General features: G+C 44.1%; 1 long non-coding RNA gene across 1 annotated transcript; it reads right to left on the reverse strand.

Moving 5' to 3' along the window:
* Positions 1-23,507: 23,507 nt before the first annotated feature.
* On the reverse strand, positions 23,508-46,715 carry LOC108541633 (uncharacterized). The gene is made up of 2 exons (XR_001889006.1): positions 46,657-46,715; positions 23,508-26,712 (listed from the first exon to the last, which is right to left on the reverse strand). It is a non-coding gene; the product is annotated as an uncharacterized LOC108541633 (long non-coding RNA).
* Positions 46,716-72,089: the final 25,374 nt, after the last annotated feature.

Genomic DNA, 72,089 nt, shown 5'->3' on the forward strand with positions numbered 1-72,089 from the left:
ATTTGGGGGCCGACCTCCCAGACCGCCCAGCTGGACTATCTGTGGCTCCTGCAGAAACCCCCTCCCAGAATGCTGCTCTCACACATGGGGTCTCTTCTTTCCATTCCCCTTGGCCTATGTGGCCTTCTCTAGTTCCTCAGCTGCAATCTGGCTCCTCCCTGTCTTCCTCAAAGGCGGTCTCACATGCACATCATCCAGCAGAAAGTCCTCGATTTTGTGCCATGAAGAGATACTTTCCTTTTCAATGCTATTGTCATTTCCCCCAGTTTTTCATGTCTTTGCTCCTCTCAATAAGAATTGGGTTACTGAGACAAGCTACTGACAATCAGGTCTCCGTTTTATCAAGTTATCTCTCCTTTTATGTTATGATTACACAGGAAACTGGATTTGAAAGCTGGATGAGAAAGCAAATCCAAGATGATCCATACACCCATCATTTTGGTATTTTTGGTTTGAATAATGTAAACAGGTAGCTAAAAAGTAATCAACAAAGGTCTCTGAATACCATGGAGATTGTTTCTGGCAGCAGAAAATACATTAGTTCTCCATTTCTACAAACTGAATGCTCATTTACAAGAAAAATGAAGTGTTGACTCTGCAACTAGATATCATTAGGCAGATATTTTTGAACATTTGAATCTGAAATATACTTGTAAAAATTCTGTACCCAGACATAAACCCATATGGCATAATGGTTATTTACTCTTGGTATGCCAGGTTTGAAAAAGTTTTGTGTTCTCGTTTCCCTCGAAATTTGGAGAGATGACTTAAAATTGCAAGAAAGTTCTCAATTTTTCATGAAAATGTAAAACAAATAATGAAACAGTGGTAATGTGTAATTATAAGTAATATTCTGAATAAGATAAGGCAATGGTTGTCAGCCAGGACAGTTCTGTGACATATGGGACACGTGGTGATGTCTAGAGACATTTTTGGTTGTCACAACTGCGTGAAAGTGCTAATGGCATCTATTGGGTGGAGACCAGGAGTGCTGCTAAAAATCCCACAGTGCAGAGACCAGCTCCCCACAACAAAGAATTATTCAGCCCACTATCTGCCACTTATCAATAGCGTCAAGGTTGTGGAACCCTGGAGTAAGAAATAGCAGATCAGAGGGACATGCCTTCTCCCTTTTATGTGCTCCTCCAAGACAGCGCACCAGACATCAGGTACATCTTAAAATCCTGGAGAGTGAGAATGACTGTCCTGGTGTTTGGAAAGCAGCTGTGGTTCTTGGAGAAGACGTAGGGTTGGGGTGAAAATATCTAGATTCTAGCCAGCACTGCTACCTGGCTATGGAGAAAGCTATTTTACCTCCAGGTGTCAGAATTTTCATCAAGGAGGGAGTGAATGATGCTGAACAGACAGAATCATTTAGAAGAAAAATAAGCTGGCAGGTATAAAAGCATTGTACACACTGAAAATGGCATACACATTCAAGATGTTATTTTTCGTTTATAATATTTCATATACTTTCTATTTAGCCACAGGAATTGAGCCTTCAAATCCTTTTTTTAAAGTCCAGAACTTTTTTTTTTCTTGTAGTGTATTCAGCTAAAAGGGCACAATATAAATAACCTGTATTCTCTGTTGGACACTTATATTCTACCTTTATTTACCCATACTTGTTTTTTCTTATTCTTTCCCCTCAATTCACCTATTGCTACTTCAAGGCAATTGAAATCAGAGAAAAGAAGAATTGCTCACCAACCTGCCCACCGCTGTAATCAAACTCTGTGAATGGTTCCATCATTCATGTAAAAATAAGGAAAGCACACAGTGCAAGAAATCAAAGTGAGAGAAGGGAGTTATTATTCTATTACTGAAACCACAATAGTGCATTCTTTCCTTTTGGTGAGCAAAGCTAGAATTAATATTTTAAATAGTAAACAAAAACAGACAAAAAAAGAACCAAATATGATGAGAATGAATGTTTATTCTTTTAAGGAAAAATTGATCCTTAAAGGCTTATCTAGAAATGGAAATCAGAAAGCTAGGAGCAGCAGCTAATGTGTGAAAACATCAGAATTTCTTAATCTGGTGCTTCTGCCTTTATTCTCTCTCCCTTAAGCAGTAAAGGGACATTTTCCCTGTTAGCAAAGAAAGAATGAGACATTGGTTGAAGAGGCAAATATGGGAGACATTCTGGAGTCATTCATTCATGTATTTCTGGCAATGGCTCTAAAGAGTGGATAGTATTATCCTTATTTTACAGATGAGGAAACCAAGGCTTACACAGGTTAAGCACCCTGCTCAAGGTTCCACGATTGTGAATGGCTTGTCATGAGGCCAGAGCCCATGCTTGTCTTACTCTATGACACATGACACTTCAATTCCTACAATGGCTGTTCCCTGGGAAACAAAGAGTTTATACAAATAATAGTTATCATTACAGAAATAAAGTGCTGCATTTCTTTTGAGCACTAAATGCCTTTTTATTTATTGCCATGTTATTCCACTAAATTATCAGGAATGATAATACAACAGACCTTGGTTTTATTATACTGTGAATTTGTAAAGTCTGAAATTTTCCAGAAACATCTCATTTTTGGACAACTTCACTTTTGCCTCATTTTTATCAGTAGTTTTAGTATTTCACTATTTTCTTTTTTCTTTTTTTTTTTTTGAGACGGAGTCTCACTCTGTCGCCCAGACGGAAGTGCAGTGGTGTGATCTCGGCTCACTGCAAGCTCCGCCTCCCAGGTTCACGCCATTCTCCTGCCTCAGCCTCCCGAGTAGCTGGGACTACAGGCACCCGCCACCACGCCCAGCTAATTTTTTGTATTTTAGCAGAGACGAAGTTTCACCGTGTTAGCCAGGATGGTCTTGATCTCCTGACCTCGTGATCCACCCGCCTTGGCCTCCTGAAGTGCTGGGATTACAGGAGTGAGCCACTGCGCCTGGCCAATTTCACTATTTTCTTACAGATAGCTTTTACAAAGAAAAATTTGTATATAAACAAAAGATAGTTTTGTTTGTAATAACACAAGCTGAAATGGACATTTGCTTACCATGTGCCAAGTACCCAGCAAACACCGTCTCATCTCTTGTTCAGATTAAGCTCACAGAGATGTTCTTCTTCTCTTCCTTTCATCCATGCAAGAGTTCAGGTAGAGACTGGTAAAGTCAATGGCTTTAAGTCAGGAGTCAAAAACAGGTGGCCTGGCTTCTCATCTACACACTCATCCATTCTCCTGTATGTCCTTTGGCTTCTAGAGAGAGATTCCTACAGGATGTCAGAGAGCCATCAAGCTGTGGGAGGTGGGAGGGGGAGCTGCACAGCACCAGGTGAAAAAGGACCTCCTGCCTCATCTCATGGAGTTTTTAACTCAGTGTCCTGCCTCAGCCAAATTACAGGTCCCTACAAGCCGAGGACCTTCCTGAAACCCACAACCTGAAAGTGTTCCTGGCACAGCAACCTCTCTGGTCATTCATCCCTCAATCATGACAAATAACGTATGTAAATCCATATTCAGTTTCCTTTATTTTCTTCTGCTAGTTAAAAAAAAAATCACTATATGCTTTTTAAAAATTAGATGAGAAAAGTGGAATTCCAGAGACTTGGGGTTGGAAGGTGGGTGCTATCTTCCAGGGTCTTTTGATGCAGATGTGACTGCAGTGCTCCTTGAGTCCCCACGCTGAGGCCACGCCTGGTGGCTGTAGACAGTGGTGCTGAGGCTGCCACTCATTGGCAGAGTCAACAGAGAGTTGGTGCTTCCTTTGTGAAAGGAAAATATCTTAGGCCCCCAAATCACTAAGCTAAAGGGAGAAGTCAAACCGGGAACTGCCTTGGGCAAACCTGCCTCCCATTGTATTCAAAGTCACCCCTCTGCTCACTGAGATAAATGCAAACCTGACTGCCTCCGCTGGAGAGGCTCATCAGAAACTCAAAAGAATGCAGTCATTTGTCTCTCATCTACCTATGCGCTGGAAGCCCCCTCCCTGCTTCCAGATCCAGACCAAACCAAAATGTGCTCTGACCACCTTGGACACATGTCATCAGGACCTTCTGCGGCTCTGCCACAGGTGGGCATCTTCAAGCTTGGCAAAGTAAACTTTCTAAATGAGCTGAGACCTGTCTCAGATTTTCGGGGTTCACACCGTCATCAGCCATGAAGATGCGGAAGGCATGTTTGGCCTTAATTCTAAGTGTTTTTTTGGTGAACTCCTATTTAGGAGGGGCAAGGTAAAATCATCGGCAAAACCTTGATACTGAGTCTAATTTGTGGGAATGAAGAGCCATAAATTCCAGAGTGGAAGACTGACAGGAATCCTCGAAGAGAATGGAATGCACGTGGCAACTCAGTTTGGCCTTTGCTTCGATATTTTTCTTCTCTTTTTTCGGTATTATAATATGGCCAGAGTCTATTTTGAGAAAGGAGAAATAACAAAAGAGCTCAGGGCTTTCCAGGCAGCTTTCTAGACCTTGTATTGTTCATTGCCTACTGTATCTGCCATTACTGCATTTTTTTTCTGGTGTATTTAGATAAAACCCTATACACTTGTTAATTAGAATGATTAAAGAAGTGAGGTTGCTGCGGGTCACCCTGCTTTTTACATTACACAGGAATTCACCGTGTGTGGAGAAGAGATGTTCTGGCTCTTTCTACGGGCAGCCAGATAACATGCCCCAATTTTCACAACTGTGGTGGAGCTAAAAGGCTGAAGAATTGTAGTTCAAGTGTGAAATAGAGGCTGTGTTGTTTAACACCATCCATGGGGAAACTACATAAATGCATTAGAGCAGGCAATTTAGGGCATGTTTGTACAATCTCATGGAAGTGGGGCAACATTTACAGAGGAGCGAGACTGAACAGGTATCCTAGATTGCTCTAGCTAACCCGGAGTTCAAGGTGAAACAGACCGCACGGCTCAACTGTGTTAAGCTCTACTCAATTCAGTGAACAGTTGGATTGCATACTGGGCTGGTGCTTCATCTCCTACACATGGAGCCTCCATATGGCAAACTTCATTAAGCACCTGGGCCAGTAGGCATGGTGACGGGGCCCACCTTTTCACCTTCCCAACGCACTTACTATGTGCTTGGCTCTGACCTGAGCACCATATTCCAACTGTCAGATTTAATCCTCACCTTACTGCTATCGTCAAATTACAGATGAGAAAACTCAGGCTCAGAGACTAAACTGCTCTTCCAACATCACACAGCCTAGTGAGTGTTGAGGTGTTGGACTTTCAATCCAGTGCACTGGCTCCCAAGCAGCACTGACCCACAGCTGAGGCTTTGGGCTATGCTCTCTGTCTGGGACTAACCCCAGTTTCTCCACTAAAGAGTTAGAAGACCTGGCTCAGTCACTTAATGTCTCTGTGCCCGAGCTTTCTTTTCTGTAAGAGGGATACCAGCCCCGACCCCGTGGTTAGATGGGGGTGTGCTGCCAGTTCTGTTGACTCTAAGCGTTCCTTTTCTTTCTCTGCTTCCCTACCTTCCTACTCTCTTGAGATTTAACTTTCTGGCCCCTGAAGAGATGAGGAAGAGATATGCATCTCTTGCTATGACATTTCAATTATTTAAAAGGAACAAGGTCCACGGGCTCAGAAAAGCTTGAGTCACAAACTCACAGCCGGGTGAGTGAGAACCCTGAGGTTGGGCAAAATGGACTCTGCCTCTGCGGAGATGGGATCGTGCTAATTCTGCTAATTTGAGGGAGAATTTTCTCTGTGGAAAATTCTCTGTGGAGATAAGGAGGTGAGAAGTACTGTCTAGATTCAGCTTTTGAGCTAACTACCTGGGTGACCTCAGTGAGTCCCTGAACTCTCTTATATGCACATTTCTAAGTTGAGAAGTGAGCACAACTTTGGAGCAGCAGTGCCTGATAGCAACTGCCCCTTGCTGGCCATGCACCATCTGCCCGCACGGAGAGTCCTGGACGTTTACTGAACCAAGCACCTATACATTTGCTCTTTCGCTCCCACAACTGCTACAAGGCTGGTGTTCCCACTGGATAGAAAGTAATATCTGCTCAATAAACATTTATTTTTATATTTACAACAATGGTAATTACAAGCATGACACCAAAAAGTGACATTTTAGGGCAGCTTTGTGGCTTAAAAAAACCTTAATAATTTTAGTCAGATGGGTGGTAACTCAAGAACTTACAGCTTGACACTGCATTAAAATATTCCTTTTTAAGGTATATCTACATCATGACTTAGCTTAGCAAGTTGCTGTTTTAAATGTCCTAGAAAAGTAACTTGTTAGCCCAGGTGAGATGGCTCCTGCCTGTAATCCCAGCACTTTGGGAGGCGGAGACAGGCAGATCACTTGAGATCAGAAGTTTGAGACCAGTCTGGCCAACATAGTGGAACCCTGTCTCTACTAAAAATATAAACATTAGCTGAGCGTGGTGGCAGCTGCCTATAATCCAGTTACTTGGGAGGCTGAGGCAGGAGAATCGCTTGAACCTGGGAGGCAGAAGTTGCAGTGAGCAGAACGCCACTGCACTTAAGCCTGGGTGACAGAGCAAGACTGTCTCAAAAAAAAAAAAGAAAGAAAGAAAGAAAGAAAGAAAAAAGAGAGAGAAAGAAAGAAAGAAAGAAAGAAAGAAAGAAAGAAAGAAAGAAAGAAAGAAAGAAAGAAAGGAAGAAAGAAAGGAAGAAAGAAAAGAATAAAAAGAAAAGTAACTTGCTTAACTTGCTGTATCCCCACATCAACCCTTGTAACAGGATTTCTCAGCCTTGGGACTTATTGACATTTTGGGCAGACACTTCCTTGTTGTGGGCTGTCCTGGGCATAGTGGCCTAGCACCATCTCTGCCCTCCACCCAGTCGATGCCACGGCACCCTCCCGCATTGTGACAACCAAAAATGTCTGCAAACATCAAGTGTCCCCTGGGGTAAACGTGCCCCAGTGGAGAATCACTGCCTTGGATCAATGACCTCAAACTTAGAATGCGTAAAGTTTGAAGGCTTTGATAGATGGTTGTTTTTGTTTTTAATTAAAATTTTGTATCCCAACAGAAAGATGTTATCCAAATGCCTAAAAAAAGATTTCTTTAAAAGTTTTGCTGTGTTACCATTCCATTTGTGTCCACTGAATGTGACTGTGCTGACATTTATGGGCATTGTGTCTGGATGGGTGGATGGGGTGATGAATTGGGGTTCTCAGATCCTTTGTGAACTGGAGAGGACACCTTGGCTTAAAGGGTGGCATTGAGCAAGTTTGTCTCATCTTGGGAAGACAGATGTTGCCACTGATTAAATTTGAAGAAGAAAGAAAACATGTAATTTGATTATCTTCACCAAGTGGGTGCAGCATAGATAATCTTATTTTCTCAAATGGAAGAATTGCCGCAATAAGTAAAAAGAAGAATAAATGTTTGGCTGAAGGCAGTGTAGTGTGATAGAAATTAATGATGCTGTCTGAATAGAAGGCTGGTTACATCTTTTTCTTGCTTTAATGTTTTCTTAGGGATGCATTTGTGGTAACCTGTACGACCACAGCAGTTGAGTCCTACATCTCTGCCCCACTAAAATAGATTTAGCACAATCTGTGAGATGACAATGCAGGTATTCCCTCCGTGTGCTAGATATTGCCCACTGAAAACTTACCTGTGCTCAGTGTTCTTAAATAAGCTTGCAGAAGAGAATAACAAAATCCTGAATATGTTATTCCTATATTTGAATTGCACAAAACCCAGGACTTGCAAAGATTCTCAAGTAACAAGAAAGCTGAGTGAATAGGAAAACGTCAGTTGCTCAACGGAACGCCTACACGGTATAGGCGGCTTATTTTTTTCCACTGACCTCATTTGTGTGACATTTTCTCGGCAGATGCATCTAGAGCCCATGAAAAACAATTATGGTCTGTATTCACTTGTAGAAAACACACTGGAAAAGACTCAGTGTTGGCAAGAATAAGTCAGCTCAACCTGGACAGGGGAACCTAAGCTCTTTTCCATTTATGAGAAAAATGCTACAGAAAATTTACATCTTAACACAACAGCATCTGGCCCTATCCTGAGAACACAGAAGTAATGGTTGTGGGATGACTGAATAAAGGAGCAAGGGAGTGAATAAATAAAATCAGCAAATCACTTGTGATGTCCATTTCAACAAAATCTATCTTATAAAAATAAACATAATGACAACAATAATATAGCAAATACATACAATGTTTATCCTGGGCTCAGCACCATTTTAAGTGCTTTAAGTACATTAACTCATGTAACCCTCATAATAACCCTGTACACTGGGTACTATTATTATACTGTTTTGAAGATGAGGAAACTGAGGCACAGAGCAGTTAAGTCACTTGGCCCAGGTCACAGAGCTAGTAAATGAAAACGTTGGGATTCAGACCCTGGACACTGGTCTCTGGAGGCCATGCTCTTAAATGTGTACTGCACTTTCCCAATATTAAAAAGGATACAGTCTGATGATCTGCATTATTTAAATGAATCTGGGTTTTAGGTCAATATTGATTAATTCGTTTCTTTGAATAGTTACCTCTTCTCTTTGTTGGTTTATTACAGTGAGTTAGAAAGACTCTGAAGGACAGAAAGTGAGCAAGAAAACATCAAATATTCATTCAACACCCACAGAAAACCCATTCGGGAAAACAAAAGTTAAGTAAATGGGGAACTAGACCTCCACTTGCTAAAATTCAGTTTGTGAGCATTTGCAAATCCCTGCATAAAATAATGAACACATTTTCCACAAAGGGCACAGCCTGGATTCAGAAACATTGCTTGGGTCACATAAAACAGCTGGGTTCAAGAAAAAACGAAAAACAAAAAACAAAGAAAATGAGTTCTTCAGTGCGTTCCACCTTGGCCTATTGCTCTGTAACGATAGTTGCTATAGAAATGCCCAGGTGAGGTGTTCTCGTGAACACAATGGGTGATACATTCAGCATTATCTTTATGACTAGTTTTGGGCTTCCATCAAAATCAAGTCTCCACAAAAAGGAAATCAACCATTTCCATAAAAGTTAATCCATGATTTAAAAAAAAGGCAGTATATTTATAATTATCTGAGAATTAGGAATGAAAAATGGAGGTCTTCTTTATTTAGCTCTTTCAGCTTAAATAATGCAGTGATGGGAGAGATTTTTGTGGGAATGTATAATTTAATATAATTGAGTAAGGGAATTAGAACGTTTCATCCACTCTGCTATTTAATGACACAGTTCTTAAGATAGCTGAGGACATTATGTTATAGCGAGGCTGAGGTTTCCCGGAGAGCTAAGTGGGAAAACAGAGGCAAGAGGAAATCTTGGGAACAAAGGGCACGAACGGAAATGTTTAATAAATTCGAGTGAGGGAAATGTGGCTGAATGCACATGTGTAAATGAGCTCATGGATATTCAGAACAGAAATGAAATCAGCTCATCTAGACAGCATGAAAGACCTTCTTCCTTCCCAGCCTGCTTTCCTCCGAGAGGCCACAACAGGGCAAGCTTCTTCTCGGATGTGCTCCCAACCCCATTTTCTGCACAAGTTCAGGGACTCCTTGCAGATTATTTGCCACACTTAAATGAAGGAAAGGCAAAGAACAAAGCCTCTTTTTTCATTTTTTAATTGCACAGCAAAAGACTCTTCATTTTAGATCACAGAGGATTATCCCATTCACCTAGCAGTTCCTCTCGCCTCCCTACTCCACGACATTCGTCTCCTAATGTTGCCTGACAGATTCCCATAAACATAGCCATTCGGGACAGCACACATTTATTACCACAGGGTTGCTGTGCCTCTCGGGTCCAGGCAGGGCCTTGCTGTGCCCTTGACTCGGGGACTCCCAAGGCTACAGTCAAGGTGCCACGTGGGCTGCCATCTCAGGTGGTGCCTGGAGTTCTCCAAGTCTGCAGTTCCTGCAAGCCAGCCCTCTCCACGGGTGGTTCACAGCACCAGCATTTGCCTCTTCAGGGCCACAGGAGGATATGTCTCTGCTTGATGTCTCTGATATCAGGGAAGGATAGAGGCCTCTTTAACAGGGTACCCCACCACTGGATTGGGTCAGGCCCACCCAAGATAATCTCTTTGTGATCATCATAAACTAATTAAACTAAGACCTTTATTATGTCCATAAAATCCCTGCACTTGTCATATACCATTGGTTATAAGCCAGTTGCAGGGGCTGGGGGAGGGAATTCTTCGGGTTGTGACTCATTCAAAGTCTCCTTGGCTGTGTTCTGCACACCCTCTGACGTGTTTGGTTCAGAGTCTCCTTGGCTGTGTTCTGCACACCCTCGACATGGTTTGGATGTTGTCCCCTCTGAATCTCACATTGAATTGGAATCCCCAGTGTTGGAGGTGGGGCCTGGTGGAGGTGATTGGCTCATGGGGGTGATCCCTCATGACTTGGTGCTTTCTTCACTATAGTGAGTTCTCACAACATCTGGCTGTGTAAAAGGGTGTGAGACCTTCCCCCTCACACTCTCACTTGCCCCTCCTCTCACTGTGTGATGCATGGGCTCCCTTCTTGCCTTCTGCCATGATTGTAGCTCCCTGAGGCCTCTCCAGAAGTTGAGCAGGTGCTGGCAACATGCTTACTCTACAGCCTGCAGAATTGTGAGCCAGTTTAACCCCTTTCCTTATAAACCCCCAAGTCTCAGGTCTCTTTCTTTCTCTTTCTTTCTTTCTTTTCTTTCTTTCTTTCTTTCTTTCTTTCTTTCTTTCTTTCTTTCTTTCTTTCTTTCTTTCTTTCTTTCTTTCTTTCTTTCTTTCTTTCTTCCTTCCTTCCTTCCTTCCTTCCTTCCTTCCTTCCTTTCTTTCTTTCTTTCTTTCTTCCTTTCTCTTTCTTTCTTTTCTGCTTGCTTGCTTTCTCTCTCTCTCTCTCTTTCTTTTCTTTTCTTTTCTTTTCTTTTCTTTTCTTTTCTTTTCTTTTCTTTTCTTTGTGAGACGGAGTCTCACTCTGTTGCCCAAGCTGGATTGCAGTGGTGCAATTTCAGCTGACTGCAACCTCCACCTCTCGGGTTTAAGTGATTCTTGTGCCTCAGCCTCCTGAGTAGCTGGGACTACAGGCATGCACCACCACACCCGGCTAATTTTTGTATTTTTAGTAGAGACGGGGCTTCACCATGTTGGCCAGGCTGGTCTCAAACTCCCGACCTCTGGTGATCCACCCACCTTGGCCTCCCAAATTGCTGTGATTACAGGCATGAGCCACCGTGCCAGGCCTGTTTCCTCTTTTTAATTTTTTTTTTTTTAATGTCCGTAGGTTTTGGGGAACAGGTGGTATTTGATTACATGAGTAAATTATTTAGTGATGATTTCTGAGATTTTGGTGCACCCATCTCCCGAGCAGTATACACTGGACACAATTTGTAATCTTTTATCTATCACCTCCTTCCCACCCTTTCCCCCGAGTCCCCAAAGTCCATTGTGTCATTCTTATGTCTTTGCATCCTCATAGCTTAGCTCCCACTTATGAGTGAGAACATATGATGTTTGGTTTTCCATTCTTGAGTTACTTCACGTAGAATAATAGTCTCCAATCCCATCCAGGTTGCTGCAAATGCCATTAATTCATTCCTTTTAATGACTGAGTGGTATTCCATTATACACACACACACACACACACACACATACACACCCACAACCCCCAATATATGGTATATATGTATACCAATTGTATATTTTATATACATGCATGTATGTATGTATGTATATATATGCCAATTTCTTTATCCACTCCTTGATTGATGGGCATTTGGGTTGGCTCCACATTTTTGCAATTGTGAATTGTGTTGCAATAAATATGCGTGAGCAAGTATCTTTTTCGTACAATGACTTCTTTTCCTCTGGGTAGATACCCAGTAGTGGGATTACTGGATCAAATGGTATAAAAATAGGCACATAGACTAGTGGAACAGAATAGAGAACCCAGAAATAAACCAAAATACAGCCACACTGGGATAATTGGCAAGCCACATGTAGGAGAATGTAACTGGATCCTCATCTTTCACCTTATATGAGGATCAACTCAAGATGGATCAAAGACTTAAATCTAAGGCCTGAAACTATAAAAATTCTAGAAGATAACATGAGGTATTTCTTTATAGAAATGTAAGAACAGACTACTACACCCTCCTCGCCCCAACCCTCAGATCCTTTCATGGACAAGGCAGGGAGGTTGAAGGAGGCCCAGGAAAGTTTGCCTTTTGCTGAGGGTGGGGCTTGTCAGCTCAGGGCCCAGGGCCCCAGGTGGTCCTTCCTAGAACTCTCTCGCCTTGTCTCACTATCTAGCTGTTCCGAGGTAACAGTGGCTGCATGCCAAGTAGGTGTGCCCAGCAAAGTGACCCTTCCCTCCTCTAAAGGGAGTCCAGCTGCCTCTCTACTGCACACTCATTCGCTCGTTCGCTTTTCACGTTGGACCAGGCCTGCCAGGTGTCAGGCTGCACCGGCAATGAGGACACAGTGGAGGGCTCAAGGCACCTGGTCCCAAGGAGCTTATAGTTTAGACTGTGGTCAGAGAGGGGCTGGGTTCCAATCCTACCTTCACCAGAAGTCCTTTAGTTTCAATGGACATTACCCATCTTGAACTGGCTCAAGAAAAAGGGCAATTTCTTAGCAATCATAGTTGGTTTTCCCGACTTAGAAAGCAAGGCGGGAGCTCCCTTCAGGTATAGTTGGATCCAGAGCTTTGTCTCTTGATAAATAATCAATAAAGACGTTTTCTGTTCCTGTTCTGATTTCAGATGGGCAGGCTAAGTGTCCTTTGTTCTAGGATGTTACTAAACATTCCACAAGGTCAATAATAACTCTCCAACAACCTGCCTGTTTTCCCCTGAGCCCTTGGATCTCACATCTAGAGAGGCATAGGGTCTGATTCCCCAAGTTTGTAACGTCCTCGTCCATGTACTGCTTCAAGACAGTGTGGCATGGCCAGTCACGTCCCCAGAATGGGACATGGGTCCCACTGGCCCTCCTTGCCACATCACTTCAACCAAATGTCCATTTTATGTGAAGGTACCAGTGTCTATTGTAACAAAGACATATTTAGCAATGCAAATACTCAACTTATCAGCTCCATGACTGGAAGTACATGCTGCAGGGAGAGGTGAGTGAGGCAGCTCAGGCCAAATTCAAGGAGGTTCTGGCTCTCAGGGCTGTGCAGGACTAAGTACCTGCTACGTTTCATGACCCTTGCCCCAGCACCCTTCCCTTAGGCCCAGCTCTGCACAGAATTCAGGAACCATCAGCTCAGCTCGGCAATCCCAGCAGAAAGAGCTTCCTTCTCTCACAGTTTTCACAGGTTGTAAACCAATTCCAGCAACAATGATTGATTGGCCTTGCTTGGGCACCTGGTCTCATTTTGAACCAATCCCTGTTGCTGGGGATGGAGCACTCAATTGACCAGAGCTGAATCACCTGCATCCCTGGAGCCTGGGAGAGCCAGGCAATCTGATTCATGGTCCCCGGAGAATCAAATGGAATCAGGGAGAAGCAGCACCCCAAAGCACAAAAGCAACAAATGTCTCCTGTACTTCCACCCAAGCAAATGAGCCCCTAATTAGACACTATTTGTTATAATTTTGTACTGTTGTGTATTTTTTAGGCTTGCCTCTTCAATCATATTCCAAAGTCTGTGAGGATGAGAACAGTGCTTGATGTCCCCACATCACTGACCACAGTGTCTTACACATAGTAGGTGCTCAGGAAACCTCTGCAGGGTAACGTGCTTCTGCATTAGAGTTGCTAATGATGCAGATTCTTGCACCGCTTGATAGGAAGCCCTGATGGTTTCTAGCCATCATTTGGTTACATTAATCCATGTTAGAGGTGATGCAGTGTAGAGAGAGGTATTTGGGGATTCCAAAATGCTGAGTCTCTCAGGGGATTATTTTCTATGGGTTATATACATATGCAGAATCAGAACCTCCTCCAGGAGCTGAGAGAATTCGATTCACTTTCTGGAAAGCCACAGCCTCTCATTGCAGCACTCTTGCTTGGAGAGCTAAGTGCCTAACGGAGGAAAATGCTGGATTCTATACTGATGTTGTGGGAACAGCTCAGCCCTGCCTCATTGACTCTGGAGCATCTACTCTTTCTAGCCAACAGAAAAACTCAGGAAAATCAGTGAGGGGCAGGAGCCAGGCACTGAGGCATTGGATCCAGAGCCTTCTGGTAAGTCAGTGTAGACAACTGGGGAGATGTCCCTGCTTGCTTTCACTCATGCTGGGGTATTGCAAGGTTCCCTGTGTTCTGGGAGTGGGGAGGGGGGCAAACATTTCTTTCTAATGACACTAGGGTCAGAGCTTAACAAAGAGCAGATCCTACAGAAGGGAAGCAAGATCAGGAAACACCATCTCTGGGCTGTTTCGGCAGCTGCAAAGTGGTTCTGCCTTTTATAAGTCAAACTGGGGAAGAACTGTTCTTTGGGGGAAAATTTGAATCAGAAAGGAGAGATCTCCTTCCCTAGCACCAAAGGGTGTGAGCACCTGATGGGCAGAGAGCCCCTGCAATATGCATACCGGCTTGCAGAGGCCCTCCTATTAAAATGCCAAGCAGTCAAGAAGCAGTGTCCTTCTGACAGCTTTTCAGAATAAACAAGGTGGCGGTTTGCATTTGAGATGGGCAGACGTGCTAGAGTTGGTTCTCAATTTGGCAGAAGCAGAGTTAAAGGGGCACCCTCTAACACTAAGGGACTTATTACAGAAAGCAGTGAGCATTGCAAAGCAAGAGAGAGTCTGAAGTTAAGAGAGGGCTTCATGACTGATGGACTATTTCATATTCGCATTCCTGAGTGGAGGAGGGAAGGAAGGATGGAGAGATGCCAATATCAATCAATATCAATATCTTAGACCTTTGTTCGTCTTAAAAATTCAGCTCAAATGCACCCTCTTACTTTTCAATTGTTTTACAATGGAACAAAGTTTTCATTTGCTCTTACTTTTTCATTTACAGTTTCTGCACGCAATGGACTATCTCTCTTCTGTAGATGAGGGGCCCTCAAACCGTATTCATCAGCACAGTAGCTCCCTGGGTGTTACAAGTGTTCTTTTGCAAAGAGGTTCCCTGGGCTAAAAAGTCCAAGAAAAGTGGGTTGAACGAAGCAAAGCAAGTGTCTCTCCTGCAGGACTTTAATATATCAGTACTCACTGTGAGTCTCTGAGAGGGGAGGTTCAAACAGGAATCCAGGCTTCCTATGGGTGTATTCAACTCACAACTCCTTTTCCCACAAAATATCTCATGCCAGTCGGCAAAATGTTTCAGACGTTTCAAGCTGGACAACTAAGATGCCACATCTGAGGTGTACCCTGGGGACCTCGGAGCACAGAGACCTATGTTAAATGATGATTTAAGATGGACTGTAATGTGAGATCCCGCTAGACTCAAATGTGAGGAGGCTGGAGACTGCGGGTAAAAAGCAAGGACTGTGTCACCCGGATAGTGAGCTGTAAGAATTCAGACCCAGTCAGGGGCTGTTAGCCAAATGTCAGCTCAAGCCACACTGCCGGGACTTGCTCCCTTGTCCAGTGGTTGAGCAGGCACCTCGCCCCCCAAGAAACCCATTGCCTGCCCCCTTCCCTCCAAGCCACTGGTGCTGGTCAAGGTCGAAAGAGAATAGCCGGTAGACACACGCTAACCGCTGCTCCATTCCCTGTATTGAATTTCATGTTTGCGATCATTTCTCCACCTATCCCAGGTCAAAGGCTTTGTATTTTCAGGAGTCTCTAGACTGCAATCTCACAAATGGCACTGGGAGTCTAAATAAGACTATCTGCCTGAAAAGGTGAATTCTTCAGAGGTGGCCCCATGTCAGGTTGCTGCACACTCAAACACAGATACTCACTGAATACTTCAAATAAGAACTATGATATTTTTGCTAGCAACATCTCAGATCCAACATACCTTTTTTATGGCGTTAACATTTTATTTTATGAAAGTTTCTCTCACAATAAAAAATGAAGAAAATATGTATATACACATATATATGTACATATATATTTACATATATAATATAAAAGGTACATCTATAATATAAAAGGCACATCTATAATATAAAAGGTACATCTATAATATAAAAGGTACATCTATAATAAAAAAGGTACATCTATAATATAAAAAGGTAATCTATATATAAAAGGCACATTATAATATAAAAAGGCACATCTATAATAAAAAGGTACATCTATATATAAAACGGTACATCTATAATATAAAAGGGTACACTCTATAATATAAAAAGGCACATCTATAATATAAAAGGTACATCTTGAATATAAAAAGGTACATCTATATATAAAAAGGTACATCTTAATATTAAAAGGTACATATTACCTTGGGTTTGGTTTTCAACCAGGTTGGAAGAGAGAGGATTAAGGCGAGACAGATAATGGGTCGGTATTTACATTTAATGATGCTTCCGCTTTGCAAATGTTAAGGCTTGCGTTTGGTTGGGATATTAATGGAATACAAGCTAAAATATCATCTGAGCAGACCATCAACGGTTGCATAACCCACTTAGGAGTTGGTATCAGTCAGTGTTTCAACAAGAGAAGTATAACTAGTAGAAGAGTATATCTCTCTATTCTATCTATCATCTATCTATCTATCTATCTATCTATCTACCACTACCTCCTACTCCTACCTACCTATCTTTCCCTATCTACCTACCTACCTACCTACCTACCTACCTATCTCCCTATCTACCTACCTACCTACCTACCTACCTACCTACCTATCTATCATCTATCTATAGCTATCTATCTATTTACCCATCTATCTATATATCTGGAGACATTGATGACAAGAAATGGGCTCATTGTATTGTAGGGGCTTCCCAAGCAAGTTCTAAACCCATAGGGCAGGCAGTTCAGAAGGGAAGACTGCACCGGGTGGAAACCCACAGGCACAGGCCAAGCTCTATACCTCAGTGTGACTTTTAAGGTCTTACAACTGATTCACTCAGTCCCATCCACTGTAGAGGGTAATGTCTCAGTAAAGTGGTCAAATCAGGGATTTAATTATATCTGCAAAATACTTTCAGAGAAACACCTGGCTCAGTCTTGAAGAATTGTGGTATACAGCCTGACCAAGTTACCATCCTGGAGTTCTGGGTTTTTTTTTTTTTTTTTTTTTTTTTTTTTTTTTTTTTTTTTGAGAGGGTCTTGCTATGTCACCCTGGCTGGAATACAGTAGCATGATCATGGCTCACTGCAGCCTCAACTTCCTGGGTTCAAGCGATCCTCCAGCCTCCACCCCCAGAGTAGCTGGGACCAGAGGTGCACATGACCATGCCTGGCTAGCTTTCATATTTTTGTAGAGACCGAGTTTTGCCATGTCACCCAAGATGGTCTCAAACTCCTGAGCTCAAGCAATTCACCCACCTTGGCCTCCCAAAGTGCTGGGATTCCAGGCATCAGCCACTGCACCCGATCTGGAGTTCTTTATGAGGACAGACTACAGGGTTAGGTTGGAAGTGTGAAGAGTGGGGATTGGGGCCCTGGTTTGATTTACTTTAAAATCAGGGGTAAAAATCCTTGCTTTTTCTCCTTTGGGGAAGAAAGAGGTATTCCCTCTCCTATATTCTTTGAAGTTTATGGATTTTTTTTTCTCTGTAGGTGTAGCATCATCCGACTTCTGACAGTCTCTCTCTCCGTAAGTTCATTCCATTTTGGTCAAAAACAAGTATCTAGCTTTCTTCCAACTATCCATGGTCTACTCTAAAGTCCAAGGACTCTGAAGTTGTGTTGTTTCCTGCTTATAAGTAAAACTAAGCAGAAAGAGTGTTTGCCCATTTACTCCTTTAAGTGGGACGAAGTAGACGGTCACCTTTTACTAACAATTGCTCCGTATGTTGATTTTTTAAAAATGATGTATGTTTTTTCCATTATCAGGCTCTAGTTCTTGAATTGGACCTTCTCTTGATTTTAAAAAAAGGGGATTGGGTATATCTTTTCTTACTTTTGAGACTGAAACATTAATATGTCAGCTTGGCTCTGATTTGCTTGCAGTAGGAGAGAAAAGTAATTTGAGAAAACAGAAGCAGCTTGCACACACCACGTCCATGACGATTTGCAGCTGCAGGCTCAGCTCACCCAGTGCTCACGTAGTTAGCCTCGCTGGGCCGGGGTGGGTCTGTGATGGTGGTAGCACACTACCCAATGTTGGCTGTGACCTGATGAAGGTAAAGACTGGGCAGCACGCTGTAGGTCCCCATGGAAACGCTGTTTGGGCAGACTTTGCTTCTATAAAAGTCTTCCCTTCCAACACGCTGAGGGGGTGTGGGCACCAGAAGGATCCTGCCTGTGTCCAGCAGTGTCTCTGGTTTGGTCATTCAAGGGACAGTCATCGGGGTTCTGATGTATGTTGGGCACAGGACTCAACTCTGGGGGTGAGATACGGACAGAGAGAAACTGCCTGAGCCTCTTGAGACTAATGGACCAGCAGGGAAGGAAGACCCTTCAGGAAGTTACAGCCACGAGTGCTGCATACCTTGGTGGACAGTCTCGGAAGTGCCACGGAGGCCAGGAGCAGGCCCAGCAGCAGCTAAGCACGTCTGCAGGGCAAGTCCATCCTACACCTTGGACGGAAGTAGGATTTGTAGACCAGGCACTGCCCTCAAACCTGGACAAATGGGCCCTGCTCTGGGCCTTGCACTTTGCCAACTTCCCCTCCCCCTCCCCCTGCTGCTCCCCGACCATCACAGCCCTGCCGCTGGCAGCTGCGGAAGGAGGGGGGCGTGAGGGCCCTGCTGACAGTCCTGTCTTCAGTCCCATTTCCTCTGGGACCCTCATGAAGGAAGGATGGCTGCCCCGCTCTCTCTCCCGAGCTCAGATGAGGAAGGCTGTTCTACAATCTCCCCACCATCCAATCCCTCTCCTCCCTTTCTTCAGAAAAGCATTTCAGAAGCACAGGTCGTAAAAGGACAACAGCGTGTGCTTCCTGGCTGCACCCTCTGTGTTAGGTACCGTTCTGCTGTGGTATCTCACCCTCTCCTTGCAGGAACTTTGGAGCAGGTTCTGTCCTGATTCCTGTTTTCCAGATGGAGAAACTGAGGCATCCAAAGGGCAACTTTCCCAATCTCAGGGAGCAGCAGCCATCCAGCTCTAAGCCTGGGTTCCCAGCACCCTATCACACTGCCTTCCATGCTGGAGGGACACTTCTGCAGATGGAAGCTGGAATCTGCTCTAATTTCTCTTTCGTTGGTAAATCTTCATCAAACTGTGACTATCGGACCAAAACAATGGTGAGCCTGGGTAGCCTCGGGTTCCAGGATAGAGAGTGTCTCTTCTGCCCTGTGGATTGATCTCTGCCTCTCCCTCCATCCCAAGCCCATTATTCTCCAGTGCAGGCAGATACCTCCAGGGACTGGCAGTGACCAACGAAGGGAACAGGGATCCCATGTGAGAGGATGGGTTATGAGGAGTTCCAAGGGAGGGAGCAGCTGGACGGAGCAACCGTGCGTGAAGGGCGGCCCTGCCCGTTTGCTTCCATCTGGGAACAGGAGCCCCTTGATACTGAATCATATCATTCCCCGCAAAACCTGGGCATACTGACTTTTATGTGAAACACCTTATTTTTAAAAATGTTGCCGATGAGTTAAAGGTATCGTTCTGCTGTGGTATCTCACCCTCTCCTTGCAGGAACTTTGGAGCAGGTTCTGTCCGGATCTGGCAGATGGAGGCTCTCTCTGGCCCAGGCTGCCCATTGGCGACCCTTGCCCTCACCTGCTTGTATCAGCCCTGCAAGAGGCCCCAGGTCTCCTCTAACCAGGCCAGAGGTAGCTGAAATGCACTATAAGAAAGGAGGGTTCTGACTTTGACTCTGACCGGAAGGCCGGGGCCAGCAGCCCGTTTTCAGGTTACCTTCTGCTTCCCGGCTCTACTGAGAATGGGGAATGCAGATGTGAATGAAAAAGAAATGTGCTGGGTGGACTGGAGGGAAATCAGCTCAGCTAAGTGCACGGCCCTGGGTAGCTGTGAGGTTGGGGCAGGTCATGGGAGATTCGTATTTTTTCCAGGCCAGTTCTCCCATTCATAATGTAACATTTACAATATTTTTTTCTGCCCCAGTAGAACGGAAAGAAATCTAACTGCAGGTTCTTTTCTAGCAGCATCGGCTCGGAGCTGCCTATCCACCTACCAAGAGACTCCCATCTCACTCTCCACCTTGTGTGTGTGTTTTTTTTCTCTTCCTCCACAATACCTTCTTCTTTTTTTTCTTCCTGGTCCCATTTCTCTCTTCTGTCATGAAAAAGCAATAGTAGCAGTGGGTTGCCTGTAAGATAAGCTTGTTTTGTTTTCAACCTTTTTATTATTTAACCCTCACCCACAGGGAGGTAAACTGATACCCTATCAAGGAAGAGACAGACAAACCCACGAAACAGGCAGGGGGATTGTGCGGAAATTCCAGGTCAGGATTTGCTTGGGCTGGAAGATTTAATTTGCCAGACTGCTGGGCCTGTCAAAAGTTTCTACAGTAACCACTTGGGTCTTCATAAAGCTGAAACAGCAGAGGAGGAAAATGAAATCTTGGATCAATTTCTCTGTTTGGAGACCTTAACTTATGTTCAGTTGAGGAGGAAAAAAAAAAAGAAGGAAAGAGAGAATCCAACCAGCCAACTGGAACTGTCATGGCAGATTAGCCTAGGAAACTGATGCATGGGTTTGTACATTCATAAGGAAATAGAGGAAGCCCAAAACTCTGTTCTGGTTCTTTAGAAAGAACCCAGAATTGTGCTCTTTTTACCTCCCAGTGGCCCCATCTGTAAATACATGCTCCTTCCCACAGGGACAAGTGGAGGCCGGGCAATTGAAGAGGAAGGTAAGGATGCTGTGGGCAGGACAGCTGCGAGGTCAAGGGCCTGGGGCCCAGGGAGACCCCTGGTAAAAACGACTGTGTGTCCATGAGGGGGCTAAGACATGGCTCATGGAAACACCTGGGCATCACTGTGTGCCAGCTGTGGCTCTTTCCCACACACTGGAACCCTGGCATCTGTGCTAAAGGAGCCCTCTCATCTGCCTGCCCACAGCATGCTCCATTGCTGTCTGCCATATAGGTGCCTAAAAATGCTTTCAAGAGTTTAAAATAAAGGGTTGGCATGGAGCGGTATCTAGAACAGATTTGTGGTTTCCTTGCCTTTATAGGTAGTCACTTCAGTTTATGAATTGGAACAGACGAGCTATTAATTTATTTTCATTTATTGTGCTTCCTTCAGAGTTTAAGCAGAAAGGGGATACTTGCATAGTCTTAAGTATCGCCCTCCAAATGTTTGATAATTACAAAGGGACAAGTAGTAAGTTTACAGTGGAGAATCTTGGCACGCACTACATGAGCCTTAGTTCAAGGTTAACATCACAGAAATACATAGTGATATCATGGGCTTCTTCTAGGGTGCACTGGGAAGGCACATTACTTCAGGAGTATCCCTCTGAATAATATGTATCTTTAATCACGAGTAAACAACAAACTCCAATTCTGTTATTTTCTACAAAATAACTGACTAATATTATTCCAAAGTGTCAAGGTCATGAAAGACAAGGGAAGACTAAAGAAGACTGCCCAAAATTGGAAGAGACCAAAAGGACACAGATGACCAAATACAATGTGGGGTCCCGGGATGGATCCTGGAATAGAAAAAGGACATTAGCAGGAAAACTGGGGATTTTCAAATAATTTCCATATTCTAGTTAACAGTATTGCGGCAAGAATAACTTCTTAGTTTTGATGAACGTGTGATGGCTCTCTAAGATGGTAACGTAAGGGGAAGCTGGGCAAAGGGTAGTTGAATGCTCTATTATTTTTGCAAATTTTCTGTAGGTTTAGAACTCTCTGTCTCTCAAAAAAAATTAACTGTTAGAAAAAAGTAGCATGTTCAGAGGTGTTCCCTGTCTGATATCCAAGAATGTCTCATAACTTCTATCCACAAAGATGCCTGACCTTTCTCTTTGACTCCTTATTCATATTTTAATCATGCACATGGAAGTCATCAGTGTGCCCCAAGGACATAGGACACTGGGCACAGTTGAAATCTCATAAATAAATTACCAAATGTATACTCTAAGAGGACTGTTTCATTTTCCCATGGTTCAAGGAATGTCTGCATCTCATTCACTGTAAATGCTGTATGGTGTCCTTAGGGAAGGTGGAGGTCAGAATGGCTGTTGGAGATTGACTGTTCATGTAGGTCACTGCTATGGTTCATCAAGAGGGATGTAAGAGGGATGGACATTCACCATTCTGTGGATGACAGTTCTGGTCTGGTTACAAAGAATAGAAGTGTGTCCAAGTAAGCTCAGCATTCTGTTGTACAGATATAAAAAGCAATCTTAAAGACAAAGACATCTGGCCATGTAGCTGTGTGGCTGGGTTTTAAAAGCTGAGACATAGTTTCATTAATGGGCTAAGAGTTTATGGCTATGTCAGGTACTTTATTGTGTGAAGGATTTCATGTTGCTTTTTTGTTTTGTTTTGTATTTTTGTGGAGAGGTTTCTGATTGGGAGAAAATACCAACTCCTTGCTCTGCAAAAAAGGGAGTACGTCAGTCAGCTACTGCCACACCAATGCTGCATAACAAACGACTCCATAACTAAATGGCTTACAAGAAGCCTTGATTGTTTTCACTCGTGTGTCTGCAGGTCAGTTGCAATTCAGCTGATTGTGGCTGGGTTCAGCTCCAGGCTGTGAGTTCAGTCCATGTGTGATGCATTCAGTCTACGTCTGATGTACATCTGATGCATGATTTGGGATCCACCAGATAATATGGACAAGGAGGCTGAGTTTAGACAACCCATGACAGCTCTGCGTTTTATCTATTCAGTTTACTTTGCTGTCTGTTCTTTTTTTTTTTTTTTTTTATGGTAACTGCACCTTGTTCTGTGTTTGGGGAAATGTCCCCTGCCCTCTCCACACAGTCCTGGCGGACTTTGTCAACCAGGATGCTGCTTCTTGCTTGGCCACAGAGGCGGGTCTTCTGACCAGGCACAAGCAGTTGCAGGACTCTTTTCCCTGGCCAGAGTCAATATCTCAAGAAGGGCACACTGAAGAGGTTAGCCAAACCAACATCCTCTATGGAAAGTGAATGAAAACATTGGCGCTCTCTCTGGTAACTGCCACGCTGGAAGCCACCCGTCTGACATGGTGGTTCATTTTCCCAGCCACGGTGAAGAATTCAACTGTAATAGAACAGGGTGAGGTGAACAAGGGGGAGAGAGCTAGCTACTGCATAACCTCATTGAGCTATTCAGTCTACCTTAGACTAAAAGTTCCTTGGCCTGATGTTCCAAGTTCTAAGCTAACATAATTGCTTCTTGCAGGAACAAGTTTTACTTTTCTTTTTTTTGACACATTTAATCCAAATTAAACAACACAACCATAGTAGAAGGAGCAGGAAGTGGCCTCCTCAGCAATGTGTCTTTCTGTTTATTTTTAGAGACAGGATCTCACTGTGTTGCCCAGGCTGGAGGGCAGTGGCATCATCATAGCTCACTGCAGCTTTGAACTCCTGGGCTCACTTGATCCTTCGATCCCTCTGCCTCAGCCTCCCCAGCCTCTGGGATTACAAACATGTCCCACTATATCTGGCTATTTTTTGTGTTACATTTTTGTAGAGATGGAGTCTCAGTAGGTGGCCAGGCTATATCCTCGGCTCAAGTGAGCCTCCTACTTTGGTCCCCCAAAGCCCTGAAGTTACAGGCATGAGTCACTGCACCTGGCCAATAATGAGCCTTTTTGAAACACATTTATTGAGAGATAATTTATGTCTTCTAGAATTCACCCATTTACACTGGACAATTAAGTGGTATTGAGTAAATTCATATAGTTGTGCAACCATCACCATTATCTTAGCTGAGACTGCTTTAGTATTGCACCATTTAACTGTCTCATGCTTCAGGAAGGACAGTAGGCCCCAAGTGTCACTTTTCACACTCTTAGCACTGGTTGTCTCCTTGCGAGGCCTCCTTTAGCTTGCACCAAAGACTCTGAACCTGGGCTCAACCTGCCGTGTCTATAACTAACTGTGCCAATGAGCTCCCTCTTCTCAGAAGATCATATTGTCCCTCCTGAAGATTCCTATTATGCATCAATCCAGAAAAGAAAGAAAAATACACATTGGAATCCTTATCTGGGAAGGAAAAGAAACTTCTCTTTTGGGTTGAAATTTCTCCATCAGAATCTGGCCATATGTGGTTTGAATCTGAAGCCATTCTTCATTGCATTATTTGGGTTTATTGCATAACTTCTAGTAAGCTATGCTGGAGAACTTGGCTGAACATTAATTTGAAATATTTTAAGTTTTTGGCAGACTTTTGGACTAAGATATAGCATGACTTTGGACTCCACCTGCTTAATGAGAAAATACATATAGGCTGTGTGGCTCCTTTCAAATGCCCTTACATGGGTGATCTTTGGAAGGGGGACCCTGATAGCAGGTGAATAGTAGGGGGAAGCTGGAGCTTCTACCAGGAATCAAAGACCCTCTTTCTGTTTCTCAAGAGCCAAAATATCTGCATCTTTGGGATTCACTGTCTCCTTTATTTTTTCACTGACTTCCCCTGCTCACATACAGCACTCGTAACTACGATACCTCAAATCACATGAATGAAAGCCAGAAGCCCACCACCAGGTAATGCTGTCTCCACCTCTTTGGGTTGCAATTCTGGAGATGAGTGGGTAGTGGCAGCTAGTGCCCCGCTGGTCCAGGACCGGATGTGGTTAGTGTGGCTGCTCCTCCAGCAGGGCTGTTCCTGGGCCAGTTCTCAGAGAAGGGGCTTGTTGCTAAGCCAGCTTCTCCAAAATGAGCACTCCTCTGACCTCACGGAGCCAAGACGACAGACCACTGGAGTGTAGCTATGGTCCAAATCAAAGATGATAAAAAGAGAAGAAAAAATAGAAGAACATCTGCTAAGCTGGAAATAATTTAAGTCAGAGATCTCCTAGCTTTGCAAAGTTGCAGAACTTTCTTATGATAGGCTAATTCTAGAAACTTCTTCCCACTCACTCCCTAAAGATTTAAAATTGGAATTCGCTTTCTTTCGTACGTTTCAGAAGACTTCCCCAAACGCATAGTATTTCCAGTAACATCCAAAGGTATGACTCCCCATCCCCACACCTTGAATGTGAGAATATCAAAATGCATGTGCTTTTTTTTTCTCCTAAAGACCTTTTTTAAGCATTGCAAAACCCAGTAGCCAAGAGTCTAAGATCCAGTCAGAGTCTGAGCCAGCACTCTCTGGTTGGCAAGAGCATGTGGTTAAATATTCAGGAATTTAGCAAGTCAGCTATTAAATCATTGGTAGCTTTCAGTCAGCCATGGCAGGACTATTTACACCATGGAAATTGGCAAATGCTAAAAAGTCTATTCCTTCACCATTTTTTTTGTTTGTTTGCTCACTCCAGAGAGCTGGTTTGCCAGAATATACGTGATTCAAATCTGGTTTCAGTGACCTATGAGTTGTCTGCCTGTGGATTTGTTATTTAATCTCTAGGTGCCTTAGTTTCCTCATCTGTAAAATGGGGACAATGACAGTATCTATCTCATGGAGGGTTTCTGTGAGACCTGCAAGAGGTAAAGTGTAGGTAAAGCTCTTGGAACATCGCACTGGTTACCATATAACTAAAAGAACAATTGTATCTATCTTACAGGGAATTTCTGTGAGACCTTCACGAGGTGAGCAGAGACAAAACTTTTACAACATACTCAGTCAACACCGGTGACTGTACAGCAGAGCCCTAGCCAAGACAAAGGACCCCTGCTCTACCCACTCAGAAGGACAGCCCAAGAAAGCGCCTTCTGCACAGAAGCAATTGCAGCAATTCAGACACTGTCATCTCATCAGGAAAGGTTATTAGGTTGGCATTAGGGACACAAGAAACAACAGCCTAATTTAAAAAGAAAAGCTTTCAGAAAAATAGATTTTCTGCCTCCTTGCTTCCAGAAAACTCTCCCCAAAGCCACGGAGGCATTTATAATTGTAGTAACAAGAAACGAACAAGGGCAGAGACTGAGGTCATTTTCGTTAAGGAATCACAGGCAGAAATGCTGCCTCCGATGATGGCAGCATTTTTTTTTTTCTCACAATGGTCTTAAAAAAGAAGCCTTCGTGCTTGTGGTTGGCATGTGCCGAAGGGCAGATTCTTAGCGTGGAGCCCCCTCAGTCATCCTGGGAAGATGGTCGGTGCCTCGAGTTGCAGGAGGGGTCAAGGAATTCCCCTCATTCTCTCCTGTTTTTGAGGAACAAGGCTTCCAGGTGTCCAAGCTCAGGTGGCAGTCTTAGCACCAGAGAGATGATGAGAGCAAGGTGAACCAGAGGTTGCCTTAGAGGGAGTCCCATGCCTGAAAGCCTAACCCTTGTTCCTCGGCCAGACTCAAGGCCCACCCTCATAATGTGCTGTGTTTGAATCCTGACTGGACAGCTTAGAACTGCTTACTGCCTTTGAGCTTGAAACCTCTCCTCTCTGCATGGCAGACAAGGACACCTGTCCTTCAACCCACGGTGTTACTAAAGGAGGCCTGGCAGCTACTGAATGCTCACACAATTTCATGTATCTTCCCTTCATTTTTTTTTCCTTTCTAACTTCCCTTCCTGCTCAGCCTGTGAGCAATCACAGAACTCATGAGAAATGCATGACACTGTTTCCCTGCCCTCTGCTTCTCAGTCTCTGGTTTGCTCAGTAACACACGTCTGCCAGGGGTGCCACGCAGCTCACTGCTCACTGCCAGGCACCGATGCTGAGCTCATCGACCAGCTTCCTTTGATTCCTTCTTCGATGAGATGCACTTCTTTGGTGGAGGCAGGGAATAATCTAATAAAGAAATTACAAATTCTGATAAATGCGTGAGGAAAGCAAATGAGATGCTGAGAATCTCACTCCATCTCAGTAGCAGGAGGCGCAGGACTGCTGCTCTGTGGATGCCGTGCAGACAAGACCGCACGAGGGGGTGACTTTAAGCTGAGACTTGCCAGATGACAGCGAGGCAGCTCCAAGGGAGCAAGATCCGGGAGAAACACAAACTCATACACACACATACACACTTCCACACACATACATGCACACATCCACACAGGCATGTAGACACTCACACTTGCACACATACAAGGACACACACTGAACACATACACCCCACGTACACTCACACACACATATACATATACACACGTGTACTCATACTTGCACACATACACGCACAAGCACACATACACTCATACACAGATACACCACACATACATTCCACACATATACACACACTCGTACACAATACACACACTCATAACAAACACACACACCTGTACACACACACGTAGAAAACACACAAACCACACTTTGCACACGTACATAATCATGACACACTTGCACCAACACGCTCACACAATACCACATGCACCACCACATACACTCACATCACATATACACACTCACACAGACATACACACTCATACACACTCATACACACATACCTATACACACACACGTGCACTTACAGACACATGAACATGCACACACACATGAACACATTCACAAGCATACTTACACACCCACACATGTTGTGCCAGGAGCCCAGCAAGAGGCAGGACACTATGGAAACCTAATCAAACATAAGAAACCAGAAGTACCACTGAATTCTTGACAATGGATATGCGTTTCTTAGAGTAGCACCAGCTCTCCCCTTTGTTCCCTAAAGTTTTCAAAAATGAGACAAAGCCACAAAGGCAAAGGCCTTGGAAAGGGGCATATTTGAGGACCAGAAAGGCCGCGTGGCTGTGGGAGTGAGAAAGGCGCCTGCAGTGAGCAGGTTCTATAAGGCAGGGCTCACGGACCACGTTATAGAGTTTGGATTTTATTCCAAGAGTCTTCTTGGCATCTGGGTGGTCAGAATAATCTCCCTCCACCTCCCGCCATGGCTATCCATATCCAATCCCAGAACGCGAGGCTGTGTGAGTTTCCACAGCAAAGGGGAAGGCAGGTTGCAGAGGGAATTTAGGCTGCTGCCTGCTGACCCTAAGAAAGGGAGATTCTCCTGGATTTCCCAGGTGGGCCGTGTCATTGCAGGTCCTTGAGAGCAGAAGCGGAAGGCAGGAGAGGGAGTCCAAGTGATGTGGCCTGAGAGGATGCGGCCCTTCACTGCTGATTGCTTTGGAAACGAAGAAAGTGGCCACAAGTCTAGGAGCATGGAGGCCTCCAGAAGCTGGGAAAGGCAGGAAGTGGCTTCCACCCTGGAGCCTCCTGAAGAAACCAACCCTGAAATCCCCTTGATTTTAGCCCAGTGAGACCCATGTTGGACTTTGGTTTCTAAAACGACTAGGTAGTAACATTGTACTGTTTAAACCACTGAGTCTGTGGTCACCTGTTTCAGCCACAGGAACAGAATGCAGCAGCCTAGTCCCTAGGAAGGAATGGCTCCACTCAATAGACTTCCCCAGGAATGTATCCTTGAGCTCAAGTTGTAAACCCTAGCACAGCATTTCTCAAACAGGCGTGGTTTGACCCCACAGTGGGGAAGAGGAGGGGAGGAGAGAGAAGGGGCATTTGGAAATGTCTGGAGAGAGATTTGGCAATAGCATTTGGCAGGGGGCATTTGGCAATGTCTAGAGAGACACTGGGTTGTGACTGGGGTGGGGAGGTGCTGGCGTCTAGTGGGTTGGGATCAGGAGTGCTGCTAACCATCCTGCAATGCCCTCACAACAGAGATCATCTGACTCTCCCCACCAAATGTCAAGAGTGTTGTGAAGTTGAGAAACTTTGCACAGAAAATGAAATTCTTTAGCCCAAGTAAATGCACATGTTTTCAAAGGTAATTTTAAGGGTGAAAACGTAGCACACTTTAGTGGAATTTTATTTTCGGGTGCCTGATATTCCTATAATTTATCCTGACACCAGGTAATAAGGGGCTTGTTGTCAATCCTATTAAAAAATACTTAACAGGTCCTTTAATATGTCAGAAGGTACTGCCTCAAACACCGAGGGACTCACAGGAAATGGAGCAAATTCTCATGGTCCTGTTTTCTATTGATGTCTTCAGATCTTGCTTTTCTCTTCTTGCCTTGCAGTGTCTTCTAGCTGCCCTCCACCAGAGGGTACTGGTTAATTCTTTGACACTGAGAAATTCAATCTGACCCATGTGACTTTTGATCCCTGGAATAAATGAAAGAAAAGACTTGGCAATGATCATGATGATGATGGACACAGTTCTTTGTCACTGAACCCCAGGCAGAAAGCCACTGAGCTGAGTGATACGTAGGAAAGTCCTTTGTACATGGTCAAGCTCTAATTTTGCTGCCTACTCTGAGCTTGCTGGAGAATGCTACTGCTAGGGAGAACCCACATTCTTCAAAGGTTGAACTATGCTTAAATCGATGAGCTGGGTGTATTTGCGAAACTATAGGAATAACAACTATCCCTCTGTCTCCTCAGGGGCTTCCTCAATATATTTTATTCAGAGTTGGCACAAGATGAATGAGTCCCAAGAATTTTATAAGAAGATCACATAGGATCTCAGTTTGAGCAAGTCAATTTCAGATCAGAAAAAAAGATAAGTTCTTAAGGGTTTGACAGAAGCCTCATTCAGTGCCAAGGTTCTGAGACTACTCAGACAGACAGACAGACACACACACACAGAAAGATTTATGCAAACCCCTGTGTGTATCCACTCTCTGTATATAATATAGCCATGTGGTCAACATATTCCCATCAGGTCAATTTGCCATTTCACATACTATTTATTGACAAGTCATTCACTGTACGCCACATTTTATATTTCATTATTCTACACAAGGGTCCTGTAAGCTAGGGATGGTCATTTTTCCTTTTTCAGGTAAGTAAACAGACTCAGTGCACACTGGTATTTGCCTGCTGAGACCAGCAGAAACTCAAACATGAGTGTCTCCTCACTTCATTAAGCTGTGTTTTGGAGAATCCAGAAGTCTTAATAGGAAAACTATTAAAAATAAAAGTCTGTACCTAAAATATAAGGATTCTGGTTACAGCCAAGGATTTCTGGGTATCTTATCTTGACTCACTGAAATCTTAACTTTTTCACCTTAATGTGGCTATCATCTGACTGGACGTGGCTGTTTTTTGGTTATCTTAATCTGCTTCCCTTGCAGCTATAATTGTGTAATCAGCAGCTTACCCTCTTCTCTAAGACATGCCAGAATGGGTCAACAATCCTAGAAACAATCCTATACTGGGTGAGGGCCAGTATAGATTATTTTAACAGTGCTTCCCAAAATATGTTCCAAAGAACATGGAATGGTAAAAGGGGAGTTATTTGGGAATTCTCTCTTACTAGTGAAAGAAATTTGTGTGTCCACTCTGAATCCAGAGTGCCTTGTGCCACTAGGCAATGGAGCTAGTTAGACAAATTTGTAAAGTCATATGTTCCCCCAGGCATTACGTCTACGGGAGAGAACGGTCTTGGTGTATCTCCAGGATGCTGTGAACTGCTGAAGCATGTGGCTGCCTGCTAATGGTACGACTTCATTTCCTGCAATCCTTCTGAGTGTGGGAAGAACACTTGGAAAGCTCACGGTGTTCTGAGGGTCTTCCACCTCCTCCAGCAGCTCAGTATTTTTGGTTGTGGTTGCAGGCCCGTTTGAAGTCCCCTCTATCTGCAGAGCTCATTAGAAGTGAGAAACTGCTTCTCAACTAGCAAATGACAAATTTTCTTCACTTATACAGGTGCCAAAGGAACAGGTCATTGTGGCTTGCTCCTGTTTAGATTAATCACAGTAAATACCCGCTCCTGCATTGACCCATCACTTATCAACAACAGCTAAATGAGGCATTATTTAATCATGGAACCCTGAGCACCAGCCACCCTCTCTGTCCACAGAAACATGACTATCTGGTTCTTTAACAAATATCTGAAGATTTCAGCTGCCAGCAGTTATTGATCAATTTTGGAGCTCCTTCCCAAAATCAATACCTGCACACAGCCAGGACTCGAGGCTCTGGGCAAGAGGGAGTTGATGATCTGAACCTCCTTTTAACAGTCAGGCTGCCAGAGAACTGGGTGTCCAGGCTGGGGGATGTGCCCACCTGACCGCCTTCACAGCTTGCCTTCCAAGGTACTGTCTGCTTGAAGAAGTCAGAGCTGCTCCTAGAGGGGATACATTTATGAACAAAAGAAAAATGTCTGTTGGGCCCCAAACTACATCTTCATCCTTATCACCTAAGCGATTTTAAATTGATGATGTTTAACGAGATCCACGTCGTTCAGATAGACTTCAAGCTGTGACCCAGCAAGCCAACACCAATTTAGCCTTACTAAACACACCTCCCGATTTTTTTAAAGTACTTCATGCCACATAAATTAGACTGCCATTGAGATAATTGGAACCTTGTGGCTGTTAATTTTTCACAGATACACTATTTTGAAAATAAATCATGAACCATCATCTTTGAATGTTAAAGTTAATTTACATTGAACACACTTTTCTACTTCAAAGCATTCATAGGTGGATATCTTTAACAGATAATTGACAGAGATGGAACCTCCCTTCACTGCCATCAGAGCCAAGAACCTAAGATACTCACACAATCCAAAGTAGCCAGAATCCTTTTGGTCTTTTGTCGATCATCTTTTCTGAACCGGAACTGTCCAAATATTCATCTAAAATAATTGATCAAAACTGTTGTTCCAAAAGGATTACTTTTGGTGGGGAGGCATTGCAAGAGTACATTCTGCATTTGCACAGAGGCTATGTGAATTTTCAATAGACAGAATATCTCAGTGACCATTCAATACAAATGAATAGGCTTCTCTGATATATAAAGAACTCAATTACATGTTTCAATAAAGAATGTAAGTGTGCTTTTCTTTTCAAAAGACCTCCGTTTTGCCTGCAGGTAGCATAAACATCAGCACAAAGCAAAGAGCCAAACTACGTTCCTGTATCACATTTGATTTCAAAATACTAATGTTCTCCCTCCCAGAGTTGCTCCATGCCCTGAAATGTCAAATAGAAAATATCAAAATTACTGGTAATTCTAAATGGCCAGCTAAGCAGGTGTATGTCTTGATAGTAAAATAAAACAATGTATTGGATGTCAAATAAAAACACATTACCTTAAATTCATTTCCTCCGCTTCCCACAATTGCATCACCTCCATCATTTTTCATCAGGCAGAAGGTATAGAGAGACATCCGATAAACAAAGCATAAATGCATTCTGCAATTACAAAATGTTAAATAAAACACCACACATTGTAAGGCAAAGGCAAGGAGGTGTGGAGAGGAAGCAGAAGAACAAAGTTGAACTAATCTACATTCTCCCAAAGTTTCCTGACATCATCCCTGTTGAAATTAAACTTTCTTAGAGGGGCTCTTTGTAAGGCATTTTAGTGACTAGAGTGGAAAATAAGCCAACACATTCTAAGTGCGCTCCAAAATATCCAGTTGGAGGTAATGCTTTGCCTGTGTTTGCCTCTGATAAACCATTGGCCTCTGTGGGCTTCTGCCTCATTGGCTTAAGGGGCATCAGCCAGGTGTCTAGCTGCAGCAGGGGTTGTTCCATCGGGAATGACATCATGTGGACAAGATGCCACACGTGGTGCAGTGCAGTTGCTATCAATCTGCACTATAGCAGAGCTTCTCAAATTTTAAAGAGCATACAAATCACCTAGAGATCTAAATAAAACATGCAAGTGACTTTAGCTGGTCTGGGTGGAGCCCAAGATTCTGTCTTCCTAAAGAGCTCACTTGCCATGAGAGTGCTGCTGGCCCTGGGGCCACACTTTTGGTAGTGAAGCTCCATGGTATGAAACATTTCTGAGTCTACAGAAAAACAAGACATCAGAGAGATGGGTTATCTCTTAGAGCGTAAGTTTTTATCTGTAAGTTTGCCATATGCTTCATGAGATCTGCAGTGAAAATCAGGCCACTATTACAGCAGCACAATTGAAAATGTCATTTTTAAAGATATAATTGAAAGGAAAATGATGCCCATCACCTGTATTTGATTCTTGATTGTACAAGAAGGCAGATCGATAGTGTCTCCAGAATGTGGTTCCTGCATAGGTTATTCATTGCAGCAAAGGTAAACTACGGAATGTGTATTCCACACTGAATTATCTGGGGCTTTGACAAAACGTGATCATATTCAAGTCATCTGTTCACATGGACGGTGGCTCTTGGCAGTGAAAGGACTGAAGTGGCCTCCTTCTTGCCTCTCCCTTTCATTGTTATTATGTTGATGATTTGCCCCATGTCTTCTGTCTTCTCTCCATGAGACTGACTTAGCAATACAAACCCACAAATTACAAATGGCACCAAAAATGATAGCAAGGATTGGTTGAGTATTGCTGCGGAGTGGCATGGAATCTGGCCAGCTCTGTTGCCTCCTGCCCACAGATGGCGGGACGAAGTGGAACTGGCTGGATCCTATGGCATTCTTCCATAGTTTGTCATCAGTCTCCACTTTCTTTTCGTGGTTTCCTGTCTTAGTTGCCTCATTGAACCCCTGTTGAGGATCAACATGGATGTCTGACCCAACGAGGGGAAGGACACATCCATTACTGCCTCTCGGCTGCTAACCAGTCTTCCCTGTGCGGAGTTTAATAGCAGAATTCAAATCATTACTCTTCCTTACTTTTTCCCTGAAGATGTCCCTTCTCCAAGATCTCCCCATGCCTGACCCTCGCTAGACCTTTAGTTAAAAGGCGAGCTTGCTTTCAATGACGGGGACTTGCTGTCTCTTCCACTACCATGGATCAAATTTGCTTTTCAAATGCCATCGCTGATGGTCTTGATGTGTTTTCCTGTTGCTTGTGTCACTCAGCGGGGTCTAGTTCAGCCTGGAAACATTCCCTTTGACTCTCTGTGATGTTTTCAAAGGTAGGAACAAACCCCATCCTTTTTTATTCTAACCTGCCACAGTGGCAGGTTAAGCTGTGATCACTGGTGGGAGTGAAGATGAGAGGAAGAGAGGGTCCCCTGAACTTCTCGTACTTACTTTCCCAGAGACCACATGAGTTGCTCTGCAACCTAGAAGTGCAGCTCTTGAGCTGATCCTCATTTAGGACCCGTGCTTGTGTAACAATATGTTGGTGGAGATGGTTCTGATCGTCAAATAGAAAGGACTTACACTGACCCTCAGAGGTGAGCACGCAGGGCTCCCATAGTACACTTTGTTAGTTTGCTAGTGGCCTTGGCCTCCTACTCTCCATGCCCAGCGAGAACCCCCTACCCGCCACACTGAGTGTCAAAGGAGCCCTTGACATCAGTCTGTAAACTCTTCATTGTCATAGAAGGATGGTGCGGAAGCCAAGTGCTGCAGTGGATGGAGAAGACTAGCTAGGGAAAGAAGCAGGCAGGAGGTGAGATCTGCCCAGCCTGTCCTACAGGCTGAGTTTGGAGCTATCAGCCGTCACTCTTATGGGAGATGAGAACAGCCACAGGGGGAGGCTGGTGAGGGGTCCTGGAGCAAGAACGATGACTCAGAGAGGCCACCAGCCCTGTCACTGCTGTATTCATGGACTGTTGTGCTATGTGGCCAGAATGAAGGAGCCAACAGGCTGAGCAAGGAAGGGGCTGTGGGTGTGGGGCCCCAGATCCACACAGAGAAACACTCCCCATTGCATAATTTCCCACCTGCCCAGGGTCTCCAACTGGTTCAGTTCTTAATGACCATGTGGACTTGGAGCATAAGGATGCAGATGCAGCCCCTTTGTCGGGATGTTTTCAATATTCAAGATGGCAGCAAATGTCTGTGTTAAAAGTAGCCATGGAACCCAAAGATCATTAGCAGAAGGCACCACAATTTCTGGGGCAGACAGTCATGGAAAATGTGGTTTGGAAGCCAGGTACGCATTTTCAGCTGTGAGATTCATGCTGAAGTCGGTCCCCAGAGCAGGCCGCCTCTCACGTTTTCTCCTCTTTCCCAAAAGTGCTCTGGACATGACTAGTTCTCACTGCTCTGGTCTCTTTATTGATGTCGTTCATTTATCGCACACTTTGAGCCAGGAATCATCTTAAGCACTTCTCCATGTTGCAGGTGGGCTGACTTGCAGGAAGGCGCAAGAAGTTAGATAACTTCACAGATAAGATCACAGAGCTGGGGATGTGCTGTGGATCCCTGAAATCTGACTCACGCTCCCACACCTTGAGCCATTTGCTAAGCCAACTCGTTTCTTCTTTTAAGCCTCCAGGTAGAAGGCAAATCCTAGAAAGGGGGTCCTGTGGAACACAGCACAGTTCTCACTGCTGTAGATGGAGAGTAATGGAAAATCCCCAAGCTGTATTGAAACCTATAGACAATGAGTTATTGACCAGCTAATCACGGTAAACACTCGACACAGGAGTAGAGATAGTAATTAGGTGTTGATTCCTGAATTCCAAGGAGAGAGAATAGTGAGAATGCAGAGACCAACATTTTAGGATATGCCTTGGTTTCTGCTGACCATCTCCAGGTGGGAAACCAGAGGGGTCTCCATTCTCAACATCCCTGTGGGCAACCGGCTCATTGCTTTTTCTTTACAAAACTAGGTTGAGCCTTGGCCGGCATAATGAAAATATCAGAAGCAATAAATAAATACCTTGTCAAGTGGCTGATTAATGTGTTCTCATAATTGGATGCACAGTGAGGCTCAGCTGAAACAGTCACACACGACTGTTAACCAGGCACTAAACTGCCACACAGGGAGCACACTGGGTTGCACTAAAATCTATTAGCATTAAAATCCATTCCATGAGATCAATATGACACCACTTGTTTCTTCTCTTACTTGGAGGTTTCGACCAGCCGTTTCCAACATCACCTCATAATTGCCATAAGCTCTTACAGCCAAGAGAGCCATGAGCACACAGTGGGCACTCATAATATGTGTTTGCCAAACAAATTGTGCTGGTTACACTGTTCAAAGTGATGCCCTTATTGATTACTCCATCTTCAAGAAGCCAGGAGGGTGAGCAGCTTATTAAGGGCAGCACGATATCTGGAGAAATTCCTGTCTCCCTCTAGGCCTGGTTTGCAAAGTTTCTGCTGCAAATAATACAGCTATTTAGACCAACAGCAAGTATGAAGAATGGCTTTTCCAAGCTCAGGGAAGTCAAAATCATTCATGCATGCCCTGTGGATTCTCAGGTTGCTTCTAGGTCCTGCTCATGTTTCTAAATTAGATCCTGAGCAAAGAGCATAAAGAAGTAGTGGGAATTACCCATTCCTTAACGCTCCCACCCGAGTTTCCCGTCAAGAACCCTCCTCTGGCCCATGTTGACTCTGCTCACTTGTTGCCACTGCCCATGGGACCGACCCACAGCATCGTTTCTGCACCATGTGAGGGCCACACATGTGAGCTTTTGTCCCAGCTTGTCTGAGGGTTCAAGTACAATGACAGCACACAGGCCAAACCCAACCCACCACTTGATTTCCTATTACCTGTGAGCTAAGAATGTTTTTTATACTTTTTAAAATACTTTATATTTTTAATACACCTTTAGATTTATGGAATAATTTGGCAGGTAGTACACAGAGTTCCACGTATCTTTCCCTGCTACCACGGGGCCTGGCACACACGTTTTCCTATTACATCTTACACTAGTGTTGGACGTTTTCTAAAACTAACAAACCGGCCGGGCGCGGTGGCTCAAGCCTGTAATCCCAGCACTTTGGGAGGCCGAGATGGGCGGATCACGAGGTCAGGAGTTTGAGACCATCCTGGCTAACACGGTGAAACCCCGTCTCTACTGAAAATACAAAAGCTAGCCGGGCGAGGTGGCTGGCGCCTGTAGTCCCAGCTACTGGGGAGACTGAGGCAGGAGAATGGCGTAAACCCGGGAGGCGGAGCTTGCAGTCAGCTGAGATCCGGCCACTGCACTCCAGCCCTGGCGACAGAGCAAGACTCCGTCTCAAAAAAAAAAAAAAAAAAAAACTAACAAACCAGCACTGATACATTATTATGACCCGAAGTCCATACTTGACATTAGGGTTCACTCTTGGCACCGTACCTTCTATGGGTTTTGACAAACGTATGATGACATGTATCTACCGTTACAGTATCGAGGAAGGTACTTCCATCACTCCCCAAGTCCCCTGAGCTTCACTTATGCAATAAACCAAAAGGCCCCTAATATTTCATGGCATGTGAAAATTATATCACATTTATATTGCAATGTCCATAAATAGTTTTATTGAAACCTGGCACCTCTGTTAACATATTGTCAATGGCGGCTTCCGCTCTACTCAGCGGATTTGGGTACTTGCAACAGAGACCATGTGGCCTGCAAACACCAAAAATGTTTAATCTCCGGCCCTTTGCAGGAAACGTTCCCTGACCCCTTGTCTAGACCGTCAGTTCTGGAAAGTCCAATTTGTCGCCTCTCAGCACTTAGTGAGGGGATTTGATCGCAGTCAGTTTCCTAATTTAAGATCCAAAACCTCCTCTTAGAAATGTTAACAATTGTTTCCATTGTCAGCTGTCTCCCAGAGTCCTAAAATCCCTTCTACCATTTTTCTGATGGGTGTTTATTCTTGACTGACGTCTTGATTTCTTCAAATAGTGAACCTTCGATGAGAGGTGAGCCTAGAGGATTAACTTTGCCCAGAGAAAAGACAGGCCCTCACCCAGCTTCTTGATGGCCAGCTCTGAGCTCGGGGCATATACTGTTTGGTAAGAGTGTTGTCGTTTACTGGGGGACCTTGAGCCACATGGTAACAGCTCACCCTCCCTCCGGAGAGCCTGGAAACCAAAGGCTAAGGGACCATCCTCGGTAAGTACCTGAACCCCAAGGCTCAGGCAGTCTTCGCTGGTTGGTGACACTGACTAAGCGCTATCCAATATCCTCGCCAGAGGAGTAAATGCTGTCTGGTATGATTCCACCGAGAGGGGCAAATGGAGCTCGCACCGGAGTCCTCTGGACCCTGCCCTATCTATGCCTGTCTTCTCCGGGCTGATTTTAACCTGAGTCCCTTCATCCTGATAAACCATGAGCATGACAGCTCACATTCCGTGAATTTGTCTACTGAATTATTCATTCTGAGTGTGGTCTTGGGGACCACCCCATACACTAAAGGTTGTTGTTTTGATTGTTGTGTTGTTGAACTGTGACGTTAATCAGACATGAAGCAGCATGCTCAGTGGCAGAGCGTTCCAAAATCATCTCTACTGGGGGTGGCAAAGGGGAAGGTCCCCTCTAGGTCATACAAGTAGAGCCTCCTACTGCCACCTATCTCTGCTGTTCATATTGTGAGAAGGAGACTCTCTCTCCTTTCCTTAGTTTATTTTTGTCTTTGCTGTTTTGAAGTAGATATCATTACTTCCATTTTATTTCCTTTTTTTGTCTTTGAGACAGGGTCTTGTTCAGGTATCTCACTGATGATAGAGTGGAATGGTGTGATCACAGCTCACTGCAACCTCAGCCTCTCAGTGTCAGGTGATCCTCCCACCTCAGCCTCCCAGGTAGCAGAGACTAAAGTCCCACACCACTACGTCTGGCTAATTTTAGTAATTTTTATAGAGATGGTTTTTTTTATAAGTTGCCCAGGGGTGATCTCAAACTCCTGGGCTCAAGCAATCCACCTGCTTCAGTTTCTTCAAGTGCTGGAATTACAAGTGTGAGTCCCTGTGGCCAGCCCATCACTTCCATTTTAAAGATGAGGAAACTGAAGCTAAGAGAAGTTAGATAGCCTGCCTTAATTTCAAGGTCAGTGAGTAGCAGAACCAGAAAAGCCCAGAGCTAAACAAATGTGAAAGCCTTTTGTTTGTTTGTTTTTTCAACTACAGATTAACTTCCAAACTTCCAGGAGTCTCCTTGCTACAAACTAATTTTGGTCTTTTTATTAAAGTCTTATTTCGACCAAGTGGGACCTAGGAGAAAAGTTTCGGAAAAGATTTCGCAGTTCATGTTTGATAAGACTTGTAAGAATAAGATAAAACTACAGGGCTTTCTTTTCTAATTAGAGCCGAATGTCAGAATGAATTGGTAGCAGGTCACTGTGACCCATAAAACTCAGCTCTTTATAGAAAGTTTTCGCTGTTATTGTTTTCACTGAAAAAAATGTCTTTTTCTTTTAAAAACCTGGAAAATGCAAGAGAAGAAAGAAGGGAATACTCACCCAGTGTCTGCGAGGCAGATGCAGTGGGCCTCATGCTTTTGTGCCTTTTCCCCACTGTATGGATGAGGGATAATTTATGATAAAATTATTTCATTTTGATAATCATTCATTAGCTGTGAGAGTTGCTCTCAGTCCTGACTGTGGAATGGAGTCAGAATCTCTGAGCATGGGCCAGCCCCCCAGAAGAATGCAGCACTGAGAACCATCCTAGATTAAACTGTGCAGCGTGTCCAGTTAGAATGCAGTTAGACGTGGGGTGCTTATCTAATACGGTTCTTTTAAAGACTCCGATGTCCAAGTGATTCTCCTGCCTCAGCCTCCTCCTGAGGAGCTGGGATTGCAGGGATGCACCACCATGCCCGGCTCATTTTGTATTTTCAGTAGAGACTGGGTTTCACCATGTTGGTCAGGCTGGTCTCAAACTCCTGACCTCAGGGGACCCACCTGCCTAGGCCTCCCAACGTGCTGGGATGACAGGTGTGAGCCGCTGCACCAGGCCAATACCTTAAATTCTTAAGTGTAGCTCTTATTAAGGCTGAAGGCTACATTTTTGTAACACCAAGAAAGCATATCTGGGAGGTAAATTTCATGAGCGTGTGTCACTCCCACACATGTGGGAGTGGGGTCCTCGGATTGCTCCGTCTGCTTCAGAACCTTTGCAGTTGCTGCTCTATTTCCTTTGGGCAGGAGTGTGACAAAAAAGCAAGCTGGGGCCATGCTGATTTGTATTTGTTTTTATGTAGCCATATTTTCTCTTCCTAAAATGATCTAGTATTTTGCATTTACCCTTACTTCATTATTTTAAATACTTTCCAAGATGTGTCTAAATCTGGCCCAAATCTGGCCCATTTTTTACTGGTTTTCTTTGAAATTTGGTGAACGCTTGCCGCCTGTGTTCTCAGATCTTTGTTACAGTTCCAGCAATTTTTCTATAATTATGTCATTGATGATTGATTCTATTTTGGTAGCTCTGATATTCTCCTTAGAAAATATCTATAATTCCTAGCAAGGGTTTTCTTATCTATAATTATCCGTTTATAATAGCACATCGTTAACTTTTTCATCAGTATTGTGTGAGGGCTTCTCGATTTTTCAACTTTTCTCTGTGCCTCTATAAATATTTTAGTGGAAACTTGGGAGATACTGATTTAGGGCAGGATGCTGACCAGATCTTATCTGAAAACTCCATTGCTTGGCTTGATTTGGGGACTTGAGAGAGCCCTAAGGAATCCCCGCTTGACTTGCACCTTAAACAAATCCTACTCTCCAAGCAGCAATAAGAACCCGGTTTTAACAGTGTAATAGAGAGGTTATTTCCCTTATGCTAAGTAAATGCAGTCTACTAATCATATGGCGTTTCACACTCATTCATTCTGTAAATATTTATCAGTCACCTGCAGACCAGGCACGTATCTAGTTCTTGGGATAGAAAACAAAGAACAGAATCCCTGATCTCATGGAGGAGGCAGATGAGAAACAAAATAAATAAGTTACAGAGGATGTTAAAAGGCGCTCAGTACTTCAGAACAAAATAAAGGAAAAGGATCCAAGGGGCCAGGCAGGGAGAGGCGCAGAAGCCAGTGTGTGCGAAGAACAGACTTTAGGAGGTGTCGGTTTGTGTTCTTGGTTCGGTTTTTAGTTACTGACACTCAGGAACCAAGGCCAACCGCCTGTTTGATTACGCTGCCTGGACAACGCCGCCTTTCATGGCCAGTCACCATTTCTGACATTATCTAGTTTGAGACCTTGTCACATCAACAACTTCACGGCAAAATGAGTGACGTTCTGAGCAATCGCTCCTTCCCTGGACTAAACAATCACCTTGAGGCTCTTCCCTTCCAACTTCCACTGCTATGTCAATGGGCTTTCATGGGAATATGCCTTTGCATAATCTAAATAATGCAACAAACAAACAAAGCAAAAATATCTGTTCCACCCATATCCTCTCTATCAGCGGCAAGAAGGATGTCGGCTGTAGGGCATCCCAGCTGCTCCTAAGCTCCCCTTTTCTCAAGGTTGTGTTGCCTGAGAGTGGGTTGGGAAGTTCAACAAGCAGTGAACACCAAGCATGCTAAAGGATCCCAGAAAGATCATTCGTTTTTCCTAGTGTCGGCGATCTGGGCAATATTGCACATGTTTTTTTTTTTCTGCCTGGGGAATAATAGCAGAATAATCCCTCCACCCAAATGTCTGCACTCTAATGCTGGGAACCTGAAATGTCACCATACATGGTGAAAGGGCCTTTGTAGACATGATAAAGTTTAAGAATTTGGGGCACCATGAGCTATCTGGGTGGGCTCCAGGTAATCATAGGAATCTTTATCGGGGAAGAGGGAGTCAGAGTAGGCGATGTGAGGATGGAAGCAGAGGTGGCAGTGATGTCATTGCTGCCTGTGAAGATGGAGGAAGGGGCCATGAGCCAAGGTGTGCAGGTGGCCTCTGGAAGCTGGGAAAGGCAAGGAAACAGATTTTCCCCCCTGGAACCTCTGGATGTCTAACCCCCAGAACTGTAAGAGATTGAATTTGTGTTGTTTTAAACCACCAAGTGGGTGGCAATTTGTTAGAGAAGCCACAAGAGACTTCTGAACACTAGGAGCTCGGCTGTGTTAGGCACGGGAGACTCGTTGGAGGGTCCTTAGAAATGCACACTGGGCACTGAGGCACGTTTCTTATGGTCCCTGAGCTCAGCTAAAGGCCTGCACCCCGTACTCTGGGATTGGAGTCTGCCTTGCCATCTGCTGTAGCGGTGCCCTTTATTTCTGGGGCAGATCTCAATATTTGTGGATTTATTCAGATGAATGTGGTTGGACAGAAGCACTGTGTTAAGAGAAGGATACTGGGAAAGAGCCCGTCTTCACATCTGACTTCATGCCAGGCTTGGCCTTTCAAAGGGTAGCTTTGGAATTTCCCACACATAGTTCCCCTACCAGAGAACTATGCCCAAGACAAGCCCTGTAGTTTAAGCTTCTTTAGCATCACAGGGGAGCCCCTCTGCCTGGGAATCTGCATTTTAGCATGCTCCCCACACCCCTGGGGGATTCCAATGCATCTGAAGTCACAGGGATTGCTGCTCTGCAGCTGCTTTGGCCGCATGGCTGCAAGTCCTGTGACCCCGAGTCCTGTGACCCTGGTGCTCACTCTATCCTGGTATAACATGTATGTCATAAGGGAACCACCATTTCACATTGTCCCTGTTTTCTTTCTGAGCAGCTGAGAAAAGCAAAACCTGCCTGTGTGTATCTGAGAATTGAACCAGGAATTCATTGTGAGCCGTCGGACCCTCCAGCTACTGAATCAGAGCAAGGAGAGAGCATCTGAGGATGCTGCCCTCAGGAGAGACGGGAGTGGTGTGTCGACTGCAGAGGCATCTTGATTATATGGGAAGGCACCTCGTTCCCTGCATGGGCATCTTTCCTGCATGTCTGTTCTCCTTAGTCTTGGAGCTGACTGCCTATGCGGAGATCACCTGTTAGAAGTGGCAGTTCTGGGTAATATAAAATTGATCAATTCAGTGAGTGAAGACTGTAGAGGTGGTGAACCCCTTGTCCAGATCCCGGTCCTCCTTAGGCAGAACCTTCCGGGGAGTCCAAATGCTACTGGCACTAACCTACTCTGTCTGCCTTCTCTCTTCCTTCTGCAGAGAAGACACTGAAAATTGCAGACGGGCACAACATCCTCCCATTCGCGACGACGGTAATCAGATGTCCTTTCTCTTCAAGTAAAGAGATAACCTTTTGGGACAGGAGTGTAACACACCCACTGTACTGTGAGGATTAAATCTTTGTGCTAGAAGAATGGTTTATGCTCCAATAAAGCCAAACAAAACCTAATTGGGCAGGGTGAGACCACCAAAAATTATGTTCGCAATGAAAAACAGAACAAGAACTAATTACCCGGTTGCAGTGTCCCATTTAGCTATAATTCTACAGTCAATTAGTATTCTGTTTAATTGTACAATTAATGAACATATAAATTAAATTCATAGTTTATTTCTACCACTAAATTACTTATTTGAATTGCCTCTTTGGAAAAAAAATAAGCGACTCAATGTGCACATTATTAAATGAGTTGGTAATGTACATTCTGGGCACGCCTTAATTGTAAAACAATTACTCCACTATTACGGCTGGGATGTTGCTTGTGTTATTGGGAACTGAATAATTTAATTTTCTCTTATCAAATGAACAGGTAATAGTTTCACTGACTAACACACAATTCTCCTGGCAGCTTTCAAGACTTGCATGTGCAGATTTCATGCCATCCAAAGCGCGGAAAGGCAGCGCATGAGAAATGGTGGTTTTGATAGAACCTACGGGAGACACTGGCATGGATGGTTCCTGCTCTCGTTTGGGATGGTGAACGAGCGGGAACTGGCAAGGATGGCTCCTGCTCTTGGTGGGGATGGTGAATGCGCTGGTAAAGCAAGGCCAGGCATTCCCCAGCCCTCACTGGCTGGTGAGTGCAGGAGAGACATACGCCACCGCAAAGCAATCTTCAGTGGTATGCGTCCTCCCCTCGGCTCCCTGGAAAGTTCCTCTCAAAGAATATCTGAAAATCCAGAGATGGGTGGGTGTTCATGTGTGCTCGTGCACTGCCACTGCTCCATCGTTGCCCCCAATGTGCCTCTGCTGCCCATGTCTGTGTTTGTGTGGACTGGTTCTCACCCAATCACTACGGCACTGAAACCCTTGACATTCGAGGTTCAGCGATGCCCTCAAATGTCTAAGTTGTTAGAAGAGGGGGGGCGGTGGCACTGTCTTGTGTGCTTCACAGGGGTCCTGAAGCCCTGCAGAATTTAGTGAGGTGGTTGAGTTCATCGGTCCTGCCATGGCCCCTCCACTCCTGACTCCCCGGCCCATGCCCTGCTGGTCCCTGGACACACACAGTGCCTTTCCTCTGTTTCTTCTACCAGGATGGATCTCCCTCCAGCAGAAGTCCCCTTTGGTCCCTCAGGTTTCTACCCCAGGGGTCCTGACAGCTCTCTAGATATTCTCCCTGTGTGTGTGTTCATCCTGGGACTCCCAATGTATAAAATAAAATCCTTGTTACATTCCATCGTAAAATCATGCAGGCTGCATGGACTCCAATTCCAGCTCTGGCACCATCCATGCAGGTGACCTTGGGCAAGACACTCAGTCTATGCCTTGCTTCCTTATCAATGAAATGGAGACAACAGTATTTTCCCTGGTGAGGGAAGAAAGTCATGGGGGAGGGCGTTCCTGTATGAATAAAGGAACATGTGCATGAAGGAGCCCAGAACATTGCTCAAAAGTGTCCCTGTTGCTATGATGCAATTAGCCTCTGCTGATGCAATTATGATGTAATTTGACAATGCCCAAATGGTGTTGAAAAGCAAAAATTCCATCAAAGCCAAATAGCTAAGATGACTAACTCAAACCAGATGTCAGGGAGGGTGGAATTAGACTTGTGTGAAGAAGAAAGTGGCCTTGGAACTGAACTTCCATCAAACCAGTTCCTCTGAGACTCACAAAACCCAGTTATGTGATTGATTTGGTCTGTTTTTCATGTTGGAACAGTCTGAGTCATCTGATAGCAGCAGAAATAATGACACTGGCTTAACTGGCTCTCACCCACCTGCTACATGTACAGGATGACTGACTTGAGAACCAGCGACCTGGGTTTGGAGCAAATGGTTCCACTGATGGCTTGTCAAAGTAAAAGTAAAAACTGTACGGAACAAAGTTAAACAGGCCAGGAAGACTTCTCTAAAGACTATTGCAACAGAGGAGAGAACCTGAGCTCAACTTCCATGATACAAAAGGTGGGAGAGTTTTCCAATGCAGGCATGAGATAGTGGAAAGGATGGGAGGATGCCAACAGACGGGAGGCTGGTCAACGAGATGTGACCAGCAGGCCGAGTTATTCCTGAGCTTGCAAACGTTCTTTTCGGATTAGGCCACCTGTGTTTTCTAATGTGCATCCATCAGAGAAGGCTCCTATTCTCAGAAACTGGGAGCTTGGAGTGCCATCTCCTTCATCATTCACATTTCACAGAGACAATTTCCAGACAATTTCCAGGTCTTTTCTGGATTGTAAAATGAGCCAGAATCTGGGGGAAGATTTGTAGCTCCAAAGGATTTATAATTGCACGTTTTCTAAGTACATGCTCTATGAAAAGGGAGGTGAGGGGCTGATAGTCAAGATGGAATCTGTCTAAAGTTTCACCAAGCCTAGGGAAGGTGACGCTGTGCTCTGGGACGCCACTAGCCTAAGGGAAGGTGATGCTGTCTTGGTCACATGTGAGTGGGCTGTGGGCTGGTGGCTCTGGGACACCACTAGTTGCTCATCCCCACCATGCTCTGCTCTGCAGCACCAAGGATGAAATTTATCTTTCAAGCAATCAATCCCCCAGCCCTAAATGCCTGAGCCCTAAATTCTGAGCAGTCATCAATGGCTCTGTGTGCTGGTTCTGTTCCTGTTATTAGCTGTCTCTTAATAATCTTCGGGTCAGGGGTGTTATTGATGCTCCCGCTTAATTCAAATTATAATGGGATAAATCATCTGCCATCTCCAATCCTTGTTTATTGAATTTTGTATGATCCATTTAATTTAGGCCCTCCCATCTCTGAAGGTTGAAGCCTATTGGAAATCCGTCTCTTTATCCTCTCATGACCTAATTTATGTTTTTCCCTTTAACTTCTGCACCTACCTTATTGCTGTCACAGCCTCAGAGGCTCCATGAGGCAGAGGCGGGACTGAGAAGATGAACATTTGTATTGCTTTACTTGGTGTCTTATCAAAGACAAGCAGATGCAAACAGACACAGACATTTTTAGATCCTTTGCAGCGTCCCTCTCCAGGACTTTCTATTCTGCCCAGAAAAACGTACGTACTCGTGTTCCCCAATAACAATTTCCTGAGCATTGACTCTAGAGATTTTAAAACATTTTAATGTAGCATACTTTTTTAAAAAGCGTGGGGCCACAGACAGGAACCAAGCACAGACATTTGCCTTTCAAAGAGCAGGTCGTCCAGTTGGATTCCAGTGGTCCTCAGGCAGGGTGTGTTAAGTGCTGGACGGAGGTGAAGTAAACAGGGAGCAGCTAAGGAGGGATGGATGGGGAGAGGCAGGGTGAGGAAGGAGCCACCTAAAGGATTTGAAGTGGCCCTATTCCCCCCATATGTGGGTTCTATTTGGAAATAAGGAACCCGATGGAGATAAGTGATGGAATATCTCTTGGATATTATATCTCTTGGATAATATAATATTAGATATAATGACACTGGCATTCCCCCCAAATATGAGTTCTATTTGGAAATAAGGAACCTGATGGAGATAAGTGATGGCGGTCAAGGGATTTCTTGGGAAAAGGTAGAACTGGTTTTGGAAGGGAAAACAAACACAGAAAGAGATCTCAGGCAGAAATACTCGTCTTCAAACACCAGCTGGGCAATTTGAGTCGGCATGGGCTATCAAGAGGCAGGATAGTGAAGAAATCAAGAAACAAGAAAACCTTTGCCATTCAAAGGCGACCAATCTTTCATAGCTGATCGCAAGGGGCTTGCTTATTATTCATTGAAATCTGAGCCCAACCTTGGAAATATGGACGTCAAGTAAGGGCTATTTGGAAGTTTTTTCCAGCACATGATGTGATGATGCTAAAACAAAGTGCTGTTGTTTGAAGAAAGCAAGTGCTTAGGGTGGGTGTTGGTGGAAGGATCTGGGAGTGCACACCGTGTGTCACTTGCCCGTCACTGGTAAGCCTCCCAATCCCCAATCCCGGGTCCCCAGTTCACAATGGATGAAGCAGGCTCACCTCTGGGCCAATGCCCAGCTCCGCTGACTCACACCATTTAATCACAGGCAATTAGTGTGACTGACAGCCCTAATTAAGCTCTTACCTGAACAGGCTCCTTCCAGCTGCAACCTTGCAGGGAGCGGCTGCCCTACCTTTGATGCTTTTGATTCGGTCCCTTCTTATCAGGGTGGTTTTCCGTCTCATCCAAATTTCCTCATCACCTTTAATGAACATTTTCATCCCATTTCTTCTAACGATTTTAAGATGCTGGTGCAAGGCGTTCACTTGAGGAAAAAAAAAAAAGTTACTGTATTGTCAGTCAAGCAGGCTCATCAGTACGGAAAGAGGGCTTTGCCTCAAAATTGGCAGATGCTTCGAACAGCCTTTGATTCATCAGTGTTTTCGTATCTGACAATATTGGTGTTTGGCCATAGAGGCTTCTGAGGGCAGTCCTGCCCTTTCTCTATTCTTTAAAAGTGAGACCTAACTTCTTGAGTCTTTGAAAGTAGACTTTTTGGAAGGGATTAATGAAGTACAATTGAAGAAAAAAAATACTTCGCATTTTAAAATATTTGAGCTTTTCTGACTTCTATGATGGAATGCATTTAAAGCACAAATGGACAGTGAAATCGTATGTAACTCCATTCGAGTTGTGGTTCCCTTCAGTTGTGTTGTAAGATTTGGAGCAAAGTTCATAAGCATCTTGAAGGGTTTTCTTCATCGGTTGCATCAACCAACATGTATTTCCTATACTGGCTATCTTTTTGGTGACAGTCACAGTGCTCTTGTCTATGTCTGCTTTGGGGACAAGACAAATATGCAAAGACTTCTTTTGTTGACGTTGCATAGTTCACAGAGGTTTTCAACTGAGGTTCATTCTTCTACTGCTCACTGCCTTAGCTCTTGGGCCTTTCCCTTCTCACACGTCTTGCTTTCCTGGACCAGCCCTGAGCCCTCGGTTTGTGGTTTACTTTAATGGCCTTCTAACTAGTCTATCTTGCCAGTCCCCATGACAGTATTTATTTATTTATTTATTTGTTCATTAATTAATGATACAGGGTCTTGCTCTGTATCCCAGGCTGGAGCAAAGTGGTGCAATCACGGATCACCGCAACCTTGACCTTCTGGGCTCAATGGATCCTCTCACCTCAGCTTCTTGAGTAGCTGAGACTACTGGTATGCACAAACACACTTGGTATTTTTTGCTTTTTTAGAGACAGGATCTCGGTGTCTTGCCCAGGCAAGTCTCAGGCCCTTGGCTTCAAGTGATCCTCCCACCTCCACCTCTCAAAGTGCTGGGACTGCAAGCATACCCCACCTTGCCCGGCTCCCATACCAAGGTCTTCATCCTGTATTTGAAGGCCTCCTTCACTGGTGACCCTGCTTCATACTACTCATGCAGCCATCTTCCACTTCTCTTCCGTTGGACTCCTACCCAGCTTCTCAGGGAGGCAGGCTTCACCACCTCCCCTTGCTAATCTTACTCTGGAATCCTTGTGTTCCCATCCCACTGCCACAGGATGTCCCTCTACATTCTTCAAGGTTGTCAAAGGCTCACCAGGACCTGGGGCCCACTGGGATCTCCTGTGCTTCTCGCTGCAAACAAAGTAACACTGGCATGCATTGAGCCTACTTGTGCTGGGCATTGAACCTCACGGAGCTCATTCATCCACTGCAGGCCATGGCCCTAGGAGTGAAGAACTCTAAACTCTTCACAGAGGAGGACACGGAGACCAGAAAGGTCCACACGTCCACCGTCAGGCAGCCATCCAGTGGTGAAGGCGGCTAATGTGCAGAGGTCCCCGGGACGAGAGGTCGTGCCCCCCACCCATGCCACGCTGTCCCTGCCAGCTGAGTCCCACATGCTGACATCATTCACGCTCTGCAGAGTTGTCACATGGCATCGCCACCTCAGCTGTGGCCTGATCTGCTCATTCGGGCTGGAAAATCTGCATAGCAAAGAGGGTGGTCCCCATCCCCAACTTGCCTTAATGAGGGCTTTACAGATGGAAAAAGAGTGATTTAATGACCATGGAAATAATTAGTTAACTTATGAGCACTGTAGGAGTTAGCCAACCACTTACACTGCTGTCTCCACTAGCTACTTGCATTTCAGATGGAAAATGACCAAATGACCATGTCCGGGTAAGATTCTGCAAACTCGATTTGTCTAATTGTTTTCACAAATGTGGTTTCTCACTCATGTGAGATGGAGGGAGAGGGAAGGCTGTGCTGTGGATTTCTGTGATGATACAGCCTGATCTATGTCTTACTGTCCTTTAGAATAGAAGTCCACAAGCCTCCTCGGTGGGTGTCTTTCAGCCACGCTTGTGTTGCCACTCTCATAGCTGTCAGCAGTGGCTCTTGCTGACGGGTTCAAGCCAGAGTACTGTTCACCATCTCTTTGCCTCCTGAAGTAGTTTTTTTGGGTTTAATTGATACACTGGTGTGGGGAGACCATGGTAGCTGTGGCTTCCTTTTCTATAGGGGAGAACATTCAGACTGTTTATTCCTCAGATGTGCTGTGCAGCCTATGAAAGAGGCTGTCCTCCAACTTCCCACCTTGAGCCTGCAGTGGGAGGATGCACTGCCATACAGGCTTGAATGAGTTACAGACACTTTCACTGAGCCCAGGCAAGTGCCCCTGGTGGAGGGTTTTTAGAAGTTGCACAAGTGTGCAAGCCAGAAATCCAGCCAGGAAATCCATCCTTTAGAGGAAAAGTGTGACATCATCTCACAAACCATATTTACAACAAATGGGCCTCACCACCTAGTGCTAATATGAACTCTCATGCACATTTGTTGAGCACTTACTATGTGCCAGGGACTGTGCTGAACATACATTATTTCATTGCATCTGCATAGTAACCTCATGAGGAAAGCTTTATCTTGCTAGTTAAGGATGTCAAAACTGAAGCTCCAAGAACTTAAGTAATTTACTGTGATATTGTGAAATATGTATTTGTTTTTTGTTTAGGTTTCTGGCATGCAATTCCTGAAATCCTTGGAGTCTTCAACATACTATCCTTTTATATGCTAATGCAAATCTTTTTGTATGTGTATCTGTGTATCATTTGTATGCTAATGCATACTATATATACTATATATAGCATATATATCATTATACACTCTTTGTATACAGGAACCCTCTGTACTATCTTTGCAACTTTTCATTAAATCTACAATTACTCTAAAATTAAAAGTTTATTTTAAAATATAGAGCTCTTTTTATTGAGAAGAAAACCCTTATGACAAACTCATCAATTAGCAAAAGATAAAACACCTGGGTAAAATTTGGTACCTTTCTTGGTCACATACATCCACTGGATTTTAATTTAAATTTCAAGGTTCTTGATATATGGATATTGGGAACTGGAAGAGACCTACAAGGTTTTCTACCCTTTAATTTTTTCCTTTTTAATGTATGTATACATAGAGCTCTCTGTATACAGAGAGCGTATAATAAGTGCCTAAGCACATAACTATATATATTATATATGATATAGATGTATATATCTATTAGATATGATATATAGCACATGATTATATAATGCATTATATGCTATATATCTATATGATATAAGCATATAACATATATGATTATATATGTATATAACATATATAATTATTTATGATATAATATACATAACTACATATAGATAGATAACCTATAATGATATAAGCACATAAGCATGTAACGGTAGCTTCCAGAGGGAGCTGGTTGCTGAAGACCAAGACATAATTCAAGGGTTGGGACTTTAAGCCCCATCCCCAACTTCTAGGGAGGGGAGAGAGACTAAAGGTCAGGTTGATGACCAACGACCAAGGGTTTAATTGATCATGCCTATGTATAAAGCCTCTGTAAAACCCTAAGAGAACTGGGTTTGGAGAGCTTTTGGGTAGCTGAACACAAGGAGGGTCCTGAAGAGTGGCACTCAGGGAGGGCACGGAAGCTCTGCACTCCTTCCCCCATACCTCATCCTACACATCTCTTCATCGGGATCCTTTGCAATATCCTTTATAATATTAATAAGCTAGTAAACATAAGTGTTTCCTTCAGTTCTGTGATTCAGTCTAGCAAATTAACTGAACACAAAAGAGAAGGTCCTAGAAATCCCAACTTGGGGCCTGTTGTCAGAAGTTCCAAAGGCCTGGACTTATGACTGATTCTGAAGGAGTCGGGGAAGTTTTAGCAGCTGAGTCCTCACCTTGTGGGGTCTGACGCTATCTCTGGGTGGACGGTGTCATAATTGAATTGGAGGACACCCACCTGGTGTCTGCTGAAGAATCAATTGATTGCTTGGTAGTCAGGAGAAACCCTCACACATTGGGTGCAATAGTCTTCTGTGTTAATAATTGCGGTGTTGAACAAGAGGATAGAAAAATGATTTCAGTTTTTCCAGACACTTACCTAAAGCTATTGGCTCATAACTGGCAAAGCTACATTTTGAACCAGGGTCTTGTGGACTCCAGAGCCTGCACTCAGAATCACAACCCTGCTCGGCCCCCTTCTGTAAGTTTGGCTTTGGAAACTTTATGCCAAGAGGCTTTTGAATTCCTTGTAGATACATTTACTGCAGCTAAGGCATGCTCATCTGCACTCCTCTGAAACATGCACCTGAACTCCCGTGCAGGCTGACACACTAACAGACTTTCCCTTCCCCTCTTTCTGAAAATGAAAATTGATTTTTTCTATAGACACCCATTTTAAACACACACTCATTTCTAAATACATATTCTAAAAAACTGAACAGTGAAGAAAAGCATAAAGTACAATTTTCTGTAGAATCCTATCATAAATTGGCAATTGCTTTTAGCGTTTCAGTAAAGTGGATTGTTATATTTCTCACCCTCTGCAAATAACTGCTGCCTACAAACATGAGCACACAGTCACGCATGAACCCATTCAAGTGCATGCTATTGGGCTTAGGAGACAGGTGTGCAATTTGGAGTCTAAATTTTCACCTGATAATCTGTCAGAAGTATTTGTCCATGTTGATAGTCACAGAGCTACACGTTACTGTGAGTGACACACAGCAAATATATAATTGTGTCATAATTTATCAATCTAGCCTCTTATTCACATTTAAGTTGTTTCTAGTTCTTTACTATTACAACGTTTTTATTATACTTTATGACTTATAATGAACAACTTTCTACATATATTTTCGGCATTTGTCCACTTACATTCTCTAGGACTGACATTTCTAGACCAAAGATGTGCTTGTTTTTACAAAAAAGAGGTAGAGTGGTGCTGGTTTCAGTTTGAAGTTGTGGAGAGCTAGAATAAGCATCACTCCCATTTTTATAAGAAATAAAACTGGACACACTACAAGTGCACGCTTTGGATTGAACCCATCAGAGAACTGAGGTCAAAAAGCAAGCAGCCCAGCGTGATGGCTCATGCCTGTAATCCCAGCACTTGGAAGGCCTAGGTTGGCAGATCACTTCAGGTCAGGAGTTCGAGACCAGCCTGGCCAACACGGTGAAACCGTGTCTCTACTAAAAATACAAAACTTAGCTGGGCATGGTAGTGCATGCCTGTAGTCCCAGCTACTCAGGAGGCTGAAGCAGGAAAATTGCTTGAACCCAGGAGGTAGAGGTTGCAGTGAGCTGAGATCACACCACTGCACTCCAGCCTAGGCAACACAGCGAGACTTTGTCTCAAAAAACAAACACAAACAAACCAAAAAACAAACAAACAAAAAAAGCAAGTAGCCAACCTGAAGTTTGGAGAGACAGGTGCCTTCAGGGAGAAAACTACGTGAACCTTTGCTTACCTGGGGCAAACAATGTCTGTAAAAGCTGGTAGGAACGCTCTTGCTGGTTTTTTCAGGGTTTTTTTTGTTTTGTTTTGTTTTGTTTTGAGACGGAGTCTCGCTCTGTCACCCAGGCTGGAGTTCAGTGGTGTGATTTCGGCTCACTGCAACCTCTGCCTCCCAGGTTCAAGTGATTTTTCTGCCTCAGCCTCCCCAGTAGCTGGGACTACAGGCAAGCGCCACTATGCCCAGCTAACTTTTGTATTTTTAGTAGACACGGGGTTTCACCATATTGGCCAGGTTGGTCTCGAAATCCTGACCTCAGGTGATCCGCCTACCTCGGCTTCCCAAAGTGTTGGGATTACGGTTGTGAGCCACCACGCCCAGCCCTGGATTTTTCTCCAGAAACCCACCACATGCCCACAGAGCAGAGGGAAAGAACCCAGAGACAAAGGAGCTATGAGAACTACCAGTAAAGTAGGACACTGAACTGCATCTGGAGCAGGAAAGGCCATTACTGGAGAAACTGTTGTAATCTGCCCAAAGCGTGGGTAATGCACCAATAGCAATGTCTTAGTTTTCATCAGCATCCCACAGGCATGTAAGGTGCTAACACTGTAGAAGCTGGGGTATAGATAAACAGGAACCCTCTGTACTCTCTTTGCAACTTTTCATTAAATCTACAATTACTCTAAAATTAAAAGTTTATTTTAAAATATAGAGCTCTTTTTATTGAGAAGAAAACCTTCATGACAAACTCATCAATCAGCAAAAGATAAAACACTTGGGTATTATTTGATACCTTTCTTGGTCACCTGCATCCATTGGATTTTAATTTAAATTTCAAGGTTCTTGATATATGGATGCTGGGAACTGGAAGAGACCCACAAGGTTTTCCACCCTTTAATTTTTTCCTTTTTAATGTATCCTGGCACATATAGTTTAAGGTACAAAATATTTCCCAAATTCAGTGCTAGGCTCCAGATGTTTGGCTTTCCGTGTCTGGTTCTCCTGCTTTGCCAGCGACTTCATTCCTCCATGAGAACATCTCTTGTATTTGAAAGAGTCAAAGGGAGAGGTTGCTGTTTGTTCCAGCAGGTGTCCTGCCCTGCTTCAAAGGACAGGCTGGTGGCTCAGATGGTAGATGTGACACTCTCCAGCCTGTGTGATGGTAATGGCTCTGCTGTTGGCTACTCTCCAGGCCGCAGCCTCCTCATCTCCAAAATACAAATAGTAATGGAGCTGCTGTGAGGATTAAGTGAATTAATACAGAAAACACACTGGAAAGAATATCTGGTTCAACATAAATTAATGTTATTGTTCTATTGGTTTCCTTTCGGCTATGCTATGGTGACAAACACCTCCAGCTTCTGAGCCTAGTAGTGATAAGGCTCAGCTCTCACTCACGTCGCCAGAAACCATCTGCGGCTTGGCTCTTTCTCTGGCTAGTTGTGTGTGCGGAAAAGTGCAGTGAGACCTGGGGCCTGGCATAGGATTGGGGCATCCCGTTGGACTCTGTGCCGTGGTTAGGAGGATGGCGCTCACAATTTCCACTCACATTTTATTAAGCCACGCAAGTCCAGTGGATAAGCTTGGTGTTAGTAAGGGCAGGAAAGTGTAATCCCACTACAGGGAGGGCAGTGAATAATTGGGAGCAATAAAACGATCGACCGCAACTCTTATGATTAAATATTATCATGATTAGACTTATAAGTGCAAATCCCCAAAGCTGGTTCTTTGCAATCAAAGAATATGGTAATTCTCTTTTTACTTTTTTTTTTTCTTTTTACAAAGGGCGTCCCTTTCCCTTAAGTCCTATTAGTAGAAGTTGCAATTTGCATAAAACAGCTTTCCTCTTCTGCATGGATTTTTCCATCCAATCACTAAAGAAGGTACACAACATTTGAATAAGACAGCTTCTCAGAACTCATTTTTAAAACAACAGGCATCAGCCCGGCACAGTGGCTCACATCTGTAATCCCAGCACTTTGGGAGGCCGAGGCAGGTGAATCACCTGAGGTCAGGAGTTTGAGACCAGCCTGGCCAACATGGTGAAACCCCGTCTCTACTAAAAATACAAAAAATAGCCAGCTGTAGTGGTGGGTGCCTGTTATCCCAGCTGCTTGGGAGGCTGAGGCATGAGAATCGCTTGAACTAAGGAGGCGGAGGTTGTGGTGAGCCAAGATCATGCCACTGCACTCCAGCCTGGGGGGAAGAGTGAGATTCCATCTCAAAAATGAAAATTAAAAAAATTACAGACATCACTGAGACAAAACGTTGGGAAAGATCATCATAGAACAGTTTCATGACAAGGTGTGATGGCATTTGTTTCAGAAGGGGAGGGGCTAGAATATAGCCCAGTGTGCATGTTTACTGGACAATTATTTGAGTATGGGAGAGCCTGTCTTGTCTTGCCCAGTTAAACACAAATCAGATGGAATAGTTCTGAAGTATTGTGGATCCTCTATCACTTTTTGCACAGAGAGAACATCAAGTCCTCTCAAATCCTTACTCTGGGCCATATTCCAATGAGTCAGTGCTTTCATCTACAGGAAAGCCAGAAATACAACTACATTGCACTTCAGGTCTTAAGGTGGAATAGACTGAGGGGAAAGAGAAGTTTCAAAAGTTTTTAAATCTGAAAATTCCAGATCCAGAACAAAACACCACAAAATGGCTTCAGGAAAATAATTTAACTATACATTTAAGGGAACAAATAATTAAGAATTAGTTCTCCGACGCATAAAGCACGTTGTCAGAGGACTCTATGTCTTGATTCACTGACAATAACTATAATAAAAAATTCCTGATTTTCAAGTTAGCCATTATGAGCATTTGAAGTACCAATTTTCCTGAAAGCATGATAAGGTAGAGGCCATTTGGTAGTTATAATCACTTTCCATGTAGAACTCTAGAAGGCATTGATATTCATTCTTAGTGGTTATCAATTCGACCTCTACTGAATAGCCCAGATTTATGGGAAACTCATTAAGGAGTCAGGCAATGTCTCTGGTACTCCATCCTATCTGATAACTAATGGACTTACCCTAGGAGACAGCTTAAGACTCCAAAACGAACTTACTCAAAAACTCTCTGTTTGGACAACCGGAGGCAAGATGGCGCAGTTCCGGGTTCTTCACCGTCCACTTTCCCACGCCCGGGAAAGACACGGGTCGACTGCTCAGGCGCAACCCGACCTCCGACGGAGAAGAACCGGAACCCACCTAGCCACGCCTACCTCCCCTCCCCCGACCCGCCTATGTCCCACCCACTGCCCTCCCACTCCCGGGCCCAGGACATAAAAGCCGCTCCCGCTGGGCGCGCCGTGCGAACTTCCTCGGCCCCTCCTCGTGCGGGACCCAGGAACCTCGCCCGAGAACGCCTGAGCGACTTCGTCGGCCTCCACCGCCGGAGACCGGTGAACCTCGCCCCTCCCTCACATTGGCTTGTAAATAAAGTTTTTTTGCCTTGCCTACTTGCCTTTTCTCTGGCATTTGCTCTGGGGGTCGCATTAAAGCAAATCACTCTCTGCTTACCAGAGACAGCATGTTGGGGGTAGAATTTAATATCCATTTATTCATCTAAAAACTGGGAAGGTGCTTTGGCCATTAACAAGTTAGACACCATTTATTGGAGATATATATCTCCATACATGCATAAACAAAAAAATACATGTGTCTATACATGGAAATTTTAAAGTATATATGTATATATGTATGTGGATGTGTTTGTGTGTGTATGTGTGTATATATATATATACACACACACATATATATACACATATGTATTTTTCAGAAGTTTCTCTCTTCTCTTCTCCAGCTGCCATTTTGCTGCAAGCCTTCATCAGCTTCCTGAGAAAGAGCAGATAGGAAATTAGAGCCCACTCTTGGATACTGACCACCTTCTGATACCACTGAGCAAGGTTGTCAAGAAAGACCCCAAGAAGCACAGGACCCAGAGTGATGCAAGGTCATCAAAACCATGTAACTTAAATGTATCAGGATATACTAACTTCCAAGTGCCTAGCCTTGAACTTCCACAAACACTGACTTTTAAATCATTACAATTCTTTGGAACAGACATTATTATGCACACTTTATTGATAGAGAAGTGGAAACTCAGGCAGGTAAATCTGAGGTTTTACATGATTCTTCCATAGCTTTTTGTACTATGGAAAACTACATAATGGGCACATACTCATCTACATATCTATATATCCATATAAACATCACCTTTACATAGTTGATAAAGTCCAAGAAAACTCACATGGAACCCAGCAATTCCTAAGAACTGTTATGGATAAGGCTGTTATGACTTGTTGTATCTGGTGGTCCCTGAAATTATGAAACAGTATTTCTTAACATACATGCCAATACATATTTACTACGTGGCCCTGTCTGGGAAAGTTCTTATTCGTGGTGAGCTATTTTCATTTGGTTTTCAGAGAAAACGTTTTCAAGGATTTCTGGGAACAGAGGATATTTGTCATTTACTTGAACTTACCTGGCAAAGTCTCAATTGGTCAAATTCAATCTTTACTTCCACCTCCACATTCACAGCTGAAAGTACTTGGAGGAAAACACAGCCAGGCTACCTGGATACAACCAGAAAACATAAGGTCCCCTTAAGAGAGCCCTCTTTGAGCCTAGCAGGTGTCTGCAGCCTCCCATCCCAGTGGTTCTCCAGGGGAAGTCCCCTGGCCACAGTACAGGCATCACCTATGGAACCTGAAACCCTGGAGCTGAAACCCCACAATCTCACCTTTAACCAGCGTGCCAGGTGATTCTGTTGTGTGCTGGAGTTTGGGACTCACTGCAAATTCTTTGACTCCCCCATTGCTTCAAGAGTTCAAAACTGTTGGTTTTCTCTCCCTAAAGCAGTGATGTCCTTTCCTCCATCCCCCCTCACCGAAAATCTTGTTTCATTTTCCCGTAAGAACACAGAAGCAGAAAGGAGAGGACTGTCACATTCTGCCGTCCCCACCCCTGCCAGCCTGTGTACAGCTTGACGGTATGCTCTTCTTTCCCTGTTGTTACTGCTGTTCTCGTCCAAGTCCACCCCCTCCACTCTGGCCCTAGTTTCTCTCCTTTGAAATGCTCAAGGGCAACATGGCCCCAGCAGTTCACACATTTCTCTCCTTCCTTTGCATCCTACTGCAGCGTAATCCCCATGTAAATTCAAGAAACAGACCCAAATCCAAACTCTGTGGATGCTACATCCCCTCCAGCCCATTTCTTTGTTCCCCTTTATATTAATTTTCTTCAAAAAGTTGTCTATACTCGTGCCAAGTTCCTCGGTTCTTTTTTCCGGTTGAACCTATCCAATCAAGCCTTTATCCCTACCACTCACCAAAACAGTTCTTGTAAAGGAAGGTATCAACACCCCCATTGCTAAATCCAATGGTCTGGTTTTAGTTCTCATTTTATATCTTTGCCCCCAGCATTGTCGACAGCTGATGGCACCCTTCTTTCTTCACTTGGCTTCTGGGACACCAGTGTTTCTCATCCTCTCTCCTCACTGATGCTCCTTTTCAGTCTCTTTACTGGTTACTCCTCATCTCTCTAACCTAAAAATGTTGGATTGCCTGGGGCTCAGAGCTCAGATCTGTTCACTTCTCCATTTCTATTGGATCCCAAAGGTAGTGATTCTCAACTTTGGCTGCACATCAGAATCACTTGGGCATCCTTGAAAACTCTCAGTGCACTGTAGATCAGTGCAGTCAGTCTCCTGGGTGGGACAGAGGCCTCAGTCTGTTGTCATAGCTTCCCAGGTGATTGCTACATGCAGTCAAGTTTGCGAGTCATTTCCCTGAGGGATCTCATCCAGTTTATTGGCAAATCATCTACATACTAACTACCCCAATTTTATAGCTATGGCAAGTCCTTCTCCTTTACAATGCAGATGCCTACTCAGTGCTCCCAATCAGGTAGCTAAGATGCAACTCAAACTTAAAATGTTCCAATTGAGCTTTTGAAGCTAAAAAATTCAACCATAGACTTTTTTTGTCTTAGCAAATGGAAACTCCATATTTCCAAGTTCTTAAGGCAAAGATCCTAGGTGCCCCCAACTCCACTCTCCCCCTCACATCTCACATTCAATTTGCAGCCAATCCCATACTTCAGACCATCCCTATCACCTGCCTGCTTCTCACCACTTCCCTGGTCCCTCCACTGAACCAAGCTACAATCCTCTCCTGCCTCAGTGGTTGTTGCTGTGTCCCTCGTGCTTGAACTTGCCCTCCCACATGCCCTTCCAACAGAGCCAGAGTTCTCTTTCAAAACCTAAGTCAGCCCTTGTTTCTCCCCTGCCCAAACCTTCCAGTGGCTTCTGATCTTTCCAAGGGTAAAACCCAAGGGCATCATTTTCTTCGGAGGGAGCTTTTCTTAATCGTTTTTTTTTATCTATGGGCCATTTTATGCCATTGGTAACTAGACATCATCAAAACAGATGGTGGAATTGTCCTCAGCTAACAAAAATTTTACCTCTTTTTTACAAGGCAAGAAAACATTTTTAGATAGTTCTAGATCAGCATTTTCTAAACCTACTTGACCATGAAACATTTTAAAATTATGATATGTGGATGGAACACCAAGAGGAGCTCATGAAATATAAATGCGGGCTTAGATTAAAGTAGACAGCACCAAAAAAGTTCTCAAAGGTGAATTAATTACTTGAATAAATGGTAAAAATTTGATTTATATGCACTTTGCTTTATTACAGAACAAAAAACAGAAATCTGCTTAGGCATAAGTTAATGAGAATAAAATATATCAGCATAAAGAAATATTTTAGGTTTTGTACTTTGTTATAAAAGAGGACATGCTCCAAAATGTTTTATTAAGCATTGCTTTTGGGGTCTCTTCTAAAACACATAGCTTCTTAAAATTAGAAATGATTTTGCTAAGTGTTATTCTCATATGTAGTACAGGATGAAATAAATCTATTTCTAAATTTTGTTTTAATTTGGGAAGGGTATAAACATTCTGCCTCTTCATGCATAATATGACAAAAAGCATGTAAACTATACATTTCACAATATTCAGGAGCAAAATTAAACTCCTCCAAAACAGCCTTTACCTTGGATGTTGCTTATTCATCCATCTTCTCTTGATATTTTTGAAAATGAATCTGTACATAATTCTCTTCACTTAGAAGCTTTCACTGTAGAAGTTCCAGAGAACCTTAAGAATTTTTGTCATTTGCAGTTGCTGTTGTTTTGATAAAACTGCCTCTCTCCAGCCTTAGGTCTGTGGGGAACCAATTTGTGCAGTATAAATATTTAAGACACCATAAATGTTGAATAATGCCACAAACATATGTTGAAATATTCAGACAAAATACACAATGCAGAGCAGTGGTCAATCAGCAGGCAGCATCCACTTGAGGGCCATTGGTCAATGCTGTCTGGAATCCATGAGGTTCACTATTGGGTAACTGGGATGTGGTGGAGTGTGGTGGGCACAAGCCGGACGCCTCTATCCAAATCTTGGCTCTGTCATATAGTGGCTGTGTGCCAGGGAAAATGCTTTAACATCTCTGTACCTCAGCCATTTTATCTGTAAGATGGCAACAATAGTAGTCCTAAAGGATTAAATAAAGATTAAATATATAAAGCATTCGAATAGAACCTGGCACATAGTAAGCCTTCTGTGAGCATTCGATTAGTTTTCTAATATAGATGGTCATATAGTGACAGGAACAACAGTGCTTGGTGTCTGTGTACAAACATGTGTAAAATACATTTTAAAAAGTGAAAGCTGGAAGTATAATTCTCCCAGTGCCCCAAGGCAACAGCCATTAACATGTTCCATGGATTGCATATGGGGAAACATCTTCCTGGAATAGCTGATACGGTCAGACTTGCTTCTAGCATCGGGCACTGTATTGAACTTCCCACAGGACATTCATCTGGAAATAGTGATCATAACAATAAATACAATTTATCATCCAAGCACTATGCTTTACCTCCAGTTCCTAAAACAGTACTGCAAGCAACAGCAAGTCCCCATTTCCCTGGCGAGGAAAATGTGTAGCAGAGATTAATTGACCTTGATACCCTGGGGCTGGTGACAGGGGACCTGGCATGGGTTCAGGTTGCTGTGTCCCAAGCCCAATTCCTTCCCCTGGGTCCTGCCATCCCTGGATACTTAGGGGACTATAAACAACCAGACATAAAATGTGTTGACAAGAAAGAGGGCAAGAAAAGACGGCCGTTTAGGGATGACCAAAGATGCCATTAAAATGAGTTCAAAGGAAAGGGCTTATGAGGGTTGGGGTCAGAGACAGGCAAGAGGTCGGAAGCAGCTCTGGGTCTGCTGCTTGAGGATTCCAAAGGCCGAGACCAAGGTCAGGAGGCTCGCTGCTCCTGGTGAAGGGACAGAAGGATTGTGGACCAGAAAGAGGGCTCCTGGACTGGAGTAACTGGCAAGAGTCTCATGAGAGAAGCCTAAGGTTTGGGAGCCATCCTGAAGATTCAGTCTATCTTTTGAAAGGCCCTCATTCCTTACCTATGACTCCAGACTCCATCATTCTTATCTCCTGGTATCTCTGAAACCAGAGAAAGTGAATCTTGTCTTTTTTCTTCTCCAGCCCTTAACTAAAACATATTATACACTAACCTCTACATCTGCCTATAATTCCCACTCACAAGCAGCCCCACATACACACTGCAAAAGAAAAAGGAGGATGACCCTAGGTGTCTCAGAGATGTGGGGTCTTTTCTTGGGTTCTCTGAGGCTGGGGCTCCTCTCATCCACCTGTTCCTCGCTGCTCAGCACCAGGACTTTCCTTGGGGTAAATGAGCCAAAGCCAGCCGGGGTGCCATCTGTGGGGAAGCTTGGTGACTAAGAAGGTTGATTCCTGCTTCCAAGTTTGTTTTGAAGCTTTGTATTTTATCCTGAACACAAGTATTGTATATACAGAGGCCACAACAGTAAAATAGAAGCCACCCCAATCCCTTTCCCTGTAGATGACCATGGATTACTAACAGATTATCCTACCACTTCAGCTCCATAGCTCTTTTCTTTAAAAAAAAGTACTGTGCATTTTCCAATGTCCTACATATTTCTTATATTATTCCTAATGACTTACAGTGTAATATTCAATCATAATATAATACCATCGTGTGTTTCACCAACTTCTTAATAAAGAATATTCGATGGTTCCCATTTGTTTCTATTATAAATAATAATGCCACATATATCTTCTAACATAAATCTTTGTACATGTTATATTCTATAATTATTTCTTAGACTCTAATCTTAGATAAATTTCTGGGAGGAAAGCTATGGGCATTTTTAAACATTTTAATTTGTATTTCGATGTGGCCCGGCAGGTATATGGTATCCATTTAAATTTTCACAAACAGCTGTTAAACGTCCTTCTCCCTACCACAACTGCCTCAAACTTTTACAAGTTATAAATAAATTTAATTATATGTATATATTATATTAACATATAAATACAAATATATTTTAGCCTTTGTTCAGTCACATTTTAAATATCTTCATTTATATTTTAAACTAGTGTTGTTTTGATTTTAAGAAATAATTTTTACTTCTTTTCTGAATTATTAGCAATAGTCCATTAGCCACCTCCCTATACACTTATTTATTTTTAAACTTACACAGTAATACATTCACGCTCAGGATAGAAGTTCCCAACTTCAGGAAATGTAGAGCATAAAATGTATTCTTTCTTCATTCTCTTCTATTCATCTTTCTCTCCCAGCAAATAATTGCTATTGAGAACATAAAGTATCTTCCTTCAGAGGTTTTCTGGGGACTGGATGGCTGGGTTGGAGCATACATACACTTGAATCTGAAACATGTCAATAATCTGCCCTGCACACGTGTGTGCCAATTTAACTACTCCTGAACAGCTCTGGACACTGCCCTGTGCTCAAATGCTCCCCGCTCTCAGAGACATCCATCTTCAGTTCATATTGTCAGTATTGTGTGCCAAAATTGCTGTTTTCACCTGTGGGTCCCTGACTTCTTCTGAGGTGGAGTAACCATTTTTTGCAGTTGCTGACTGTTCAGATTTCTTTTCTGAATTTCCTGTCCACATCCTGTACCCATGTAGGGTATGGAGCAGAAACAATAGAGATGGTAGACAAGTGAGTGGAGAATTGCTTTAATGACAAAAATTGCTAGAGGTAAGTACTAGAAGTAGACTGGGACCGACAAGTTTCCTGGGATGCAGGGGGCTGGCAGGGGGAGGGTATGATAAAATATTAACAATTGCTGAATCTGTAGGAAGGGCATCTGCCTGCATGTTTATTTTACTGTTATTATTACTGTTATTTAAACTTTTCTATGGTTGAAACATTTCAAATATCAAGAAAAAAAAAGGATCCTAGTCTTTTGCACACCAAACAGAAATCTGGATCTTGATTGGGGCCATATATGGCCATTAATCAAAAGTACTGGAGACATTGGCTAGTTAGATGTTCCAAACCAGCAAAGTCAGTTAAAGAAAGACTGCTTAAGTGTGGTCCCCGACCTGCTGGGATCTGCAAACTGTTTGTTACTATCCAAGGGAGACAGGCACAGAAATTCAGAGTAGGAGTTTAGGAACTGTTATAACAAATTGACTGAGCTTTTTGTTTCTTTTGAATCTACTAATATTTAAAATGGGCTTTTGTTTTTACAGTTTTATTTTACCGTTCTATTTTATAGTAATCGATTGACTGATTGTATTTCTGAAAAGTATTGATCCATGAAGGATTGGAAATTGTTAAAAAAAAAAAAAAAAAAAAAAAAGCTTTCTCACCACAGATAGGTTGATAGGATAGATTGAGAAGCACCAGGTGAAAGGAAGGAGTAAATGGAAAGCAGTTTGCAAAATTTCTGGACTTTCCATTCATCCTGGCTTAACACAGTTGTCAAGGTAAAGTGATGAAGGGGTAAAAGAGGATCTTAAAGGGTCCCTGACTGCCATATTCAGGTGCCACATTCATTCAGAGAAGGTTTGCAGAGTAGCCATAAGTGCCAAGGTGTGTGCTGGGTGCTGGAGACCGCAGTGAGCAGCCCTATCCGGGGTGAGTTCTGAGCGTTGATAGCCTCAACACGTGCGAAGTGCAAGGGCACAAGAGACCTTTGGCAACTTGTGTGGCACCGAGAATGTCCTTGTTTCAGAGGCAGGCAGTGAGGAAGAAGAGGGGCACTGGGTGATCTGGAGTTACCTCCGTGGTCCATTTCTCTGCATAGGAACAGAGAAAACCCCACTTGCCGAGTGCAGACTCATTGGTTCAGGGTGACTTTATATTTGTACTCTGCCTTCATTTTGGGTCAGCCGATGCTGAGGCCCAATGTCCAGCGACACCAGGACAGGGTGAAAGGATGTGTGACTAAACCAGCGGGTCTTACCTTGGGCGATTCTGCGCCAAGGGGCATTTGGCAATGGCTGGAGACAGTTTTGGTTGCCGCAAGTGCAGGGCAGCTGCTGCCAGCATCTGGCGAATGAAAGCCAGGGATGCAGTTTTATATCCTACAGTGCACAGGACAGCCCCCAAAACGGGTCATCTGAGCCCAGATGCCTACAATGTCCCAGTTGAGAAACTGTTCTAGGCCAAGAGAACCTGTCATGCTATGGGCTTAGGTGTCAGCTGTCAGCTTAGGTGGCTTTCAAACACTGTGCTAGCAAACCTCGCATGTGACACTTCTGGAAGTGTGGTAGACGCACTTGCTGTGGGTTTCATTTGGAATCCTCTTACCACAGACTTTGTTCTGCAGCACAGGGCACGTTAGTTCACACAGATAATGAAAAACGGTGCTACTCATTTCACCCAATTCTCTCTGAAAATATTTACAATTGCAAATTTGATGGTAACTGAATTTCTATATGAATTCAGCTCAGCCTGACTGATACCATTACGACTCTGAGATGATGTCTTGAACCTTTAATCAACAAGAAGTGCAATAATCCCACTATGCAGAGAGAATTCCTAACATGACAATAAACAACACTAGCAATCTATAAATCATCTTTGCTTCTGTTCCATGTTCAAGGTCTGACTGCCATTCATAAGACAGAAGATAATGTCACATGCAGTGGAATTTGCCTTCAGTGAAGTATCCCTTAGTGTTGACTTTAATGCTATGTGTATGTTTTTTCTTCTCTTTTTCTTTCTTTTTTTTCTAGGCTGTCATGAATTAACACTTGGTGTTCAGATTAAGAGATTCGTTTTGTTTCCAAGGAGCATATATGTTTCTTTAAGATACCAACAGATCTCACTTTTGCAAAGACACAGTGACTCAAACCATAAACAAGAACTTTTATTAGATTTGAAAAAAATGGTATGTGTGAAAATCTTAGTAGATGTTGGAAAACAGGGTGAGCAAGTTGAATAAGAAAATTTAAAGCATTCATGTTTTCCTTTGTTCATTCAACACATATATGTATTAAGCACTTTTCATGTGTGTTTATGAAGCTGCATTATATATATTACAAGGCATGCATTTTTATAAGAGCCGAATTTATCACTTTCTAAAATTATCACTATGGGGATTATTTAAAAATAATTTCTTGCCACGGTATTGCCCATTTTAATACCGTTTAGCTATGGATTAAATTTATAAACGTGTTCAAGTTTTCAGTGACATAGCCATTGATTAAAAGCAACATTCAGGTATAGCAAGGGTAAGTTGAGTGTGACCAGCCACATGCAAACATCAGAGCTTGAATGACTAGATGTAGCATGTGACAAGAAAGAAGCTTAAGCCCATGTGCTCGATGTACAGGAAAGACCAGCCTCGTTTTTAGTTTTGTCTACAATTTTCACTATGCTCTGAGCCGTCCCCCTCCCTCCTGGCAGACAGGACACTCAGCTCAGCCATTACAGAGGCTCTCTACTGCCCCTACCCACCAGCACCAAAGCAGAGAATGGCTCTTCCTTATTAGAAGAGTCCTCCCTGGTTGGCAGCCAAGTATCTATTGTCCCAGGACACAAAGTCCTTAAACGCAGAATGACAGAGTGGTTAAAACACAGCTGGTTGAATTGAATGTCAGGGTTCACACTGTACCTTGGCTGGTTACTAGTTATATAATCTAAAAAATCAAGATAAAAATGGTAACTTCTGGCCGGGCACAGTGGCTCATGCCTGTAATCCCAGCACTTTGGGAGGCTGAGGTGGGCGGATCACGAGGTCAGGAGATCGAGGCCATCCTGGCTAACACGGTGAAACCCCGTCTCTACTAAAAATACAAAAATCAGTCGGGGGGTGGGGAGGGCAGGTGCCTGTAGTCCCAGCTACTCAGGAGGCTGAGGCCGGAGAATGGCGTGAATCTGGGAGACGGAGCTTGCAGTGAGCTGAGATTGCACCACTGCACTCCGGCCGGGGTGACAGAGCAAGAATCCGTCTCAAAAAAAAAAAAAAAAAAAAAAAAAAAAAAAAGGTAACTTCTTTTGAGAACCGTTGTCAGGATGAACTTATGTGCTGCCTGGGAATCATGTTGCCACATTCTCAGGGCTCAACACTGCATAACTGGTGTTTCTGGTCCAGGGTCCACAGTGATAAACCATGCACACAACTTCTGAGGTTTGTCTTTGGCCAGGAAAGGAATGGTCTTGGGGTCTGTGTACTGTCCCTCAGCAAGTGATGATACAAGGAGGGTGCAGAGGGGTGGGTCAGATGTTCTCAGGTGCACAGAGTCAGACACCATGATTATTCGCATCTAAAGCCTCACTGAAGAATCATACTCATTGCTTGCGAGGAGGAAGGATAAAATGCAGGAGGAAGAGTGAAGTGGAAACAACAGGTCCACTAGGTGAAAGACCTGGATTTTAATCCAGTTTCCATCACTTAAACCTGAAGCCACCAGTTATTGAGCCTGAGTGATCCAGGCACTTGATGCCACCCTTGTTGAGCATCACCCTATCCTGCTAATTAGATGCCATCTCCATCGTTTGGTGTTGGAGAAACCGAGGTTCCAAGGAAGGAGAATCGAGTAGCCTGTCCAAAGTTGTCCAGCTAATAGGTGATTCCAAAACCCATGTTTTTCTTATTCACTAATTCATTCTATTAGCATTATTGTGCCTATCCAAGTGGAAAGATGTGGGTTCTTTCATCCACACTATGTGGTTCTCCTGCTCTCTGTCCCTCTGCAAGTCATTCATCTCCAGAGCCTTGGTTTCCCTGTCTGTAAAATGGGGCTAATGATGCCTGCTCTTCCTGCCCATTACATGGAGACGGATCCCAAATGGACTGATATAGGAAGGCCCTGCGTGGAGTGCATTGTGCTATCTAAACAAATGATAGCTTTTGGTGCATTCAACCAAGTCGTGCAAAGGGACGTGGGAGGGCTTGAATAACATGAGGTGGTGTCTGTGAGGTTGAGTTTTGGATTTCCAGCCCTAATGTCTTGCAACACCGGCTGATTGAGAGGCTGTAATGCAAACTTGTAAGGATGATGACATATTCACCCTCAGGTGGCCTTAGTTATGTCCTAAAGAGAGTCCTGATTTACCCTGTCATTTCCAAGACCCACTGCTCTCAGGGCCATTCATCGTCAATGGGTATCAGTTCTTACCTCCTTAGCTTTGTGCTTTTCTGTCTCCTTCTTGTCCTTCTTGCCCCTCCTTCACTCCCAGCACTCCGGGGCGAATGCCCAATGCATGGCACTGAAGAGTACAATGGCATAAATGCTGTTATTGAAGAATCTGTTGTTGGCACCCCTTGTTCCATTTCCCCAGCACCTCCTTCTGAGAACTGCCCCTCCACACCCACCCCTCTCCTATCTGCTTGGTCCCCACTAGAGCTGCCAGGCCCTTCCCAAGCTCCTTTTACTTCCTTCCCAGATCCCACCCTCCACCACAGGTGATAGTCTGGAAGTGGGTGCAACACTGGTTGGGACCATCAGAGTCCTTCCTACACTGCTAGAACCTGAGCAATCTCTCCTATGACTGAGTAGCAGACACCTTAAAACCTGGGGTAGTTGGTAGCCATTTTCCCCCCTGTTTGGAGAAAGAGAGTCTGCGATGAGAAAGAGTGAAACCAAAGCCTGTGGGGAACAATGAAGGGGTGTGCCTCCTGGCAGCCCCCAAATCCTCACGTCCAGTTACTCCTGACATCCAATTACCTCGCATCCTTCTCTTGCACAATACTCCCTGGATGCACTGTCAACTGATACACCCTTTTCGGTTAGCTAGCTGGATCTGGGCTGCTATTACTCCCACCTAACAACTCCTAATGAACACAGAGCATTTTCTGTAGCTAGCGATCTTTAAAACAGTTAGTCCTTGTTCATGGTATTTATTCATAAGTCTAACTTTTATAAATTGCAGAGCTGAGGCAGGCACAATTGCAAGCCCCCAGATGGACTAGAATGAAGCACCAGCCTGCTACCGAAGGACAAAGCTGTGGTAACGTGTACTGCTGTAATCACAACTCCTGGAGACCAAACCAGTTCATTCATTGGTTCATTCACTTATTCACATAAAGAAATTGTTTTCCACTGCATCCCATCAGCAAAATACGCATGATGACTATACAGAATTTACAAGTGGACCACGACAGGACTGGCCCTGAAAGAGCAAGTGAACAAATTTAACTGTATATGCATGAATGATACAGCTGTGTAGGATAAGTGGACAAGTATCACCCAGAGGAAGAGAGGAGGCCGCCTGGGAGTTCAGAGGAAGTAGGTGCTACTCCAAGCTCATGGACAATGGAGGCATGGCATAGGAAAGACATCATGGGTAGCATTTTATTTAGTCTAATTAAAGAGTAGGATAAGATAGGAATTGGAGGACATGAATTCCAGACAGTGTAGGAGGATCGCTAGCGTTCTCTTCCTGCCTGAGTCCTACCCCAATAAAGAGCTACACAGGAGCTGGGCAGCTAGAGACTTAAAAAAATAAGGTCACCATTTTTACAGAATCCTAGTAAGCACAGTACTACCCACCCCTGAGTTAAGTATAGTTGCCTTCCTGGTCACAGACACAACTGGATAGCTGCCCGCTGTGCCAGAAACAGACACTTTTAACGCATGACAAAGATACATGGTGACTGGAGTTTACCACCCAAAAGGGGGCACACTGAGACCAAAAGAAGGTGCTAGTAAGAATTATTCCAGAAAAAAAGCCAAAAATTGAGACTACTCTGGGCACACCAAGAGTAGACCCAAGCTTTCCTGCTGCTGCAGGGAGGCGATTACAAAGACAAAGAGGGCTTGACCTGAACATGCCAAGATCCGAACTCATTATTCAGAAAACCTTGTTCCTCCCTGAGGATACGTGGTGGAGAGTGAAACCGAAGGGTTTGGGCAGTTCTTTCCTAGCAAATGCAAAGATTGTGGAATAAATGTTCTCTCCATTAAACATGACACAAAACGGAGGAGGGGGTGGGATATTTAAGGTCATATGGAGTGAAAAAAATGGCAATGGGAAATAAGATTAGAAATGGCCTGGGGAAGCATCTGACTTGCAGAAATAAGTAAATGCCACCACTGATTGAGTCCTTATAATGTGGCAGACTGTTGAATGAATGACTCGATAAGACGCTTTGCATAACTTCATTAACTCATTCAACTCGGGGAATGACCCCACACACCAGGTGTCATTATCAGTGCCACTTGACAGGCAGAAAACCAAGGTTCGGAGACATTTGGGGACTTGCCCAGAATAATGAAGTGACTGGGATGTATGTCCCCACCCCAATCTCACGTGGAAATGTGATCCCCAGTGTTGGAGGCGGGCCTGATGGGAGGTGTTTGGATCATGAGGGCAGTTCCCTCGGGAGTGGCTTGTGCCCTCCCCATGTCATGAGTGGTGATGAGTTCGCATGAGAGCTCACTGTTTAAAAGAGCTTAGAATCTCCCTCACCTCTCTCACTCCCTCTTTTGCCACGTGATATGCCTGTTTCTCCCTTCACCTTTTGCCGTAATTGGAAGCTTCCTGAGGCCCTCACTGGAAGCAGATGACAGCACCACACTTCCTGTACAGACTTGAGAACCGTGAGCCAAAATCAACCTCCTTTCTTTATAAATGACACAGCCTCAGGTATTCCTTTATAGCCATGCACACAGCTACTAAAAGGCAGAGAAGGGATTCGGATTGAAGGCTGCAGCTTCCGAATTCCGTGTGCTTTCTCCTGCTTCAACTGAAATTACCATTTCTGAGGACACCTTTAAATACATGATACAAATGTAAGAGGAACTAGAGCTGCTTGGCGCATCCCCGGAGAAGGGGCCACAGAGGTCTCCATGCTACTCGGGAGCATTCTTGGCTTCATCTTGGCTTCAGAGGGAGCCAAAGGGGAACAGGCACTCCACACATTGGGCAGGTGCCGTGCCCGCCCTGGCTTAATTACAGGTAGTCAGCATGAACTCGCCAAAGAAAAACCACGCGTGGTCGATCTGATAGAATTTTTCAAGGAAACAGCACTGAGTCAACAGGAGGGAAGCCTGGCTATAATTTACTTGGACTTCAAGAAAGCTTTTGATATAGTAGCACACAAAAGACTAATATTCTAGGTCAGCAAGTATGTAATGGCGAGGGAGCTGCTTGAATGGGTAAGGAACTTGTCAAGCTCTTCAAGATAGAGCGGATAAGAGTCAGAGCAAACAGCCCGGAGAAGGGAAGATGTGACAGTCGGAATTCTGCCGACAGCAGCACTCCGGAGGGCTTTGTTCATTTCCTGACTATTCTGTTAGCGGGGTTTGAGTTAAGAGAAGGCTGGTTGGCTTTTTCCGAGGGCCTGGAGATTTAAGTTTAAATTTTTTAGTCCAGAGGTGCTCGTGGGTCAGGGGGAGGCTTTATTTGGTGGCTGGAGCTGAAGCAGCAATTTCCACTGAAGTTGCCTGAGGGAATTGAGATTCTTCTGAGGATTTAAAGTCATCCAGGCATCAGAATGTTTGAGCTTTGGTTTCACTTGCAGCATTTCTTTATCCGTCTAGTCACCATTTTCTAATTTCCCTTGAGGAGCCCTATTCCTCACACCCTCAGGTCACATAACCCACATGAGGCTCAATCCTCAGCCCTAAAGTGGGGAGCAGAACCCCGAGCTGACGTGAGCAGCACCTTGTGCACCCCAGGGCTCCGTGGCTGGATCAGGGGTGGACGCGTGACTCAGGGCCACCTTGGGATTACGGTGCCAGGACTGGCTCCTCCGCAGATGTTGCCTGACCAGACGGCCGCCTGTGGATAGGAGGACTGAGGGGCAGGTGTCAGTGGGTGCCACAGCCGCACCTGGCGAGAGACAGGCAGGAAGGAAGCAGGTGCAGGAGCCGCGCAGACATGAACCTGAGCCTGGGAGACGTCTTGTGAGTGGCCATTTTCTTCCTGTTGAGGCCAGTTTGGGTGGGGCTTTCTTTGACTTGCAGCACACAGAATCCTGACAGAAGCAAACATCCGTCAGTCCCACATTTTATGTATCACCACTGGGTTTTTAGACACAGAACCCTTTGTTCCAGAATTTAATATAGAAACATAAAATGGGACCTGCTCTGAGTGAAGCAGAGGGGAGGCCCTGACTGCCCCAGCCCCAGTCATGGCCAATCCTACCCAGGATTAAGGGATCACTCCTAGAAGTCTTTGGAGAATTCAGATACCTCTCCAGACCAATACACCCAATTAGTGTTCAAGGAAATGGAGGCCCACTAAGGGTTAGCAACTTGCCAGGGGTCACAAAGACCATTTGAACCAGAGCCGGGGTGTTCTTTAAGTGCCAAATCTGTTCTTTTCCCTATCAAAATGGACTTCTTTTTTATCCTCTCAAATATACAAATATGGGGGTGATATTCACAAACCCTGTAAGATTCTGCTTCTGCTTGCAATAACATTAATTGATCATCTGGTATAAATTGGATTTTGTCCTATGAATTTGTGCACCTGATCAATTTTTCTTTATTCTTAATCAGTACCATCATTTTTTTGAGGCTGTCACTCAGACTGGAGTGCAGTGGTGTGATCCTAGCTCACTGCAGTTTTGAATTCTGGGCTCAAGCAATCCTCCTGACTCAGCCTCCCAAGGAGCTTGGACCACAGGATCATCATTTAAATAATTATCTTTGTTCAGTGCCCCAGTGATGTGCTAGACTCCACTGAGTATCTTGCCAGTGCCATCCGGTAGCATCTTCATAAAGTCATTCTAAATATTAGCTGCTATCATCAGCTCCAGTTTATAAATGGGCAAACTGAGGCTTCGGGAATTCAGATTCATTTGATCAACAGATATTGTTCCAGTGCCTATGATGTGGCAGCAACTGTGCTGTGCATTGAGAACAGAGCATCCAAAGAAAACGACACTCATTTCCCTCCATGGAGGACAGAGGCTAGCGTGGCTGGAGAGTAGAGGAAAAGGGGAGTGAGTCATGACCACTGCTGGGGAGATGGAGAGGGCAAGATTATCCAGGGGCTTTAACGAGGCTACCGGGAATTGTGGTTTTTATCACCAGATCTGTGGAGGATCATTTATGGGTTTAAGAGAAAGTGGTGACAAGAATTGCACTTTTGATGGACAATTTGGAATAATGTGAGATTGCAGAGATACAGTTCACCAAAGGGATTTGAGAAATACTTGAGGGTAAAAATCCTTGAAGATGTGGGCAACCTTGCTTAAGGGGGATGAAGAGGGAAGAGACCAAGGGTGATGGCCAGGGCTTGAGCT

This window comes from Rhinopithecus bieti, unplaced genomic scaffold (genome assembly GCF_001698545.2).
Source record: "Rhinopithecus bieti isolate Rb0 unplaced genomic scaffold, ASM169854v2 scaffold_20477, whole genome shotgun sequence".
Taxonomy (NCBI): domain Eukaryota; kingdom Metazoa; phylum Chordata; class Mammalia; order Primates; family Cercopithecidae; genus Rhinopithecus; species Rhinopithecus bieti.